At 44.2% G+C, this 63,318-nt stretch overlaps 1 protein-coding gene across 2 annotated transcripts; it reads right to left on the bottom strand.

The window, feature by feature from the left end:
- Positions 1-7,114: 7,114 nt before the first annotated feature.
- On the bottom strand, positions 7,115-46,648 carry DMBX1 (diencephalon/mesencephalon homeobox 1). 2 transcript variants are annotated; one of them, XM_077333876.1, is made up of 5 exons: positions 46,490-46,648; positions 18,005-18,171; positions 17,016-17,194; positions 15,058-15,412; positions 7,115-13,597 (listed from the first exon to the last, which is right to left on the bottom strand). In XM_077333876.1, exons 2-5 carry the CDS (start codon positions 18,156-18,158, stop codon positions 13,197-13,199), a joined length of 1,089 nt encoding a protein of 362 aa, XP_077189991.1. In that variant the 5' UTR covers positions 18,159-18,171; positions 46,490-46,648; the 3' UTR covers positions 7,115-13,196. The 2 variants fall into 2 exon arrangements, with proteins under 2 accessions (XP_077189991.1, XP_077189990.1); XM_077333875.1 differs by lacking the exon at positions 46,490-46,648 and having other exon boundaries at positions 18,005-18,292.
- Positions 46,649-63,318: the final 16,670 nt, after the last annotated feature.

Here is a 63,318-nt window from a genome sequence, read left to right as displayed (position 1 = left end):
ATGCAAAAGATGCACTTTTCCTGATTAGACCAGAGGAAGCATTTTTGTGGATGCAAATGCAAATGAGCCTTCCCCTCCCTCTCCATCTCTATGAGCTTTTCCACCAATCCCACTTTCCCTGGATATTCTGCATCCTCTTTTACATTAGGAAGTGTTGGTGGAGTCCCTCCCCCGTCTGCCTTTCCCAGTGGTGGATTCTGCCAAAGACCGTTTATGCACTGGAGGTTTCATGCTGGACTGCAGGTTGGAGTTTTAGTCGTGGCAGGTTGCCTCACCACTTCCTGCACTCACATGGGGGTGCATTTGGCTTGGTGCACTTCATCTGACCCTGATTTGTTCTCCTGCACGGAAGCTGGGGAAGTGAAGTTCCCAGGGTGTAAACGGTCAAAGTGTCCATGGCTGCTCCTCACCAGGACTGTTTTTCATTTTTCCTTCAACTGTCTGCTATGAGGCAAAGGTCTTGGAGGTATGGCCATGGCAGCTCCCACCTAGGTTCCAGCCAAGCCATTTGTGGTACCAAGCAACTAAATACAATTTTGATTCCAAAATAAATCTTAAAACAGCTATAGCAACTTGGGATCTGCCTGATTCTAGACCGACCCAGTGGTTCTCTGTGTGGGAAATGAGGCTAGTTGTTAATTATTACTGCCATTGTAATATTGTAGAGTTTAAGAGGTATTTTATGGGGAGATTGTTTTATACTATTGATATTGCTGTTTAATTGTTATGGATTGGATCTGTATTTTACATGCTTGTAAACCACTGCAAGCTAGTTCACTGAGAGCAGTGATCATACAAATCCAAATAATAAATACATCATTCAGTAAGGCAGCTTAGGTGGCAGCCAAAATGCTTTCCTTTGACTTCCTTTTCCCTGTCCTAAAATGCTAATATTCCCAGCAGGCTTTGTTGTTGTTTCCCCTGCCTTAATAAACACTCATACTTTTATTATTTTATTGATTAATTCAGTGTTTAGGCTGCCGCCCTTAGTCAGCTAGCTTGTGGTAGATAACAACATACATAAAAATTACAATATCAAATCAGTAAAGCATAAAGTAAAAAAAAAAAAAACCCTTCCCACCCCCCCCCCACCCCGCCACCCTGCCACCAGTTTCCTGGCTCCAGGGAGATTTAACAATGACAGGGCACCCAAGGAGGGCTCTCCATGGTGTTCCAGTGGGAACCCTAGCAACTGCATTTTGCACCAGCTGCAGTGTATGGATCAAGGACAAGGGCAAGCTAGTGTAGAGAAAATTATAAAAATTCAGTATGGAGATGACCATCACGTGGATCACCGTGGCGAGGTGCTCCTGAGACAAACAGGGTTTCAATGGTAGGGAATATTTTAAATGGAAGAGACCATTTGTTATAAAGCATTGTAAAGTTTTGCCTGATCTTGGTTTCTGTGGATGTGCCACTTGAATTTTTCCCAGCTGGGCTCCATTAACCCAGAAGGAATATTTGGGATTGAGAGAGCCTGAGAGAAACCATGTTAGAGTTAAAACCAGTGGATTTCTGGGAAGGGGCTGTTTCCCCCGGGTTCACTTGATTGCCCATAAGGTGAGAGGCAATTGCTTCGTCACATAACCCCAGGTGCCTCTTAGCTGCTTCTCCATCAAGAGATGGGCCAGGAGCCATGCACCACCTGACCTGGATGCGAATAAGGTGAATTATAATTGTCAATTGTCATTGCTCAGAGGTTTTTCTTGAATTCACTGCAGCTTGTGCAAGGACATCTTCAGGAATACCACATAGCTCTTTTAATATCATACATTTCCAGTGACTTTCTTACCTACTCCATCATTGAGAGAGAGCCTGTTATGTAGCCATGTTTCTTGGACTGGTAAACAGTTTTGAAGTTTGTAAGATCTGCTAACAGGATTAATAAATACAATATGCTGGCTACATTTATAAAGTTTGTAATCTAGGTCTGTGCTTTCTCAGCTTGCTTCAGTGTCTTGTTTATGCATTCATCAGTTGAAAAAGAGAAGTCTGGAAGATCAAGGTATAAGACCACAGAAGGATGTTCAGGATCCACTGTAAACTTTGTCATTCCATGTTCCATTGGCCTGATTTGTGAAAAACATTCTGCTCTTAAAGGTAAAGGTATCCCCTGTGCAAGCACCGGGTCATGTCTGATCCTTGGGGTGACGCCCTCCAGCGTTTACATGGCAGACTCAATACAGGGTGGTTTGCCAGTGCCTTCCCCAGTCATTACCGTTTACTCCCCAGCAAGCTCATTTCACCGACCTCGGAAGGATGGAAGGCTGAGTCAACCTTGAGCTGGCTGCTGGGTTTGAACTCCCAGCCTCATGGGCAGAACTTTCAGACTGCATGTCTGCTGCCTTACCACTCTGCGCCACAAGAGGCTCTTAGGATTGAATAAAAAGACAGAAAATTCTTCAAATGTATGGTGGGGGAGGAGAGCACCAGCATGTGGGCATGATGAACCCATATGTGTACAACCTGGAGTCGCCCATTGGTATTTCTTGAGTTTCCTGTGCTTCTTTTAATAGCTGTAAGATAAGCTTCACCTGCTGAAGCTCTGCTTTTACCTGTATGCTGAAAATGTCGCCTAATTAATATGTGCTTGTCATACACCTATTAAAAGTTCAAGAGGGTCCAGCTAGAAGTTAGCAATCCCTCATTCCATCAAAAGCAGCCATGTATTACAGTGCATGAAATAGATTCGGGTGGGTAGTTGTGTGGGTCTGAAGCAGCAGAATGGAGTTTTAATCCAGTGACACCTTTAAGACCAACAAAGTTTTATTCTGGATTTATGCGAGCACATGCATGCACATGCATGCACATGAAAGCTTATATGCAGACTATAACTCTGTTGGTCTTATAGGTGCCACTGGATTCAGTACATGAAATAGTCATGTAAGAGCCCTAAAGATTTGCTGGGAGGGGGATGCTTTGGAATGCACTAGGTACCTCTATCATTTTATTTTATTGGCTCCAGCACTCACCCTCTTTCCCATAGCTGTATGGAATGACTGTTTCCCTGCTCCTGTTTGATGGTTATCTGCCCAGTTATTTTGTTTGAAAGCTTTGCTGGGGTGACAGAAGAATACAGCACAGAACAAAGGCCAAGCAATAGGGGGAAAATGCTGGAAACAGGATTAGGATCATATTCTGCTGGTGCTTGTCAGACTCTGAATGGGGTTCAAGTTCCTTTTGTCCTGATGGGATTTTGCCTTTTGCCCTCTCTTTCACATGATGAGGAAGCGCGGGAGTGGAGAGATACACTCTTCAAACCTTAGGAGCCAGGGGCTTCATGATTAGAAAGGAGCTGTGGCAAGCCGACTTCAGCTGGGCCAGTGTGCAGAGTGACTCCATGAGCAGTGCCAGAGAAACATGCTTTACATAAATCAGAATCCCTTGAACCAGCCCCACCCTAGGCCAGTTTATTCAAAAGTAAATCCTGTTTTGTTAAGGGAGCTTATTCCCTAGTAAGTGAATGAGATCATGCTGAGTGAGAAAGGAGCATCACTCAGGACCCAAGCATGGGACTTTGCCATTCATATAACAGCGTACAGCAAATGGAACAAACAAGAAATGCCATACCAGAGATGAATTCATAGAACAAGTACATTTGGAGTAATGCCCACAGATAGTTCAAGCAAATAAATTGGGAAAGGACCCCTCCCCAACACTCAGTAGCTTAATTTTCTTAATTGTCAAAAATATCTGAAGCAGTAGTTTTTCAGTCAAAAAGAGTTCCAGCTATCGCACATCAACAGAACCTGCGGTTCCAAACCACTTTTGGCAGGAGATCTATGTGGCAAAAGCCTACCAGACTAATGATCTGAGTAACTGGCAATTCCTTTCAATTTTTGGTCCTGGAACACCCATAATTATCCTGAAGCTGGTGGACAATTTTGAGTGTCCTAGTTTTATTTTTTATGAGTTATGCCTTCCACAAATGGGCAGACAGCTGGACATGTGAATTTGTTTATAATTGTAGGTGTGGGGCAACAGCCAGGCAAATGAACTGTTTTGTTATGATATGCAGTTTGGATCAGGGTCATATGGGAGGCCCAGGTGGAATGTTTATTTGGGAACCCATGTTGGCTCTCAGCAGCCCTGTTTGTACTTGGCATCAATCAGCTGTTTGTACCCTTCTGTCTGAGCTGACAGTCGCCACAAAGTGTTTTCTTTCAGTGTCCTTCATGTGCCCAGACTATCTGCTGGTTCTTTAGCCACCCTCGCTTCCATGTCTATTTATCTCCTTTTTATTTTTTAACCATATGTTTGCTGCTTTATGGCCTAGATACCCTTGTGGCTTTAAAGAACCAGCATGCTTCCTACTCTGTGCTAAAAGTTCTTTCTGTCTCTTCTTTGCACATTTACTGAAGAATTAATCTTACTGATTTCTATGGGGTTCCTTTCTGGTCACCCATGCTTAAAATCACACTCCTAATTTCAGTAGTATATGTAGTTTGAAACCTGAGTGAATTAAATTCTCTCCACTAAATCTGAAATGCATATTTAATATTTGCTTGACTTGCTTGTGCTTTGTTAGTGTGCCATAAAAAGATTTGTGTGCAAGACTGTGGGGGTATTTAAAGAAACCTTCTCTATAGAATTCGCTATAAACAAATGGTGAATGTACATGCATCATCCCCAAATACCCCTGGTCTTGTTTGTAATCTTGCTCATGCTTGCTTTTTAGCGATGTAACTCACAGAGTTCAATGGGGTTATTTATGTCTTTTTAAATACAAGGCTTGGTGAAAACATATATTAGATTCTAAACACATGCTTAAACATGGTGTTACTTTGTCCAATAATCTGTAAAACCAAGCAAGCGATATTAACCAAAATAATAGATTATATGCTTGGCTATAAATTGGATGCTTTTTATTTTATTTTACTAGAATTTATTCAGTCTGACAAACCATGATGCTTAGAATATAATAGTGGCATAATCATAGCCTCAGGCTGTCATTCCTCAATGTAATGGGATACTTATTCATCTAAGACAGGGACAGGTCTGTCCTTGGTTTTCATTTTACAAGATTACTTATATTTCTGTCTCATTTGGCATAGGCAATAACCTGTCAGAAAGCAGATTCCACCAATCTGGGGGCCTTTTGTTGTTTGGAATTGCTTAGTATCCATATTAGGCATTAAAAAAGTAAAAGATTTAAACATAACAGTGTATTGTTGTTCAATGATCTATTGGGGACAATATTTTATAAATACCAGTCCAAACGATTTGTATGTTGGAGGTTTCATTAATTTAGATTTTCACAAGTGGGTGACTTGCAAGGACTTGTGAGAGGCAACTCATTTTCCTCTCTCCCTCAGAAGTCCTTTCCCCTTCCATGAAAGCCCCCACAGTCTCTCCCCTCTTCCTTCTCTCATTCCCACCCACCTTCTAGCCTGCCTTTATCTGCCCCCCCCTTCAGATTTTTCCTCCTTCCCTCACCCTGGCAGGCTCTCCAGGGGAGAGCTCTAGCTAAGTTGGGTAGTGTCAGCAGTTTGGCCAGGTCCAGTTGCACAGTGGAGAGCTGGGCACGTTACATTCCCTTGTATCCCCTTCCCTATGCTATTTCTTCTTTCTATCCACCTGGCAAACCCTATGTGATTACCTTTCCCTGCTTCCTTCTTCCCACCTATCAACCAATCTGTTTTTTCTCCACAATGGAGATCCAGAGCAGCTTACAACATTCTCCTATCTTCCATTTTATCCTCCCAGCAGCCTATAAGTGAAGTAACCCTAGCAAAATATTATAACTCAGAGTGGGCAAAGAACATTAGAAGTAGGACAGGACATTGGGCAAGCAGCTCCCCATCATGTGAGTAAGGTAAGTGCCTGCCGCCGCCACCACCGAACTCACTGGGGAGGGGGAGGGGGGTGGGGGAGTGCCCGCTGCCGCCACCACCAAACTCACTGGGGAGGGGGATAGGGGTGCCGCAGCAGCGGCGGCGGCATGTCCCGCCTTTCAGTGGCGAAATTCTGGTCACCTTATAACAGACCATAGGCCTGGTGGAATAGTTCCATCTTGCAGGCCCTGTGGAACTGATTAAGGTCCTGCAGGGCTCTGATTGCCTTTGGGAGTGCATTCCTCCATGGGGCCCGGACTGAAAAGGCCCTGGTCCTGGTTGTGGCCAGTGTCACCTCTTTTGGTCCAGGGATCCTGAACAGGTGTTGATCTGAACATCTTAATACTATTGGGGGATCATTATTTTGAGCAATCCAGTTTCATTATAGAATTTTCATTCGACTAATTGTTTACTGGCAGGCAATAATTGGCAAGAATGTAATGAATCTAGTACAGATAAAGTAAAAAAGTGGTATGTTTTCACTGACAATTAAATATAAATTTATAGCATGATACTCATTATGTATTTTTAAAGGAAATAATGCAGCATTTTAGAACGAATGGAATTACTCTGAATTGCAAGAACTTAGCTACTAGAGAAAAACATTGCTAATAAGTACCTTTTCGTGAGGTTTATATTTTGAGGTGGTTATGGGCTTTACATATCAAGTTAGGCAGGAAAAATTGAATAAAAGTAGGTCTAGGAAATGAGAAAAGATTATTAAAAGCAGATTTAGTACAGCACTGGTTTTCTGATGTTTATGGCACATTTCATCATGTTTCGTAGGACTTCCAATTACACCCTTTGCCAAGTAATCTCAAGTGGAGTGCACATGGGAGGCAATGAATGCTGATTTCTCTCTTCAACTTACCTTTGTTTAGATATCTGTATATTTACTGAAATTTTCCATATCTGCTGTTAGTATTAAGTCTTGACTTGTTCCGTTTTCTCCTAATTCTTCAAAATGCTCCATTCCCTCCTGTGCCTGGTTTGGCTTTGTCAAGGTAGCTGTTATTTTGGTAGGCATCAGTGTAGCTTCAGCGGTCACTAAGAGAAACAACTGGATTGTCTCTTCAAGGATGAACTGGAGCTTACTGGAAGCAAATGCAGTTTACTACACAAGTCTTTAGAAATTTTGTATGGCTCCTCTTGCAGATAACTATTGTTCTGTGTGCTTTGGGGTTTCAATTGACTGTGTCCTGGGTGGGCTCAACAGATAGGGAAATAGGGAGTTTAGCAACCTCATTGATCATGAAGAAGAACTAGGGCTTAACCTTCATCACACTTTTTTATTATCCGAACAGGAAAACAGGCAATAATTTTACATAAAGTAAGAAGGACACAAATTGGGTACATGGCATCATGCTGCAGCCTTATTCAAATGAATACAATTGTATTTTTTAAAACTATCAGAATAAATAAATATTATACATCTTTGCATTGCCAGATAGTGAATCCTACAGCACATAACTGTCACATTACAGCTTAATTTTTACAGTAAATTTTATGGTACATAGTTTTGATTCCAGATATGGCAGACATGCATGTTTGTGATTGGGAAGAGCTGTCAATTCCAAGATGAGGATTTCCTGGAGATTTGGAGGTAGAGCCTGGCAAGGAAAGAGTCTGGGGAGGGGTGGGACTTTAGTAGTGTATAATGCCATAGGATCAACCCTCCAAAGCAGTCAGCTTCTCAAAAGAACGAATCTCTGTAGTCTGGAAATAAATTGGAATTCTGGGAGATTATCAGGTCCCACTTGGAAGTTGGCAACCCTACCGTTGGTCAAGTTGAGTTCAACTGGGGTTACCAGGTCTCCCTGGACTCAGCAGAGGATGGAAGTAGGTTTGCCAGATTAGGGTTGGGAAGCTCCTATAGATCTAGGGATGGAGCCAGAGGAGGAATCTCTCTGGGGTACACTGCCAAGGAGTTCATCCTTTAAAACATCCATTTTCTCAAAGTGAACTGGAAGTTAGCTAAAATTTTGTGGTCTGGAAGTTAGCTAAAATTCTGGGGGATCTCTAGGTCCCATCAGAAAGCTGGCAGCCTCATGTTAAACCAAGTGACTTAACATAGCAGATTTCATAATTTAACTCTTGCAGGAGAAATCCAAATTTATTGACCCTCCTAATTGACTAACAAGTTTCATGACCCACAGAGGACAATCAAATATGATACTTTGTTCATAGCTCATGAAAGATATCTTGACTATATTATAGCATATCTCTACAAGAGATGATCACACTCACTGTTGTATTATACCCCAAGGGACAATAGCTGCCAATACCAGTAGGCAGGAAAAAGATCCTTATTGGTAAATGCGGCTGGGGACTTACCTCACCCAAGCTGCTATTGATGAAGTGGCTGGGGCGGGTGGGAGAAGGGCACACGTGGCCCCCACGGGGGAAAAGGAGCGTGTGTGCGGGGAGAGGGCAGCGGATGCATGCGCTGGCACCTATAAAAGGCGTGAGGAGCATTGTGTCACCCTCTTTTCCCCCTACAGCCCTGCAGCGAGCAGTCGGCTCCAACCCACCCATGCTGTTTTGAAATAGTTTGGTTATTCTGCTTTGAAGCATGTGTTGTGTTTTAAAAAAATCATTTACTGTTTACTGTCACAGCTTTTGGTAGGGTGGCATTGACACGGACAGAAAGCCTGCCAGAGATAGTTTGAGCAGGGGATTGAACTAAGAAGGGCTGGGGCCCCATTAAGTTGGGGCGGCTTAGAGCGGGTTAGGCCAACCCAGATGAATGGCTGGAAGCTTGCTGAGCCTGGTGGCCTGCATGGCCGGAGAAGGTTTGCGCCTCACTCCGGCACACTATGGTGACCCAGTGGGTGACCCAAAGGGTGACCCAGTCACAAAAAGGGGATCTGGGCTCCCAGAGGTGGAGGCAGATGGCTCCCTGGTGCCACTGTGCAAACTGCTATAGGTTTACAGAAGGGGCAGGCACAAGCCCATGTCAAGCTTTGTGCCAACAATGTTCAGGTGTTAAATAAAAGCTGTGGCCATGTTTAAGCCATCCTGGTGTCTCTGTCCTTATTCCGCCCAAAAGCCCACTGCAAGTTTATTACTCTACAACTTCCTTTGAACCCTTGTTTATTAATATCCACACCAGAGCTTGTTGCTTTGTCCTCTTTGCTCAGATTACATAAGATGCCAGTATCAACCAGTTTTAGTAGCCATTATAAAATCGTACATCACATCTGTGCCTCACAGTGTGTTCAGGTTATGTCTTCAGTAGGCCTCTCCCCCCAGTTTAGAAGAGCCTGGGTTTTTTTGTCATTGAGCCACAACTATCGTCTTCCAGGGTTTTTTTGAAGCATGCCAAACAAACAAACAAAAAATTATCTGATAACTTCAGGCCCCAAAAAATTAGTTAATATCTACTCTTATAAACAAATTCAAAATAAATATTGTATATATTGATTCTTTTGCATGAGTTTTTCTTTCCTCCAGGGTTTCCCCTCCTTTCTGCCACTCTCTCTCTCTCTTTAACTTAAAGGTAAAGGTAAAGGTATCCCCTGTGCAAGCACCGAGTCATGTCTGACCCTTGGGGTGACGCCCTCTAGCGTTTTCATGGCAGACTCAATATGGGGTGGTTTGCCAGTGCCTTCCGCAGTCATTACCGTTTTACCCCCCAGCAAGCTGGGTACTCATTTTACCGACCTCGGAAGGATGGAAGGCTGAGTCAACCTTGAGCCGGCTGCTGGGATTGAACTCCCAGCCTCATGGGCAAAGCTTTCAGACGGCTGCCTTACCACTCTGCCCCACAAGAGGCTCTTTTCTCTTTAACTTACTGAAGGGTTTTGGACTTCTTATTCATTTTGGTTAAATATATATGAGAGAGGACAGTGGAGCCAAGCAATAGCTTCAGTCAGAGTCAATAACTGTATCTGGAAGCCTGATTTTGTTATGTTTGATAATGAACAAGAAACTGAAAATATGAGATTTAAATCTGCATGGGCTGAGAAGAATCTTAGTGATACAGATGAATGGCAGTAATATTTTTGAATTGTTCTCATACAAACAACCCAGGGACCTGCAAAGTATTGTGGGAAGGGGAAACAATTTTGAAATTCTGCCAGCCACCAACATTCCCCACTCCAGAATTCTATAAGCTCTCCTTTCCCCCTTTAACTGTTTCTGAATACTTCTCAATATTTCATGCCTTCTGGAGCATATTCAGACAATTGAGCGGAGAGGGTTTCTTTTGATTAATTGACAAAGTCTTGTTTTTTTCTGTATTTCCAAGGAATCCTCTGAGTCAGTAAAAAGTTATTTGATTCTCAGGCAGCGACATCTCGGTAATCAATTGAGGTGCCTGCTGTGTCTAGCTGCTCTGATTGTAGCTGACCATCACTATGTTCATTTAATTGCCTCAAGAACTAAGAAACCTCCTTCCTGAGCCACCAGTTCCGTTTTTAAATAAGAAGTAATGTTTAAAAAAACCCACTTAGCAAGCTTTATAGAACTTGAAATTGCACCTAGTCCTATAAAAATAAAGATCACAGCAGTAAATAGGTTGTATATAAGGATGACTAGAAACCTAGATGTGTATTTGGATATGACATGAATCAAGAACACAGAATTTTCCTCCAGGCACCAATTTTCCCATCAAAAATCCACTCTTGGCTGTTTTAAATCCCCATAAGGAAAAAAAGATTCCTCTTTTATGTCCTGTGTTACCCTATTTCCAGTGAAGGAGAGAGTTGGGACTAGAATTAAACCTAATCTTTCCCCTCTGTGGCAGCCAAAAGATCCAGTCCCAGACCTGTTGTTATGTGTATCTTATACTACCACAATTCTTAAGGGACTGATGATACATTTCTCATGAGCTTGTTATTGCATTTGGAGAGCTAAATTTACAGCTACCACTAAAACTCTTGGACAATATAGGCATGTAGTATTGTCCCTTAAGAGAAGTGGGCGTGGAAGTACGATGTGGCAGTCAGCCAATCAACCAGTAGATCATTTACCATTTCCATTGTGAAGACATGGGATGTAGTAAGGTCTAGTGATGTTAATGGCCATCCAAACTTCTGCGAACAGCCACATAACCCCTGGGGAACTTTCTTGTAACCCCAGGGGTCTCTGGAACCCTGGTAGTGAATTCCTAATTCAGTGGCATCAGCCTAAACTTTGAAAATCGGTAATACAGTTTAGCTGGAAAACACCCCCTCTCCCTGGACTTAGAAGCTCTACCGTAAGCACTTAAAGCAAAAGGTGAAGCTTTTTTAAAAAACAAAAATCAGAATTATTATGAAGTATGGCTTTTGGCTGAGAAAAGGATGAAGTTGTATTGCAAGTGTTTCAAGATGTCAGCTTGATTTTAACTAGAACTTTTTACTACTGTTTAAGAAACAAGACTAAGGCTTATTCCCACTCCCTCGCCAAGACTAAATAACATACAGTTGGAGATGACAGGAAAAAGTGTATATATTTTGTTTCCATTGTTCTGGGTTATGAACAACTGCCACATACTAAAGTATGAAAAACTAAAAACTGAACTCGGGCATTGAAGTCACATATAATAAAATCTGACTGATTGATAATTGACAAGCCTGTCGGGAGAGGCAGGAAATAAATCTAATAATTATAATTATAATAATAAAGTGACCAGATCAGCTGCCACATTCTAACTTTGTACTTTGTTCAAAGGCCCCATAGGAAATTTTGTCTACCTGGTTCTTTCTGTTGGTGCACAGTTTTGTGAGCATACTCACATTGGCAGAGTTACAGTGCTCACTGACTTCTGCACTCTAGGGCTGTGCCAGGCCAGCTTTGTGTCCTCCCCTTGTTATCCAGCACACTGAATTGGCACCATGAGGCACAGAAAATTTGGCTATTGCTGCATTTTCTAGTTAGGTCACCTATAACTGGTGTCAAACAGTCCCGTGGGCTGGAGAAGAGTCTCCAAATCTAGTCAACCTGTACTTCAGCACCAAGACACTAAATTATTGGATTGGGACACACATCCCATATTTTCCCTGAGGGAGTTAGTTTAACCCAGGCACACACAAACAGCCTGCCTTCTGTGTTTTTGGGATGAATATCAAAGTTCCCTCACTCTGGGATTTAGCTTTTATGAGAATTTTTATAGCTGGCCTTAGCCTTATATGGTGCTAAATTCTGAAGTATGCAGATTGTTCCCAGAGATCACAGGGATCTTAGCATAACCCAACTAAGGTTGGTGGACTTGTATGCTTTTCAAGTGCTAGTCAAGCATTGTGATCCTGGTCAGCTCCCGTGGACATCAGTCCCTGTGCTTGTTTTATTTTTGTGTTTTTTAAGCCCAGAATTTTCATCTGAAACCAAGTGTAATTTGCCACAGGACAGACTTTTTTCTTGATTCTGTTTTAAATCTATCACTCTGCTCTTCAAAGAAACGTAACAGCTGGCGTAACAGCGCATGAAGGCAATACATAATCTTTTAATTATAGTTCATTATCCAAATTAGTCCCTAATGCTTTATGTAAAACTTGTAAATGAAAAAGTGTGTGAAAAGAGAATTAAAAAGAAGTGAAATTGGATGAGAATCTTTGGGGATTTGTTTGTAGAAAGAAATTCTAGTACTTTCATTCATTGTTCCTCACACATTTTTGTAGAAAGAAATTCTAGTACTTTCATTCATTGTTCCTCACACATTTTGTTCCAGAAGGTAGATACTATCCAATCAGCAGTGCATAAACAGGCACTAAATCTTAACCATCTCCAGTTCTGACATTTGGCAGCTATAGATAATTTGGAGACAAAATAGCAGAGGGAGAGGTAGGATCTTTCTCTGTCACACCACCCCTGAAACACTGACCACACAAAACCAGCCTGACAAGGAGTTGGGCTTTTTTTCTGTTTACAGTGTTGGTTCTTTTTCTATCTACTAGATATTTCTAAAGGTAAAAGTAAAAGGAAGGGGAAGTGCTTTATAATTCTGCATAGGGCCACACTGATGTTAACACACAAGTAAGGGGATGTTTCCAACATTATACAAAATATATACAGTCAGTAGTAACTTCTGTCTCCTCCCCCATCCCAGAGTAACAAAGCAATCAACACATTTTTCATAGCATAATTTAAATAATATTTTGGAGTATTATATAGTTGACTCACAGTTTTGAAGATAATTTCACATTTTAAACCTCTCTTTTCTGTGGGGGTTTTTTAATGGGCCAGGGGGAAACAGGCAGAAGCAATACTTGATGTGGGAACCAGAGCTACAGGAGGAGACGGAAAGAAGTCAACGTTTCCCCATGAAAGTGAGCTCCTTAATGCAGGACAAAATGGAGGGCTGTGTCACAAGGCAAGGGCATGATGCATTATGTTATGGTCATCCATTGGTTGGTCTCTTTCACGTTCCTGGTTGGGTGTTCAGTTTGGTAAAGTGTCCAGTCCCAGAGAAGCAGCATGTTGCTTTGCTCGCAGGCGCAGGTTCTCAATGCTGGTTGTTTTACTGTTCAGGCTTGGAAGAGAGGAGGAAGCCTGCAGGAGAGGAGAGGACCACACCTGCTGAGCATGGGAGAGTGACTGGTAGTAAGACTGGCAGTGCAGGGAGCTTAGGGGTGCCATGTTGACATTCATGCCCAAATAAGGCATGGCAGAAGGGGTCCCCATTTCAAAGGAGGAGTAATGGACCAAGTTGTTTGTGGCTGCCATGTGTTGACGGAACTGCTCTTGCAGGCGGAAGAGGCTGAGGGGCGATGAAGAATAGGAGTGGGTCTGAGACATACTGCTGCTGGAAGATGGTGTGGCTGTGACACTAATAGGGGAATCTGCATCAGAAGAAAATTAATAGAAATTATTTGTCATGGGAAGTAAGCCCAGAACTGTTTGCATGGTAAAAGGTGTATGCCCAACTTGCCCCAGATTCAAGGCCATTTGGGATATTGCAAACAATATAAAACTTTTGAAGTGCATGAGGTCAAAAGAGTAATCAGCCATTTTCTACTCCAGTCCTATACTGTGCTTTCCAAATCTGCCCCAAAGACATATTCTCTCAAGAGACATGTTGTTTCTTGCTTAAATTTGTCAGCAAAATGTACACTGACATTTCCACATGACACCAATAATGAAAGAGAGGTCCAAAATTGTATTTTGGTATGCAAAAATTTAAGTCTTTAACCTTTAAACATTGGATGGATCCCAGAGGTCTGTTCAGCTACTGGGAATGGTTTCTTCTGGCACTTCTGCTGATGCACTGATGGCACACTCCTTGCTAGAGGTGCCTGAAGTGTTGTGGGTGAGATCACATCATAATTGCCAGCAATTAATATGCCACTGCTTTATTGATGATTGGATCGAGTATTCATGAAACCATTTGTAGTTTGCTGGGTAGCTGCACATCTGGCACAACAGCATGCACAATCAACTTCTGTGCATAAATGCTGCTTAATAGATGTACAGTTTCCCTACCCCATGTTACTCACAATTGCTACTAGCATGCTATTGAGGCACTGAGTAATCTTAATAAATATTAAAAATTAATGCATTAGTTACCCAGTTCACATACTTGGCCATAGAAACAGAGAATCATAGAACTGGAGGGAACTCCAGGGTCATCTAGTCTAACCCCCTGCACAATGCAGGAAACTCACAACTTCCCGCCTACCTACAGTGATCTCATTCCATCCATGTTCATGCCTGAACAGGCAGGAATATATTTCCCTCTTCTCTTTTAGGTACACCACCCTTCCCTTCACCAGTATTGGTGTTTGACTGGTTTTTGACACACGTATAGTCAGTAACATGGGAAGATTTACTCTCCTCCCTTTGGTACCTTAGTACATAGTGGGGAAAATATGCAAAACAAGAAAGACCACTGGGTTGTTTTAAAAAAGGCACAACTGAACTGTACTTAAGCAAAATGGAGGGAAAGGGAACAGCCCTGAGGTAAGCCTAGCTGTTAATGCCCAACTGGAAATATAACTCCTCATGACCATGACCCTTCCATCCACTGAATGACATATAACTAGAAGTGGCACATGAACAAACACCCATTCCACAACCTTGCCAGTGCCTCTGGATGCAGCAAAAATTTCCCCACCCACATCTAGCTCATTATACATCATATCTTCATACTCATGCTGTGCAAAGGCTTTCCCTTCCAGATACAGAATGACCACCAAGGCCCCAAGTCTGTCTGCTCCTGAAATGAGCCTCTCTTTTACGTTTTACACCTGAGCGGAAGCCCTCTTGAAGCCCTATACAGAAGCAAGTGGGGTTTGTTCCTCACCTGCTTTAGGGCTTGCCCTCTTGCTGTTCAGAGTCTTGTTTTCACTCCCAGGGCTCTTGTCTGTTTTGTTCTCTTCTAATGAGATTTTGAACTCTTCCTCTCGGTCTGTCTGGTCCTCGGCTGCTGATTCACTTGCTGATTGCTCCGACAGAGTGAGGTTGAGCTCTGAATTCACCTCACTTGGCAAGTTGAGAGATTTGTCTGCCTCCGGAGTTGGAGTCTGTGTTTCTAATCCAGGAGCATCTGCCTTGCCATCACTGTGGTTGACTTCAGAATCTTTCTGTTTCTGTAGCTGCTCCTTTTGTAGGCTGCGCTGTTTCTTCCGGAACTTAGCTCTTCGGTTTTTAAACCAAACCTGCATTCGAGAGATTAAGTAGAAAAAGTAGATTAAAATTCATCCAGCATCCCCTAATAATATAGGCTGGTTCAGGCCAGAATTAAAAGTGAAGTTCCATGAAACATCATCATAATCAATATCTTTTACTTGTTTCCTTGGTCAAAAAAGAGAGGCACAATTGAACTCTTCGGCTACTTTGTTTAGGGATTTTGCAAATTTATTTATGGGAATCAAGCCTACATTGGAAAAGGATCCCTGGAATTTGAGCCTAAATCATGTTTTGGATCCATGTTAAGACTCTTGAGTAGCAGGGCTTTGGGTGACATATTTTGAATATTATTATTATTATTATTATTATTATTATTATTATTATTATTATTATTATTATTATTATTATTATTATTATTTCGATTTATTTCCCGCCACTCCCAAATGGCTCGCGGCGGGTTACAATGTCTTAAAAAACCCATTAAAACTCCCATTAAAAGACTTTAAAATGTCACAACATGGCAGCACAATAATAAGATCCCCTTCCTACCCCCATTCCTAAAAAAAGGGGGGGTGGAGGAGAAGGAGGTCAACGATGTTCAAGAAGCCCGGGGGAAACTCTAACCAAACAAGCATATGATTGTCCTTGCAATGATAGTGGGCATCAGTTCACTTTAAGTCTGAATTAATTAAAACCCTGGAAAATGGATACAATACTGTGGTGTCTGGTGTGAGGGGATTAACCCTTTCCTCTGCATTTTCTGATAAAGGTTGTGCTCCTTCCCTGAAACTGCTCTTTCTCTCAGGTATCCAAGCGTCTAAAAGTCCCACCCTCTGGCTACCATTTAGCAATAAAAATCACTCTGGAGATCCATTTTTAGACCATGTGTCTTGTCTAATCTGACTCAAAGAAGGTTCTTCTGAAAACAAGGGATGACCACATCAAAGCAAACAAAATGAGTTGGTATCTAAGCCTTGCATTGATACGAGGACTGCACTCTTGATAAGAGGCTACACTCTTCAATACATGCTAATATTCCATTAAAAGCAATGTAATAGTTTGGAAAGGGGTGGCCGCCAGGCTGTTATGACAGCTTTCATGATGTATTCAAGCCCCAACCTCCATGCGTTTAAGTATCATATGAATACTAGCAGAAATAGGTATACATCATCAGACAACATGAATGGCATTGCCTTACACAAAAATGTAAACGTAAAGAGACTACACTGCTGGAGTTAGGATGAAGCTATGGTACCATGCACAAAGCTAGGCTGTGAAACCTTATCAAAATGTTTATAGCAGTTGTAGCAACTTTTTACGGTATTATATATTATAATTTATAATTTATGATATTGTGGGGGGAACAAACAAGATGTTTGTGCACAATTCAAAAAATAAAGTGGGAAGAAAATGTAAAGGGCTGTCCAGGAAAAAGCCCCTACCATTTGCAATAGGATCGCACTACTAACATGTGGATTAAGAATAGAGACAAAGGCAATACTGTTGTGATAAAAATGATGTGAACAGATGTTTTCTGCATTCAGTGTTAATGCCAGCCTTTTCATGTGCTTTCAGGTTTCTTCAGCTTGAGACTATCAAACAAAATCATGAAAATGCTTGATTTACAAGTACCTGAACTCTGGCTTCTGGCAGATTAGTACACATTGCCAGCCTTTCCCTCATCACCACATCTGGATAGTGGGTTTTCTGGAAAGTTTTCTCCAGGGCTTCCAGTTGTTGGGCTGTGAATGCTGTGCGGCTCCTCCTTTGTTTGCGATGCTGGGAGCCATAACGGGCCTCCAAAATGATGTCTTGAAACGTACAGCCGTTGGAAGACAAAGAAGTGGCCAATTTAATTAGTGTAATTTGTGTGTTTTATACAAAACAGAGCAACTGGGCAGCTAACATAAAGCAATAGGGAAACCTCTAGTCCTGGCATCTGGAATAGTGCTGTGTATGCATTTCCTATTAGTATGACTTTTAGGAGAGTTTCTGGAATTCAACATTTGATTAAATAATTCCAGAAGACCTCTTAATCCCTCAGTTTTCTCAAATAGGGAGGACAATACATTATTACCGCATTGCTCTTCTGACAGAGAACCCCTTGAACTGGGTCTTACAGAACCATGTCCAATTCTCTGGTCTGCAGCTGGCTATTGTGAAGGATGTTGGGAAAGCAAAGATTACAGTTTGTGTATGCCCTGCATTGATTCAATAGTTCGTACTTCATGTTAAAACCCACATAGATGACAGAAGGTACCAATTATTGCAACTGGGCAAATTGTCCTTTTGTTTTGGTGCCAGATTTGATTTGTTTTACCTTGTATTGAGGTAAAGGAGCCTCTGAAACCCAGGAGGAGACACCATCAGGGCAGGGCCTCAGCCTCTGTGCCATGTTTGTTGACCCTCCTGGGCAAACAAGTGGTTGGCCACTGGGTGAAATGGGATGCCAGATCAGAGGGACCACTAGTCTGATCTAGCAGGATACTTCTTGGATATCAGCTGTAGAGCTTTTAAAATTTATTGCACTGGCTATGCTCACAAATCCATTCCAGCACTACTCAGACCACCATTCTGACCATTCTTCAAATATAAAGGCAAAATCCCTTGGTTGTTCTTACCAGCCAGCCTCTCTGCCAGGGTGAGGGCATGCACAGAAGGCCTGTAGTCTGGGGCATGCTGAGCTTGCTGGGCTGCCTGTTGGTGAAGGTTATACATGGCACTCAGGGAATTCATGGCATGGAGAGAGTAACCATTCACTCCATAGTGCTGCATGATGACATAAGAGCTGCAAGAGGAAGAGGAGAGACCATAAAATACTGTTACAGTGGACATGCACAGTAGAGCAAGAAGAGGCATGATCTAACTTAACAATTGCCAGGTTTCGAATCAGGACATAGGCCATTGACCCTGTGGTCTACTGCAGTGGTCCCCAACCTGCAGGCCGCGGCCCGGCGCCGGGCCACGAAGGCCATGGCGCCGGGCCGCAGCTCCCTCTCCCCACCCCCCCCCCGCAGTAAAAAACTTCCCAGGCCGCAAGCTTGCGGCCCGGGAAGCTACTTACTGCGGGAGGGCGGGAAGAGGGAATCAGGGCCGGGCTGCGCCCGTGCAGCCCGATCCGCGGGCGTGGCTTCCGGGCGCGGCCCGATCCGCGGGTGCGGCTCGATGCGCGGGCGCGGCCCGTGGGCGCGGCCAGAAGCGTGGGCGCGGTCCCCGCGGGCGCGGCCCGATGCCCTGCCGGTCCCCAGCCTAATAAAGGTTGGGGACCACTGGTCTTCTGTACACCTTCCCTACAATCATTTATAGCACTTTGTGGTGGTTCATGGATAGGACAGTGTTTCTTTCAGTTTGGTGTAGTGGTTAGGAGTGCGGACTTCTAATCTGGCATGCCAGGTTCAATTCTGTGCTCCCCCACATGCAACCAGCTGGGTGACCTTGGGCTCGCCACGGCACTGATAAAACTGTTCTGACCGGGCAGTGATATCAGCGCTCTCTCAGCCTCACCCACCCCACAGGGAGTCTGTTGTGGGGAGAGGAATGGGAAGGCGACTGTAAGCTGCTTTGAGCCTCCTTTGGGTAGGGAAAAGCGGCATATAAGAACCAACTCTTCTTCTTCTTCTAAATGATGCTGCCATCAGGAACTTGCAATTGTAGTATGGCTGCTACTTCTACTTCCCATGGTGAACCTTGGAATTGTGCCCAGAAACAATTTCTTTAATGGCAGTAATTCATTCTACATTATTTGGAAATTGGATTTTAAAATTCATTGAGTAAACAACACATACAAAATGCTGAATATATCAGAAATGTATCTGTATACCTGCAGTTTCTAATTTTGCATGGGTGTTTTCTGAGAGACATATTTTGAAGATGTTTTAAAGAAGGTTTTTCAATGCATGTGTTACCAGAGTACATAGCAGCAACTGCCTTTGTTAGCTTGATCGTAACCAGGCCACCAACTCCCTCTATCCTTAACATAAAATGGTTCTTGTTATTTATAAATTTCCTGAGACGCCACTTGTTTTTAATTGATGCATGTGGCTGATGATAAATTTAATACTGATCTTTTAAAGTTTTATGTTTATGTTTTTGTTTTTCATTATAGCCTATGGTTTTGAGATGTGAATATATTGAACAGCTAATATAAAACTGATGTAGTTATTTTCCTGTTTCAAGTACTGCAACTCAAATATTCAGACCCTCAAAGTCAGCTCTTACTAGGTGCTGTCTCCAGAAGCAAAGAAGACATATTTCATTTCTTCCTGAAAACAAGAGATGTTGAGGTATATGTATGTAACTGCTAAATTATAAATCCAGTAAATTCTAAACTAAATACATCAATAGGCTTTAGTAGATATTAAAGATATGTAACACAAAACATACAAAACTTTCTTATTGTCAGTTATAAGCTAAAAGACCAAACACATTTGATAAAGCTGTCTTCATCAGTGGTCAACCATACTGTGGAAGACACTAGGAAAGTGTTCTGAGAAATTTCATTCTAATTTTGGATCTGAGATCCAAGGATGATACCTTTATCATTTATTCCCAATTTTCAGGTAGGAAAGTATTTGTCTGGGATTCAAATCCATGAGGGATTTGTAGGGGGCTGGGATTTTGAAATGACTACTTTCAGTGCAGGAATAAATTTGAGAGTCTGGTGCAGTTGTATGTAAAGATAATGGTACCAAATTTAGCCAGAACAAAGTCATCCCTCTAGTTTAAAGATTCCCTAAACCACATTAGCATTAGAGAATCTCTGTGATTGTTCTTTTTCAGAGATTAACTAGGTTACAGCTAAATTAGATTATTGCAATGTATTTTACATGGGGCTGCCCTTGAGAAGTGCTTGGAGACTTAAGCTGCAGTCAGGATACTGACTGGAGTGGGTTATGGGGATCATATTATTCTAGACTTGTCCCATCTTCACTTGCTTTTAATTTATTTCCAAGTCCAATTCACAATGCTGGTGTTGACCTTTAAAGACCTATATGGTTTTTGGCCAACATACCTATAGGACTATCTACCCTGTATGAACCTAAGCAACGTTTAAAGTCATGTTCTAAGGGCTTGCTTTGGGTACCCCATCTTCTGACATGAATTGAAGGCTATTCAAAAGATTGTGGCACCCAGACTGTGGAACTCTCTCCCTCTCTAGGCATATTCTTCTTTCCTCTTATGTCACTGTTTGCCACCAGCAAGCGTAGATTTTCTGTTGTTCTCTCAACAATCCCTCTTTCCAGTCTTATGTTTTAATTACTGTTTTCTGCTTTGTTTTAGTTTTGGCTTTAATTACTTTTATATATTTTTAGAATGTTTTACCAGGTGCCTTGGTAGCCCTAACTGGGCAAAAGGTGGCAGGAATTTATTTTTATATTTATTTATTTGTTCAATTCGTTACCTGCCACTATCAAAGAAGTTATCTCACGGCAGGTTGCAACATGAACTAGATCCCCAGATAAAACATTAAAACCACAACATTATCTGACAGCGAGAAAAAGTGGCGAAGACTTAACAGCAGCCGCCATTGATGCAGCGGAGGAGCGGGCGGCAAGAAGACACATGGGGGGGGGGGGGAGGTTCCAAGCCAGCAGGAAAGGTAGCGCTGCACGAGAAGATTGTGCTAGCCTGGTTGGCGCCTGGACATGGGCTCAGGGTGCCTTAAAAGGCGCCATGTGGAGGAGCCCTGTCTCTTGTGCCAGGCTTGCCACCCAAGCAGCTTCCCTCCCACCCACCCTGTTTTGTTGGCTGTTAAACTGAAAACGGAAAACAAATGAATCTAGAGACCGTTTTGGCAGAGTCAAAGACTAAATAAATGTTGTAAGAGACTTTTCATCTTCTTATATTTAATTAAGCCACTGGACAGATTCTGTCTCTCCTTTGTTACAATTTTGGAATCGTCCACTTTTTTCGTACAACACTTAGTGTTAAGCTTATGTCTGTATGGCCACTGGATGATGTCTTTATATTGCATTTTGTCACAGCTGGCGGTTTTGGCAGGGGATAGAGCCTGTTTGGGGGGAGTTTGGTCTGCACATTGGACTCCCCAGGTTTGGGACCTCCCTACGAAGTGGCAGGTCAGCAGGGCCGACCCGGCTGGGAAGGCTTGGGGCTTGCAGTGCCAGGTAGCCCGGTGTGGGACCAAGAAGGAGGTGGGCGCCTCTCCTTGGCACCCCGGGGCTTACAGTGCCGGGTGGCCTGGGGCGGTGGCCAAGGGAAGTATGCGCTTCCTCTTGGCGCCCCAGATGGACACTTCCCTATGGTGGGAATCCAGTGGCAAGGGGACCCGCATTCCTGGTGGGGGAACTGGGTGGGCCCCAGGGCGCCACTGGCTCTTCCTATGGATGGGATCCCAGCAGCAAGGAGACCTGTGTTCCCAACGGGGGATCCGGAAGGACTCCAGGGCGCTGCTGGGTCTGGGTTCTTGTGGTCTTCTGACTGCAAGTCAGACTCCCTCTCCCATGCTGTGCTAACACTCCTGTGGAGTATTAATAAAGCTGTGGCCTTGTTTAAACCAACTGAAATATGTGGTATCTTCCATGAGCCCAAAATGCCCTCCTGCAAGTCAATAAGTCAATATATAAAAACTCAGCCTCATTTCCCCTCCCCCAGCACATCAGGGTCAGACTCCCATTTAGTAAATAAATAAAATAAATGATGACAACATTTGTATCCTCAATTTTGTAAGTAATTAGAAACACATACTTTTTGCTTTTTAGAATATGAACTCCTTAACAGGTTTCTGGTTAGAATATTTGTTTCAATTAATTCTTATATACGTGAATTACATGTAGCCAGGCAGGTAATGTGATTTTCACAAATAAGAAATAAGTGGCTCCATGGAACATTTTGAGAATAGAAAGGTGGTGCAAGAAAGAACTGAAGCTGCATTTCCCACACACAATGGTTAGGAGCAGTAAGGGGCCAGCATGCATCTGGGAGGCACAATATTCCCATTGCATATCTGATACACAAAGTCCTTGTGTATCTGATACACAAAGTCCCCCTCCAAAAATATGAGGACGTCAAAACTTTTAGATTGGTTTTTAAAATGCATGGTAATTCTCCCTTCCTGCTGTAGCCCATGGTATTCAGGGGACTCCTTGGAACAATGCTGCATGCAGGGACAGCATGGCCAGTTAATTTATGGGGAATTTACTGTGAGCCACTAACATAGAAGGCTACTGCTGACCAGGAGTGAGTAGAGTCAAATCCCAGCCTCAGGGCCACTTGCCTCAGACCTCTCATCACCCATAGCAGTTGGTATCACCTCATGAATTTCATCCTCCTGCACTGCTTCCATTTAGGAGTATGATGTAGTGGGTGAGCCAATGTCTACATGTTCACCCCACTGCACTTGGTGGCCCTTCAGCACTGACTTGTAGCAGAGCTGAGGCCATTCAGCTTAGCTTGCTCCAGAGACATTTCCAGTTAACAATACTCCAGGCTGAATGTACTATGGTGAACTGGGGTGGAAGGAGGGAACCAGCAAAAATTAGCCCCCTATATACACACATCTTTATCAGCAGAGGTACTTTTCTACTCACAGAAAATGAACTTTGAATCTACCAAGTAAAAAGGTCTTGGCAAACCAAATAAAATCCTTCTGTTGGTTGGTAGAAAAGAAGGATTTGGCAGAAAATAAAGATATAATTGAAGTAATAAATCTTGGAACAGGTGGCTATTCTCATAAGGAGTAAACAAAAATAATATTTGAGCATCCAGTTGGCTGGACATCTAGAAATACTGAAAACACTGAAAATAATGGAAATAGTTTCTTTCCTTGCAATTTTTGAGAAAAAGAATGCATTTAGAGATGGACAGCACATCAGGTTCCAATTGCTGAAGTAACAAAGACAGTGAATGAAGGGTTAAAAATCTTTACTAGGGAGAGACAGTTTGAGTGATGGGTTGCTCAAAGCACTTTGATTGACTTGCAACAGCTGAGTGAGAAGCCATAGTATCTATGTGCTGGAGGGACTTTAGGCAGAGTCTGATTCTGATGAAGGTTCAGAGGGCAGTCTGACAGAACCTGTGCCTTCAGACCATCTGTTCTGAAGAGAAACTTTGGTTAGAGAACTGAGTCATTAATGAAAGCTAAACTACACAGTGTCTGGAGAACTGGGGCAGATCCTTGGCAGTGGAATCAACAGTGTATTTAAGATATGGTGACCAGGGCTCATGCCCTGGATGCCATACTTGATGCACTGGATCCTGTCAAACCCCTGCAGGCAGTAGGAGCCATGCACCCTGACTGACCCATGCCCAGTAACACCTGTCATAGTGGATGGAGGACAACTCAGCTCAGCATACACCCCAGCTGTAGGCAGCCTGGCCCCCCAACATCACAGACCTGAGACTAGGCATGGCAGCTGCTCATGTTGGATGGAGCAATGCCCTACAGCCACTTAGCCAGGGGTAGTCAAACTGCGGCCCTCCAGATGTCCATGGACTAAAATTCCCAGAAGCCCCTGCCAGCATTTGCTGGCAGGGGCTTCTGGGAATTGTGGTCCGTGGACATCTGGAGGGCTGCAGTTTGACTACCCCTGCACTTAGCATTAGTCCCCATGGCCTTTCCTCTTGCATGGGCATAAGTGTAGACAACCCCTCTATGGCTGCCAGATGATGGGGACAAACTGAGGAACTTGTGACTCATGTTAGCTGGCCTCTCTGCTGCTGCCCACATGCCAGGCACCAGGGTGGGGGAGTTGGTTCATTTCTCTGTGGAGGCCCTATCCCAAGCCCCATTCACCCATTTGTCCTAGGTACAAAATGAGGTAGGTACATGACTGAATGGAAATTTGTGCAGTGAAGTGACACTCCCAATTCAGGCCAAAGTAGATGGATAATTCTTCTAAGGAGATGAAGATCTCTGCCCAGTTAAAAGTGGACAATAAAGCATCAGGATTTCCTCAGACTTTTATGTGACAGAGTGCTTCAGACTCTTCAGCATACTGGTACTTCTAGGAAGGGAAAGTAGAGGTACTAGCAGAAGGATACCCCCTTCTAGGAGCCAGGGGAGTTTATTGGAATTTTAAAAAATGGAAGTTTTTGGATAAACATAGTGGCTAGAACCACTATTTAAAACAAAACTTGAAATCTGAATGAAAAGCTTAAGAGCATCTTAAAAGCCTGTAACTAACAACTTGAAACTCTAAAATGACTGATATTTATAACAAAAGTTTGAATTTCTCATACCATCTACCCTCAGCATCAATGTGTATTTTGAATACCAATAAAGTGTTATTGTTATTGTTATTGTTATTGTTATTGTTATTGTTATTGTTATTGTTATTGTTATTGTTATTGTTATTGTTATTGTTATTGTTATTGTTATTGTTATTGTTATTGTTATTGTTATTGTTATTAAATAAAATATTTTGTTCATTGCTTCAAAAGTCAGCTCTATACCTTCCCAAAAGTTCCAGGACTGAGTACAGCCAAAAAGATATGTCAATTGCACGGCGGTCCAGTCTGCATCTTTTTATAATGAGGAAATGATGTTACAAGGGCAGCTCAGTCTATGAGGGGGCATTTTATCTTGGATGGAAAATTTACGTCAGGGTGGGGAAGACTGAGGAGGTCTGTCATAGCACCTCTCAGGGATGATTTACATCTCAAAAACTGCTGATTAGAAAACTGAACAGGATAATCCTTGTGATCCCTTCCAGTTCATGACAAAAAGCCCATTTTTTAAGTTGTAACTACAAATAGTTTGCAACGGAAATACCCTATCTTTATCCAGCTCATTTTTAAAACTGACATTCTCTTAAGATAATTTTTTGCTAGAAGAATGCCAAAACTGCACTTCTTTGTGGGTTAGAAATCTGTTTGTTATTGATAACTGAGTTTAATAATGAACAGCATAGATCCATTCATCTGGGGGATGCAGGCTAACAGAATCACACACAAGCACAGTTAGCTTCCCATTTACCTCCCTGCATGTTCCAAATAGAATAAATTAAATATTTAAAAGACACTATGCAGCAATTTTCTTTTGTAAATGGCGGAGGCCATTTGTCAAGTTGCAGCAGTGTTTTGCAAGCTGTCGAATTGTGCTTACATTGGTTAAAATAATCTTTATATTTCATTAATCAACCAAATAAGCTGATCTTCCCCACTGGCTGTATAGATGGCTTTAATTTTCAAAATCTGCAAATGCATCTTTTATGTCGTTTGGTGGCTGGAGGGCATTGGTAATGCCGCCGCCAATTGGAGAATAAGCAGCAGCATTTGATTAGGTGGTATATTATATAAATTAACATTGTGCAGTGAAAAGAGCATATCTTAACTTGTCCTTGATACAATGGGGGGTTGAACTTTCACCTCTGCTATTAATAATAGTTGCCGCTCCTGTATGTACTTTGCTGCAGATTTCACGAGGGTGAGAAGAACTTGAGACAAGCTTGTTAAAGAAGCACAGGAAATTGAAGTGCCTGCGATTAAGACAAATGAGATCAGGAGCAATAACATGATGCTTAATGAATGCTCAGGGCATTTCCACACCCTTTAAATATAGTGGAGCGCTTACCTTAAGTAGTCATTGGATTTTGGCCCCTCCACATGACGTCACCAACATCCAGCGTCTGGGTAGTGCCTGGCTGGCTACATCCTCCTTTAAAGAACTAGTTAGTGAATCCCCAAAAGTGGATTCACCAACATTTGTAGTGCTACCTAATTGAGAGCAGCCAGCTGGCCACCAGCCAAAGATATGGAGGCTCAAATGCTCAAGGTGCCTGCCTCATTCCGCCCCTGCTCCCGCCCCCCTCTTCCGGTGGACAAGTGTGCAGGTGATGGCAGAATTTTTCTCCAAACATCTCTCCTTTGAAGAAGCCTCCAATTAGGATCACATGGGGGAGCGTGTGTGTTTGTGCGTACGCATAAGGGGAGAGGCAGTGGCAGCAGAACTGAGGTTTTCTTTCTCTTCAAGTTAACTGCCTGGAGCAATGAATACTTGTTCAATTGTACAGGCAAAGCTTTAAAAAAATATCCCCAAAGCATACCTCTCTAAGCACCCCCCCCCCGAATCAGAAATGAGATTTATTTTTAAATGAAGCAAGCCTTGTCATTCCATAAGCAGTGGCAATAAAGAAGCACTATCATCTGTGATTAGGTGCATAATCATTTCAACAGAGAACTACTGATTTAAAAATATATATATTAGTGGGCATCACGGGCCCTTCAAAGCATGAGAAAAGGGGATTGGCTGCCTGGCTTGAGTGACAGGCAGAAGAAAGTCCCATGTAAATTGCAATGTTCCACCATTACCAGCAGCACTTCTGTGCAGTTCTGTTCCACCATTACCAGCAGCACTTGTGGAGGGGGAGAAGCACAAAATGGCAGCAGAGAAGAGTGAGACACAAACCTTACCTTTCGGGGGGAGGGGGAGGAATCTGTCATGGGGATGGTTCTTTAAAGATGGAATAGACTCCATCCATAGTGTAATACACTAATAGTGTAATGGTGTAATTACCATTACAAAAAATAGTGTAATGGTGTAATAGCGCTACAGTGTAATAGTGTAGTGCTAAATATTATCATGCCTCTGGCCATTTTTCACCTTCTTGCCATCTCGCTGTAGTCTGCTGCCTTTTTGTGCTTCTTACACTCTGCAAGTGCTGCTGGAAATGGAGGAAAAGAGCAACACGGTTTATACGCAACTCTCTTCCACCTGTCAATCAAGCCAGCCAGCCTTTCTCCTTTTTGTAAAGGTCCTGCGATGCCCGCCAATTTTTAAAAAATCAATAGTTCTCCATTGAAACGCATATGCATCTAATAATAGATACATAGTGCTTTTTTAATGCCACACCTTATGGAATCATGATTCTTTAATTGTTTAAAAATTAATCTCATTCCTGATTTTTTGGGGGGGTGGGGGGCTGTAGAGAGGCATGCTTTGTGTGACAAATTTTGGAAAAATTATTTTTGGATTTGCCTGCATGCTTGTAGGCTTATTCATTGCTCCAGGCCATTCACTTGAAAAAAATCTCATACCTGGGAGAAGGGAGAGGGAGGTGGGTGTGAGGATGGGATATTGCAGGCAGAGATAGTGCTTCTTCGCTTCCATACATTGCTTTAGCATGGAGTGTGCTGGTTGTCCGCTGGAGGAAAGCGCTTTTAGTTTGGATAATCCAAACTATGTGATTCCTCAACTAGTGTTTTAAAACGGAGGATGTAGCCAGCTGTTTGTTGCCTGGATGCTGGATGCTGGCGATATCATGCAGAGCGGCCAGAATATAATTACTACCTAAGGTAATCATTTCACTATATTTAATGGGTGCGGAAAGGCCCATAATTTTTGCAGCCTCCTGGACTGAATCAGGCCAGAAAAAACTACAATTCCCATAAATTCAGAAAAGTCCAGGAATATTTTATTTATTTATTATTTGGATCTATAGGTCACCCTTCTTGGACCCATCATCTTGGGATGGCATACAATATAGTAGATAAAACCGATAAAACACATAAATACAGTAAAATACAAGTAAAAAGTGCTAAAGCTATCCTATGCTGAGTCACTGCTTATTAATTCTTCTTAAGAGGAAGGATGTAAGAGAAGACGCCAAATTGGTAGGGGATGCCCATGTGATGTTCTGATCGTCTAGATCAGGGGTAGTCAAACTGCAGCCCTCCAGATGTCCATGGACTACAATTCCTATGAGCCCCTGCCAGCAAATGCTGGTCTAGATGTACTGGCCTCAACCATATGCCTGATGGAAGAGCTCCCCCCCTCTTTCAGGGCCTGCAGAACTGTGTTAGCTGTGTCAGGACCTTGGTGTTGTCCAAGAGCTCATTCCACTAAGAAGGTCCTGGCTCTGGTCAAGCCCAGTCACACCTCTTTGAGGCCAAGAACTAGTCAGTTTGCTGACCAAGGAACATAGAATCATAGAATCATAGAATTATAGCATCATAGAATCATAGAGTTGGAAGGGGCCATACAGGCCATCTAGTCCAACCCCTGCTCAACACAGGATCAGCCCAAAGCATCCTAAAATATCCAAGAAAAGTGTGTATCCAACCTTTGCTTGAAGACTGCCAGTGAGGGGGAGCTCACTGCCTCCTTAGGCAGCCTATTCCACTGCTGAACTACTCTGACTGTGAAAATTTTTTCCTGATATCTAGCCTATATCGTTGTACCTGTAGTTTAAACCCATTACTGCGTGTCCTTTCCTCTGCAGCCAATGGGAACAGCATCCTGCCCTCCTCCAAATGACAACCTTTCAAATACTTAAAGAGGACTATCATGTCCCCTCTCAACCTCTTTTTCTTCAGGCTGAACATTCCCAAGTCCTCACAGGGCTTGGTCCCTTGGCCCCAGATCATCCTCGTCGCTCTCCTCTGTACCCTTTCAATTTTATCTACGTCTTTCTTGAAGTGAGGCCTCCAGGATGTCACACAGTACTCCAGGTGTGGTCTGACCGGTGCCGTATACAATGGGACTATGGCATCTTGTGATTTTGATGTGATGCCTCTGTTGATACAGCCCAAAATGGCATTTGCCTTATTTACCGCTGCATCACACTGCCTGCTCATGTTTAGTTTACAATCCACAAGTACCCCAAGGTCTCGTTCACACACAGTGTTACCTAGAAGCATATCCCCCATCCAGTAGGCATGCTTTTCATTTTTCTGACCCAGATGCAGAACTTTACACTTATCTTTGTTAAATTGCATCTTGTTCTCATTTGCCATTTTTTTCATTGTGTTCAGATCTCATTGAACTCTGTCTCTATCTTCTGAAGTATTTGCCAGTCCTCCCAATTTGGTGTCATCTGCAAACTTGATGAGTAGTCCCTCCACCCCCTCATCTAGATCATTAATAAATATGTTAAAAAGTACTGGACCGAGCACCGAGCCCTGAGGTACCCCACTACTCACCTCCCTCCAGTCTGATGAAACACCATTGACAACAACTCTTTGAGTGTGGTTCTCTAACCAATTCCCTATCCACCTAACTATCTGAAAATCCAGATTGCACTCCTTCAATTTATCCATCAGAACATCATGGGGAACCTTATCAAAAGCTTTACTAAAATCCAAGTAAACAACATCAACCAAATTTCCACGATCCAGCAAACCTGTCACTTCATCAAAAAAGGAAACCAGGTTGGTCTGACAGGACCTGTTGGAGACAAATCCATGCTCACTTCCTTGGATCACCAAATTGTCCTCCAGATGTTTGCAGATCGCTCCCTTTAATATCTGTTCCATTATCTTACCCACGACAGAGGTCAGACTCACTAGTCTGTAGTTTCCCGGGTCATCCTTCCTCCCTTTTTTGAAGATCGGAATAACATTTGCTCTCTTCCAGTCCTCCGGGACATCTCCAGTCCTTAAAGAGGTCCCAAAGATGATGAACAAGGGTTGTGCAAGTTCTTCGGAAAGTTCTTTGAGCACTCTCAGGTACATTTCATCTGGCCCAGGGGATTTGAACTCATCCAGTGCAGCTATATGCCTCTCAACAACCTCTCTGTTCATGTCAACCTGCCACAGAGACACTATCTCTTGGCTACTGCCATCTCTAGATGTGCCTACACCCTTTGATCTGTGAGAAAAAAACAGATATAAAATAGGCGAACAGGTGGTCCCTTACATACAGAGACCATGAATGGCCTTAAATGTTTGTATTAAAACCTTCAACCAATTCAGAACGCCACTGTAAGCCAATGTAGCTGCTGCAGAACTGGTCTTATGTGTGTCCTCCATGGTATCTTGGTGAGGACTCATGCAGCAGCATTTTGGACCAGTGGTAATTTCCAAATTAGGGCTGAGGGCAGGCCAACGTGGAGTGAGTTACAATAACGGGGGGGGGGGGGGAATAGGAGGGTTGTTTGTTGTTTTGGCTTTAAATTGTATTTTCCATTGTTGTCAACTGCCACAAGTCACCTGGCCAGGAGGGGCAATATATAAGTCTAATAATTGATTAATAAATAAATAATCTAGTTTAGAAGTCACTGTGGCCAGGTGTTTCAGGGCCAGGTAGGGCACTGGTAGATTAGCTTGGTGGAGATAGAAAACCCCAGCTTTGCTACTTTCATAACCTGGGCCTCCATAGAGAAGGAGGCATCAAAAGTCATGTGCAAATTCCTGGTGGTGTGCGATGTTGTTAGTTGCACTCCATCCAGGGGTGGGAGATGCACTTCCTGCTCTGGGCTTTTCCTCCCTCTTTCCTTTCCTACTATATGTAAGCAGCAACCACTGTCATCAGTTGTATAACCACAGCAACTGAATTCTGCTCTTACAATCCTACAAAGATTGAATTGCCCCTGTAGAAGTAAAAAAATTATGCCAACATGGAAAACAGACAAAATGATACTTAGAAGTGAAGTTCATATCCAGTGGTTCTTCAAACTGTACGATCTATAATCCCACAGTGCAGAAAATACAGCACACTGAACTATTGTTTCAATTTATAAATGTGTTTCCACAGGAAGAAAATCTAAAAATATTTTTAAGCAGAGACTGTTCATTATCTACGGCCCTTGTACCGCCCCTCAGTTCATGTCTTTAATGACTACTAATGTTCTGTTTTTATTTTTCCCTTCCAAACTTGATTATAAATCAAAGAAATCTAGAAATTCAAATAAATAAATAATTCTGAAAGAGAATTAAAATGTGGGGCTTTTTAAAGGTAGTTGCTTTATTCCATTTTCACTTATAATTCAAACTGGCTAAAGTTGAATGATGTTCAGGTGAAATTTCATCTTTAAAATTAATACTTGTTTCATTTCCCTTCTAGAAAGTACTTTAAAAAAAAAAAGGATCCATCTATTTTCCTTTAGAACTTCTAACAACAGCGTGAGAGCTGGATTTTGATCAGGGAAACCAAATGATTGTTGAAGGGTTAAGTTCCCCTTATTGGTGGCTCCAATCTGAATGATTCCATATATACATTGCTTACATTCTACTGACAGATAAAGATGTATCATCTTTATTATGTCTTTTTTATGTTTACAGTTTGTAATGAACTTGTCTACTTAGTAGAAAGAGCTTCAAAGATTCCCAGATCAAGAAGGAAACAACCAAAACTTATGGACCAGTCAAAGAATTCTTCTGGACACAACCAAGGTAGCTTGCTTGTCATTTGAATATTCAAGAGTTCCTACAAGCTATACCAACAGTGGAAAAGGAAGGGAACCTTTCTTAAAGGTGGCTCTCACAGAAACTGAAATGTTGGTCAGATCTTCAGTCAATGTTGTACAGGTTAGTTGACTAATGACTACTGATAGGCATTTCATTATAGGCATTTCATGAAACCTGCTACCCTATATACTATTATTATTATTATTATTATTATTATTATATTTATTTCCCGCCTCTCCCAACAGGCTTGAGGCGGGTTACAATAACTAACCCCATTAAAATTCCCATTAAAACATCAAACTACTAACATGACGGCTAAAAATCCCATCCCTCCCCCATTATCAAAGAGGTGAAGAGGTGAAGAGAGCTTTGCTGAATCTTAAGCCATGTAGGTATTCTACCAGATGCTTTTCACTTTAAGAGTTCCAGTGCAAGTAATTTTATCTTCTGTATTTTCCCATTGGTCAACTGTTATTCATCCTTACAATGAGAGCCAGCTTGGTGTAGTGGTTAGGAGTGCAGACTTCTAATCTGGCAAGCTGGGTTTGATTCTGCGCTCCCCCACATGCAGCCAGCTGGGTGACCTTGGGCTCACCACAGCCCTGATAAAGCTGTTCTGACCGAGCAGTGATATCAGGGCTCTCTCAGCCTCACCTACCTCACAGGGTGTCTGTTGTGGGGAGAGGAAAGGGAAGGCGATTGTAAGCTACTTTGAGATTCCTTTGGGCAGAGAAAAGTGGCATATAAGAAGAAGAAGAAGAGTTGGTTCTTATATGCTGCTTTTCCCTACCCGAAGGAGGCTCAAAGCGGCTTACAGTCGCCTTCCCATTCCTCTCCCCACAACAGACACCCTGTGGGGTGGGTGAGGCTGAGAGAGCGCTGATATCACTGCTTGGTCAGAACAGTTTAATCAGTGCCGTGGCGAGCCCAAGGTCACCCAGCTGGCTGCATGTGGGGGAGTGCAGAATCGAACCTGGCATGCCAGATTAGAAGTCCGCACTCCTAACCACTACACCAAACTGGCTCTCATTGTAAGGATGAAGAACCAACTATACTTCTTCTTTTTTTGAAAAATTAACTCAAATCTCACAAATCTCCATTTTATTCACATTGCTTTCCTCTTGTGGCCTGGGCCTGTAGGGAATGGTTGTTGTAGTTAGCTTTTTGAATAGTCAGAGATTGTTATCAATATTCTCATCAGGTTTAACATGCTCAACTTATCAGATGACAAGGTCTCTACTCTAATGTTTGCTGCATTCCTCTGAATTATTTCTAATTTGTGTACATTGGCCTGTATGTTGACACAGCACTTCAGCATGACTGAACCAATGCCGAATGGAGGTTGATACTTCAGGAATTACTATTAAATAACACTGAAAAGGACATGGCTCAACACTGACCCAATTGAGATCTTTTGGCACTTCCTTCCATTTTGGCATTGATCAGTACATTACTCCTGAGTTGTTGCTTTAATTTTTACATGCTAGCATTTTTATCTAGTCTGCATTGTTTCTAGTTGTGAAAAAGACAATAGGAAATTTTATTTAAAGTATTGTTGAAGTTATTTAGGTTTACAATATTCACCATACATAACCAGTTATGTGGAATGAATGTAGATATATTAAAAACAAATCATAGCAGACCCCCCCCCCCCATTAAGGCCCTTTCAATATGAATGCCTTGACATTTATTCCAATTCCAATTGTTTCCTACATGCTGAAGAAAAGCCCCTGCCCTCAATACTGGGTATGTCTACTGTTCAGAAATGTCAAAATTTCCCTGAAACGGTTCATGAATGTCTCATAGGTGACTTTTTAAAACATCAGTTTTTAAACAATATTTGAAATCTCCCTTTTTCACCTGGGCTTAGACACACACACACACACACACACCTTCCCCCGATGTTTTCTGCAGCCTCAAATGATTCTGCTAATACTAGTCATCTTGAATCTACCATGAGTGTCAGGAGTGGATCCTGCTACAATTGCCCATCGATGAAATAACCCAGTGCAAGCCACAAGAATGAAACTATTAACTTCTCACACAGGCTGTTGCTTCCTCAGAAATTGACAGAAGGTTCCAATTCTAGTGTGACTGTCTAAGGATCAATCCCATGCAGTGACCCAAAGCCCAGTCTGAAAGGAGGTCATGCTTTTACCTCCTGTTAGAAGATATATCAGGGAAATATGGCCTGTCTGAATCCTGACATGATAAACTCAGTGTTTCCAGTTATGTTCCTATTTAACCACTGAAAATGATTGTTACTTGGATTTGGGCATGGGCTGATGCAATTTGAATTTGATATGTTAGTTTTCTGGGATGGCAAACTAAAGTTTTGACAGGGGAAGAATGTAAGCCTGCAGCGGGGGGGGGGGGAGTCTGGAGCCTAGGTCTGATTAGTAGACTGCCTAGATAGACTTTAGGCCAGACTGGACTAGTAGATAGCTGATGTGTACATAGGCATGTTTAACAAAGGCTCATGGGGCATGCTTTTGAAAGAGCCACCCATGACAATGAGAGATCACATAAAGCAGGACTGGGCCAGCTGAAAGGACAAGAAGGGTTGATTGTTTAAGAGTTTTGGATCCAAAAAGAACGGAAGACACAGCTTAAATTGCTAACTGGGAAGAACTGGACAAGCATCCCTGAGAGAGCTGCAGTAACTGGGGAGAGCTGAAGAGTAGGAATTGCTGCCAGCTGAACTTCTCATGGACTGCCTTGAAATCAGTATCCTATTAGAGAGCAGCCCCACTTGGTCTTGCCTGAAGGAAAGTGGGACTATTCCTAGGGCAACAAACAAGCCTGAAGATTCATCCAGTGTCTTCAAAGGAAGACCTTCTTGCATCCGACACTCTGTTACAGGCTTAGATCCAGAAAGAACACGCAGTGCTGTCAGTGCGTTCTACAAAATAGTTTGCGAGTAGGACTCTGCTCTGAGATCCTCGTTAGTGAACCAGAACAATCTTTGGGATTGTTTTTCACAGTTGATTTCTGTTGTATTTAAATAAATTGGATTTACATTTTGAGTTTATGAACCTTACCCGTGCCTCAAAAGTGCACACCATCTGGAGACAGGAGTCTGGCATTTATATGCCTCCACTGACAGTTCCTTCTATAGAAGGCTCTAAATAAATGATCTCTTCAAGGTTTTCCCCACACACACTTCCCATTTTATTTCTTGAATCTTTCAGGTCCAGAGGCTTCAAAATTCACATAAAACAAATGAATGCCAACCCCTAAATCACTATGGTTGTTCCTGAGAGGACACTTGATATCTATGGAAATGGTCCCCTTTTTAAATAATAGATTGGGATATAAATAAATACTGCAACTTTCCCTGACTATTCATTCAACAACAACAAAAAAAACTGGTAGAATATAAATGTACAATGAAAAGGTTTCAAAAGATTTCCTGAAGAAGAAGAAGAAGAAGAAGAAGAAGAAGAAGAAGAAGAAGAAGAAGAAGAAGAAGAAGAAGAAGAAGAAGAAGAAGAAGAAGAAGAAGAAGAAATGTTGCTTTTCCCTACCCGAAGGAGGCTCAAAGCGGCTTACAGTCGCCTTCCCATTCCTCTCCCCACAACAGACACCCTGTGGGGTAGGTGAGGCTGAGAGAGCCCTGATAGCACTGCTCGGTCAGAACAGTTTCATCAGCGCTGTGGCAAGCCTAAGGTCACCCAGCTGGTTGCATGTGGGGAAGTGCAGAATCGAACCCAGCATGCCAGATTAGAAGTCCGCACTCCTAACCACTATACCAAACTGGCTCTAGATCAAGTTGCACTAAAGAACAGGTTTGGTAAACCTTCACTGTATGTCAGATAGATAGATGGACAGACATTTGGGAAGCTGCTTTTAGTTCATTTGGATTTTAAATTTTCTCCAGCATTAATAAGTAATGAATAACACCTAGATGAATGTAGTCTGGGCTGGAGCCTTTTTAATGCTGAATTTTAATTAATATCAGTGATAAACATTCTAACCTTTGTTGAGATCATATTTTTATGGTTTTGGTTATGTGGTGTTGGCTGCTGAAGTTTTGTTTTCTGGAAATGTTTTAGCAGGTCTTATGACTATATTACAATGGGACCGCAAAGATTTCAGTTATTTTAGCCCAACTGTCATTTCTGACGCCTGACCTACAGGCTGCACTTAGAACATGTCTGCTCAGGACAGTGACTATATAATACCCTACAGGCTCCAGCTAGCACAAGGGGAAATGGCATTCTTCGGCTTCTCTCATAATGTACACCATCAGTGGCAGTCACCACCAGTGTTTATTTTCTTCACGAGGTTAGGGATCGAGCCAGCTTTCCACGGAAAAACTTCTCCAGGGCAGTTTGGTCGTCCTAATCCCGGTTCTGTTGAGGTTTATTCATTAATGATGAAGACATTCTGAACATTTCTCTTCCTGTTTTAAGGGACAGTGTCCAAGATAATTCAAAATAATAATAAAATATCAATAAAATCGTTAAAAAATAAAAATCTAATTCCAGCGTGCACACAAAAGACTAATCCCTGCTAGTGTCAAGGGAAGAGAACATACTTTGCCTGGTGCCTAAATGACAGTCACCATCCTTTACGATGGCTCTATTTGATTTCTCCAGGGAAAAATCTGGGGACTTTCATAAAGGAATCTTTCCCTCAAACTATCTAACCTCAAAAGGGAGGGGATACCTGGAGAAGAAACTCTCAGAAAAGATCTCACTCCCCTGCTCAGGTTTATAAGGGAGGAAACTATCCTGCAGATAACTCTGATCCCAGGCAAGCCTAAACTGCTTGTCCAATTTTAGCCCAGAAACAGACTGGCAACCAATGATATGGTCATTTTGGCATGCCTGGGCCAATAGCTTAGACTTTCACATTCTGTCTACTTTACATGCACAAACACTTTTTAAACACAGTCTGCATACAACACAGATAATCTCTCTTGTTTATTACTTCTTCACATGTTCTTAGGCAAAGTTCCCGGATTCAAACCTAAGTTGAATCTTAATTACAACTAAATTTACCTGGATCATGAAGACCACAGGGTGCATGCCAAAATGCACATTTGTTATATAAAGGCCTTCAGCAAGAGAGTTTTTTCCCCTCAGTTAGCAATGACCTGACAATAAATTCACAGCTCTCGCTTCATTTAATTCTGAAGCATTGTGGGGTCAAATCACTGTGAATGAACAATCAGCATAAACATTTAGCCAGGCCATTTATTTTGTATGTCTTTACTAACCTAATCAGCGATTCCATTTTTCTGCTTCAGGAGACCAGTGTGCTAGTGGATGCTTTGGTTCAGTCCCAGGGGCAAAATATATCTAGTTTTTTAAAAGCTCTGTTTGAAAAAATGCAGTGTGATTTCAAAGAAAAAGCACCACAGCATCACCCCAGAAGAGTGGTTGCAGTCTGTAGTTACCTACTGCCTGAAATCATATTCCTGCAGGTCCCCTTTTTTGAGATGATAACCCTGCATTAAGTCCCATAACCTAGCTCACACCTGATGCCTTTCATTTGACACCATATATCAACCCATACCACATGAAGGACATTACAGTGGAGCCAAATCCCTGATCTGTACCACAGATAGTCCAGACAGTCACCATCACCTTTGTGTATGCACTGCACATTGAAAAATGTGAAAACCTATCTGCAGATCTGCACTAGAAACCACATTTGATTAGACAGACAGGCAGAATGTACATTTCTGAAGGCAGAATGCTCTAGTTGAAAGGGATGTCTTAGATTAATGGTTTTCAAACTCTGTTCTAGGGAGCACCAAATGTCTCATATTATTCTAAAGCAGGCAAGTGGGCAAACAGACTGCTGATGTCCTGTTGCCACAGTTTTCTACATGGGTCAATAGAGCAGGTTCCCTGCAGTGGTTCACAGCAAACAGATCACTGTGGAAAGGGTTCCCATAGAACTGGAAACTGGAACTCTGCTTCCATAGACATTTATGTAGAACAGCTGTTCTGCATATACAGACTCCTTAATGTGCTGAGCAGAGATGTGTTTGCTGGAATGGCTCCCTTCATATAATGTCTTCATAGATTCTAGTAGTTCACTGATGAATAGGCCCAAGTATTTTAGCTCAAACAAAAAGGAGGCACCCCACTTCCAGGAAAAGCAGAAAATAAAAACATATAGTGCATGCAAGCTAGTGTTGCTCTCTCAATTATTTTGGTGCCCCCATGACCCATATTATAAGTATGTATGATATGTGACGTGACAATACACTTATTTTTGTAATTTTCATTACGAGGAAGTCTTTAAGTCTCTATTATCAGTATAATGAATGGACCCGTACCAGGGAGCTGGCATTGCTTTCTTGCTTGTGTCAAGAAAAGTAATGCTTCAGAAGACACATACAACAACACAGACATTAAAATTTAACATATGGTCCTGCACACAAATTGTGAGACTGGGTATGAACGATAACACTGTCACATGTGTTTTGGATCAGGGTTTCAGGGGACTCAGGTAACGTTTCCCAGACAAATATCCACTGAACATAGGTAGACCCAGAAATAGGGAAATGATCATCTTAGGGAGCCCCTGAAGCAAGTCTATTCAGAAACAAGCCTCATGTTAGTCGATGGGACTTACTCCCAGGGAAAAGTCCTTAGGATTGTAGCCTTAAAGTAATTAGGTTGCACCAGCGTGAGCCTGATGTTGAGTTCATGTGCATGACATAGAAGGAAAGTAACACATTTGCCTTAACACTTATATATGCTCTATTCATTGACACTGCAGGAACTCAACAAGCAAACAAAACCCAAGACTGCTAGTATAGGCTTATTTGCTACATATTGTCTGACAGTTTTGCATAGTTCAATTTTTAAAGCAATTTTTTCATTGTGGTGAAGCACTAGATTTTATTATTGTGAATGCTGTAGGTTCTTCTCAGGACAGCCTTTGATGATGTACTTGAGACATGTTAGTGTGAAATATCTTAGGGGTTTGTTTGGGAGATGATCCACAGACAGAATCGGCACTAAGCTGTCTAACAGATTTGATTTAGTTTTGTTATAACAACATTTCTGGTTCTATACCCTGATCCCAATTCCATTTAAGTCAATTTACTTAGAGTTCGAATTATGTATCTCTGCCTTGAGCACACTTAAGATTTAGGGTGGCTTCATGCCTTTAGACATCATTTTTCGCTTTGCATGGTAGTTCCTAACAGTACAATGTGTAGCATTACAGTAGCAGACTTCTACCATATACTAAACCAGTGAATAACAGCTTGCAGGGTGCACAAAAGTTCGTTGTGATGGCACATGGTAAGACATTTCACACATTTCACTCTTTGTGAACTGACAGTCATCATGCAGAAGAGAAATAATTGTTATAGTGTGTGAAATGTGTGTGAAATCATATTTAAATGCCTTTTGACTGGGACACTAGTCTCACTGAGATGAATGTGCTCTTAGCACATGTGATTTGGTTTGACAGAAGCATTAGCTGGGGTTGGTTTTTGTAAAAAGCTGCTCATCAGTGCAAGCCTGGAAAAGGTAAACTTTTAAAATGCAACCTTTTGACACAATTCCATATTGCAGTCACCCACAACAGAACCCCAACTGTTGACTTTAAAAAAAAATCCCTCCTTTCCCCCTTGGTTCACTCTCTTGTTTAAGATTCTCCCAAGCCAGGTAACCCAGTGGGGAGCAATTGGGGGGGGGGAGGTTTAGATATTGATATTATTTGTATTGTTATTTATTGTAAACTACCCTGAGCCTCTATTCTGGAAGAGCAGTATAGAAACTAAATAAATAAATGTGTTTGTGTTAAAGCAATGATCTCTATAATATAAAGTTCCCAAATGGTGAGATTCCTGACTTAAAAAAAAACTCCATAGGCATTCCTGTGAGCAATACTTTGCTAGCACAGACTCCAAGATCCATGACAGAACTCCTCATTTTGCACTTGTACATTTTTTCTAGATAATTTGTAAAAAACAAACAAAAAAACAGCCATTTGCTAATGTAAGCGACACGACCAGCTATTAAATAAATGAGAAGCAACCCAAATGCTGCCACTTGTGTGAAGGTATCTTATAACTGTCTTTAAGATCATAACTTCAGGCAACTTCGTCTGGAGAAGTCGGTTCCAGCAGTGATGTTAATGCAGATGGCATTTGCTTGTTTGGCTTTGATCAATTTGATCTTAACCCTCACACAAGAAAATGAGCTGCTATAGCCAGAAGTCTTCATTTTGGTCTCCCTGGCTTTTGTTATGATGTGTTGGGTGTTTAGGAGAGATTGATGACTCTGGGGACAAAACCCATTACAGTTATCCACAGGCTACAGAGAACGATGTGGTGGTAAAAAAAAAAAAAAGGAGAAATGTTCCTGCTAGTGGCCACTTTGACCCTGAAGAAGTTTCTCCCGAAGGAGTTTTCAATATTGCCCCTTAAGGGCACCGCTAATAGGCCTTATGTTGTGACAGGTGCTATCAAGTCCCCAAAGCGGCAGAGCCCAGCTTCTGTTCATTGGCACCCATCCTCTCGTGCAGCAGCATCACCCCAACCATAACTACAGTTAGAAAAGACTGCCAGTGAGTGGGAGCCAATCACAGAAAGAGACAGATGGTTATGAATGTCCCCTGGACTCCCCTTCCCCCCCAGCTCCTGCATCCTTTCCAAATCAGTGAAAGTTTACTCTTGGTGTCATGGGATCTGCGTGGACAAACAGCCACTTGGGTGATTGTGAGGCTGCAGTGAAGAGATCACCCTTCCAGCCTCTTACATCAGATCTGCTTTGGCCCTCTTGCTCTTTCTCTGCCCACCGACCTGCATGTAGGTCCCAGGACCCCAGGAAAAAATTTCCAGGGGGAGGTAAAGATTGGCAGGGAGAGGGAAAAGTGGAAGAAATCTGCAAGACTTGCACTGGATCCATCCCTGTATAAGTTAAATTTATGTTGATGAGGACCGAGGGCATGCAGGGAGTTCAAACTAGGGACCGGTAACCATGTAATCCTAAAAACATTTTCCTAAAAAGAAACTCTATTGACTTTAGTAGGATTCTGAGTAGACTTCCTAAGTGTTATTTTCTTAGGGAACCTATAGTATCACATTGGGCAAACCAAAAGCATGAACCAAATCTCTGGGGCCACAAGCCCCATGAGTAGTGAAGATTACCCTCCTTTTTGTGCATGGTTCATTTCTGTGCATTAGCCTCATTTTTATTCTCAAAGCTTTTTCTGACCAACGTGGGATTGAGAGCTGGCCAAAAACAGAGAGTGGAGGCCTCTGGAAGTGCATACATTAGATAGACTAGTTGGAGCAGCACCTAGCAGATTTTTCTTTGGCACCCAGCAAGCCTGTTGATTTTATACATGAGTGCATTCCTCATAACAATTTGACCCCTGAGGAAGACCCCTCAGGGTTGAAATGTGTTTGGTCCATTCTTTGTTGGTCTATTCCATGTGCAGTTAGAAATGTGATGTTTCTATATTATGTTGACTATGTAATTCATAGTTTTTTAAAAAAAATTGAACTATACTTTGTAATATATATATATATATATATATATATATATATATATATATATATATATATATATATATATATATATATATATGCATTTTTTTAAAAAAAATTATCTTTGCAGCTCAACCTTTGGCTTCCTAACTACAGTATTTGCTGGTGTATAAGACTACTTCCCCCCCTGAAAAACATGCCTCCAAGTGGTCGTCCTATACGCCGGGTGCACTTCAGTTGGGATAGACATAGCTGTCCATAGTACTGTAATGTAATGTAACAAACACTATATTTTGAGTGGAAATGTTGGGGGGTCGTCTTATACACCCAGTCGTCTTATACGCCGGCAAATACGATAATCATTTTATGCATTAGCTTCATTTTTATCCTCAAAGCCTACCTCGTCCCCCCAAATGCTGAAGTTGTTCCAGTTCTGAAACATCAACCCCCCCTATAACTTGGGAGACCCAGATCCCATTTGGATCAGCCCATGGTAGCCTTGGGGGAGGGGAAGAAATTAAGTGCATTTCAGTGCATTTCAGCAACAGGTACCTCTGTCCGGGAGGGAAATATTTTGAACATATCGGACCAGAAAAGCAACAGCCCCTCCCAGCCTCAGATTGTGTATCACTTAAAGGACTATCGTCCAGCCCGGGAAGCCCACAGATTCGCAAACTTCTCCTTCTCACCTCTTACCATTAGACGGCTGGAACTTGGTACAACTCACCCCAGATTTATTTTCCGATTGGCTTTGAGCAAAAGAAGGAGAAGGAAAAGCAGTTTGCCTTGGGGGGACCCGGGGGCTACTTCCAGACAAAACTGTTATCCATTAACATCCAATTATCACTGGGTCCGAGCCATTAATTATAAATCAGCCTCCTAATTGGGATAATTAGCTCTCTGCCGCCTAATGTAGTGTGACTGATGCGTTCGCGGCGAATGCAGTCACTCCATTTGTTTAGTGTTAGGAGCACAATATCAACCGGCATGCTTTTGATTTCAGACTCCTCTCCCTCGCGCCCCCCTCCCCCCGCATTCAGGGCGCTTTATGGGTCCAATTAATTGTTTGGGAGTCTCCCCGCTGACAGGCATGTGTCAGTTCCCAGCGACGGAGGAAACGAGTCTGCGGGGGACGGGGCTATTTCCCATCGCGATCCTGAGGAGCTGCCTTTCAAGTGGCTCCTCTGCGCCCCCCCCCTCTCTCTCTCGGCCTGGCACGCGGAGGGAGGCCTTGCTTTGGCCTGGGGAAGAGAACTCGGCGGCCCCGTCGTTGCCTCCGCCTAGGCCGCGTCTGTCCTCCTCCCCCCCCCCCCCGAAAGTTCGCTTCCCTTCCCTCTCCCGCCGGTGGCCCTGCGAGGCTCGCATCTTCCTCCCGCGCCTGGCCCGTCTTTTGGGGAGAGTCCTGCCGCCTCCTCCCAAGCCGCTGCCCCGCCACCAGCTGCGATGCGTGGGGCGGCAGAGGCGCGAGGGCTGCTTGCTTGCTGCCTTTGGCCCAGGGGACGCCCCGGGGAGCTGGGCCCGCGGCAGCGCTGGCAGGGGGCCGCTCTTCCCTGCAGCTCCTCCCTCCGCGCCCGGCCTCCTGGCCGAGCAGAAGGACGGGGAGTCGGCTGCCCCGAAGGGGACGTGCGAGAGCCGCTCCTCGGCCTGGCCAGGCGGCCCCGGGCCTGCCCCCGCACAGGCTCGGCCCGGCCCGGCGAGGACTTCGCCGCCGCGCTGCCTGCCCCTCGACGCGTCCTTAATGAGCGCTGCGCAGAAAGCCGGCGGTAGCTGCGGGACATGATTAGATATTTATTACTGTCATTGACATGGGGCATCTGAGGAATCAGCCCAGCGGAACCAAAGGCGGGGGGGCGGGGGGGGAGAGGCATGAATATACATCGAGTGGGAGCCGGGCCAGGCTTCCGGCAGCTGGGCCTGAGGAAGGGAGAGGCCCGGCGTGGGGTTCCCATGAGCGGAGTCGAGGATAGGGGCCAGGCGGAGCCTCCCGGCGGCCAGGAGACTTGGAGGGCGGGTCGCAGAGGGACAAAGTTTCGTCGGACAGTAGAACGGGGGGGGGGGTCAATGTGGCTGTCCCGCCACGGCCACCCGCGTCTCACTGCCGTAATAACCCCCCCCCCCCCGGCGCCGCCAATGGTACCGAAGTCACTGAGCTGGAAGGGAGAATCCACTACAAAGGCCTTGGACTGACTTTCGAGTAAACGCATTTAGCATCAGGATGGCTCTGTTTGTTTGTTAAGCCGCGCTTGTTGCCATCCACACACGGTGTTCCTCGGCATCCCATCTGTTGTATCTGCCTCTGGGTAAACAAAGCAAGAAAATGGTCGGGGAAATGCAAGAACGCCGCGTTCAGGGGAGGATCAACTACAGCCCTGTAGAGAGAGGGGGGAGTTACCTGGTCGTGTCCCTTCATTCTGCGCGGAAGATGCGCAGGAAAGAGGAGAGGGGCTCGTATGTAAACCGTGAACTTGGTAGGCGATTGCGGACAAGGCGAAAGCCATCAGCAGTCACGGTGCAGGGGATAGGTGTCCAGCGATTTTGGCACGTATGCCTCAAATCCCTAATTGTTCATCTTTGCTGCCTCCGTAAAAGTCCTGTGCCCATTCCTTCGGGAAGCAGTCCAATATCTCCCCAGAACCAACTTTACCTCGTCTGCATAGTATTTATTTAGTAAAGAATTTGCAACGCCAGGCCCGTTTTATTGAGCCGGGAAGCCGTGATTTCCGCTTAATTTGCGCTTTTGATGTAAGCGGACCCAAAGCGAAGGACCTCCGCTTAATAAACTTGTGCGTTGACTTTCTGCTGGTTCAGATCCCAGATCCCAGGGAGGAATGTCGCTCTAGTGGCGGATTCCTGTTGCGATCTGGGACGCGTTTAACAGCCAACTCTCTCCCCTGCGATATGGAAAGAAACAGCAACAGTTTCCTTCCCAAATTCATTCTTCAACCAGGGTCTTCAAGAGGTACAAATCCCTCCAAACTTAATGTGGGCAGGATTATGGTGGATCGTGCTATCTAGTAAGTGAATTCCAATTAAAATGAGGATTCTAAGCGTAACGATTTGGGACCAAGTTTCTCTCTAGCGAAGTCTGTGGGACTTACTTCGTTTTGGATTCCTTGTTAAAAGGAAAATTTTAATGGAAACCCCTTTTGGACTGGGAGAGTGGCGGCAAGGGGAGGCTGAATTTAGATTTGGGCTCGTCCTCCTGTCTAAGAGATGCTGCTGGGCTTCTCCTTTTAGCCAATAGGCTGTTCTCAGACTCCTCACCCTCGCCTTGTTTCCCAATACCTCGTTCACATCAAGGGACTTTCTAAACGACAGCGATCTTAACGCCGTCCCGTCTCTAGACGTTGTTTCTATCGAAATCAATGAGACTGACTTCCAGGTAAATGCGATTAGGATCAGAGTGGGGCAGAAATTCCCAACAGGGTCCCGAAACCGCCTTTCTGAAACGGACCCCCCCCCCCAAACCCGTTCCGGTCGCGGTGTCCCATCACCCCCCCCCCCTCTCCCTCGAGCCCTGTTGAATGGCTCAGATCTCCGCGGAGGGGGAGACTTTCGCTCCGTTTGGGCGGGAGAGTTCAGGACAGGAGTCTTTTGGGAACATGGTAGGGATTCTTATCGCCTGCTGCGCCGAAGAGGTCCTGTCCAGGTCCAAACCAAAACGCTGGTGCCGCCGGAGCGCACCTTGGGCCAAGTCCCCCGCCGGTTGCTCCAGGAGCGCTTTTGCGCTGCTTCTTCGGAAGGAGGTTCCCGGGTGATGCTCCGGACTGACTTCCAAGCGACGCAGCTGGGCCCTGCTAACTAAGGAGTCGGCGCTGAGGGTCTGGGCTGCTTGTCAGCATGGGCAGGTCGGAGGTGGGGGATGGGGTGGATATGATCCTTGGCCCAACTTTCGCTGGACTTTTCGCGGCGCTTTCACCCTGCTCCCCTCCCCGCCTTCCCGCTGTCCCCGGGCCCGAGGGGCGAAAGAGGCAAGCGACTCCTCATCCGGGTTCGCAAAGCTGTTCTCAACGCCCCGCCGACCTAGCTGCCGCTTGACCCGAGCATTTGGGCAGCCAGACCTGTGGGGTCCGGGGCGGAGGCGGAGTGGGAGAGGCTGGCCTGCCTCATCCGGGGGCCTAAAACCAGAAAGCAGCAATCCCCCCCCCCCCCCAATTCAGTGAAGCCGGTGAGGGTTTCTGCAGATCCCAGAAGGGCCCCGAAACTGCCCTTTGAGGCACTCCTAGTAAGGAAGAAGCCCGGGCTCAGAGTCAGACAGGGCAGGGTCTGGGCTGCCAGAATGCGGGATTTGAATTCAAACCGGTCCCAGGCTGGCCGAGCTGCACTGCAGTGGTTCAGAAACATCAGGAGCTGACCTTGGGCAATAGGTTCCGGTGCTGCTCTGAAGCCACCGAACAAAGTCTGAGGCCCGGAGCCCCTTGAAGACCACCCAAGGTTTGTTCTAGGTAGTGCCAGGGGACTTCCGACGAGAGAGAAGTTTCCTTGCAAAGGCTGGGGGATCTCAAGACCATCTGGCCGAGCCCCCTGTTCCCAGGCCCAAACCATTGCAGCTGATCTTCGCCCTCGTGGCTTTCGTCCAGATGCAAACAAGAGCCACAGGCCAAAGTCACCCCCCCCCCGCCTCCGCCCAACCCCCCTGCGACAGGAATCGTCTGCCCCGGGGCTTTGCTTCGCCCCTTTGCCTGGAATCTCCGACCTGCCTCCCCTCGGCTTCACTAGGCTGTTTAGCTTATTAAAACATCATTATGTAAATAGGGGTGAAATTTACCATCTCCTACTTTGATGCCTCTCAATGAAGGGGACGCGTCGTTCACTGTGCAAGCCCTTCGGCGAATGAAAGGGATCGAGGGGAAAGGGAGGACAAATAAAGGCAGCTGAGAAACTTTTTAAAAAGAGGCGAGGAAAGGTGTTGATTTCTTGTTAACGAAACACACACGACACTCACGACCGCTCCCCGCAAGCTTGTCTCAGGAAGAGTTCAAAGGGGAGCGAAGAGGCCTGACACGTCCCAAGTGGCGCCCTGCCGCCCTCCACCAAACGGGTCTGTGCGCCTGGCCGTGATTCCCTAGGCCATCTGCTAAAAAGTGCGTGTGAAAAGAGAGGCAAGCGATGTGTCTCTGTTTCGTTGAGGCGGGGGAAAGGACCACGTCTAGGGCAAACTCCGCGATGCCGAATGAAGCAAAGCCAGAGGACGAACAAGGAAAGACGCCGGCCTCCAACGAAAGAGAAAGGGACCCTGGTCCGCCCATCCAGCGAATGAGACCAGGCAGAACCGTGGAAGCCGGAAGGCGCTGCAGACGGAGGCCGGCCCGGGACGAAGCCCGCAACTTCTTAGGAAACTTTGCGGCAAAGAGGCGGAGGCCAGCCCAGCCGCCCGCCTCCTGTTTCTCGCCCCCCCGACTCGCTCCCCCCCCCCGGCCCATGTCAGCGCCCCTTACCTCGCGCCACGCTCGCCGGGGCCGCCGCCGCCGCCGCCTCGAGGGAAGCCCTCTCGCCAAGTTTCCGTGGCTGCGGGGCTGGTGGTGCGGGGGAAGACGGGGCTAGAGAGACCTACCTTGCGAGTAACGGCTCGGGTCAGCCGCCGGCCTGCGGGCGGGGGGGGGGGGGGGGATCGGGCTGTCACCCTGGAGCGCCCAGAAAGTGCCTGGGAAGCGGGAGCCTGGCTTTCCGCCCGTCGCCCGGCCCGGTTCCCGGTTGTCTCTGGGTCCCGCAAAGCTGCCATCTACTGGGGGAGGAGGATTCAGAGGAAGGATTTTTAAAAGGAGCTTCACACAGACCTGGGAGCTCCCCCGCAAGACTGTCAGTGGTCCTTCATCCTGTCAATCAAAGGAGAGGCTCCCCTCCCCCTTTACCTCCCCTCCGCTCCCTCCCCGTTGCTAGCCTGACCCCCTCCCCGCTTCCTCGAAGGCCAGTCAGGGGGAGCCCGCTAAGCGACTGGCGGGCTGGGAAGGCGTCGCCTGGGAGGCGGCAAGGGGGCTCGAGCCGGGCCCTCCGCGGTTCTCGGCCGGCTCCAGGGGGCCGCCTGCTTTGGGCCATCCGCCCAGGGGCGCCTCCCGTCGGGGGCCGGGGTCCACACCTGGCGGAGGGTCTCCGAGCGGCCCACAGTCGGGCTGGGTCGGGCGTGTCGCTCCCCGCGGCTGGCGGGATCGGAGGCCTCGGCCTGTGGGTGCGGCCGCTGCCAAGGGGGCCAGTCGCGGGACACCTTCGCTCTGCCCCGAGGGAGAAATCGACTCGGCCGCGGGCATTCGCAGTCGCCGTTTCCCTGGCCCTGGGTCCCGTGGGGGCGGGGAGGGGGGAGGTTGGCGCTTGGGCGCAGCGCCTGCAACTTGGCCTTGACCGGTGCTGGGCCGGGTTCCTGCACTGTGCAGCGGGTTGGACTAGATGACCCTGGAGGTTCCTTCCATTTCTATGATTCTATGATTCTAAGATTGGTTCCCACCTCTGCGGTGATTCGTACTTGTCACATGGACGGGGGGGGGGGGACAAAAACACCAACGTAAGTGAAGGGTCGTCGTGGTGAGACACGTCCCCATGCCCGTCTATTGCCGACTCAAGCCACACGGGATGGCGCTGGGGGGGGGGGGCAGCAGCGATCGCGGCCGGATCCGTTTCACGCGGGCCGTGGACCACCCTCTCGCCCTCCCCCGTGGGACCCCAAGCAGATGACATCACTCGGCCTGTCCTGCTCCTGGAGGAGGAGGCCCCGGAAGCCGGCCTGGGAGTCTAGGCCCCTGGGGGCTGGCGGGGAGGAGGGCGGCAGGGAGAGTCGAGGGCAGGGGGGGGGAGAGCTTCGACAGAGGGGGAAGTGGGGCAGGTAGAGCGGGAAGGAGGAAAGGGAGCGCGAAGGGAGGACGGCCGCTCTCTCGTCTGGTTGTGCCCAAACCTTCCTCACCGAGGGCTCCCCTGCCCCTCTCCCCCTCTCCCGGCATCTAAGGGCTCGCTTTTTGGCACAGTCCACTAACTGAGGCGTTGGTTTTATTTGCTTTTCGGCTTTGTCATGCCTTTGCCGCCGAAAAGGGCCGCTGAAAGCCTTCACAGGGTTTGCTAATAGATGCCGGGGTCCTTGCCTTTAGAGTCTCTCCCATCCCAGAAGGATTTAGGGTGGGATCGGGGAGGACAAGACGCCATTTCAGGCACCAAAACACCCTGTTTGAAAATGACTGCGGATAAGAGGATTAAAACAATAATACCCTTCTCTTCTTGAGGGCTCCCCCCCCCCTTCTAGAAAAGATTTCTTCTCCCAGAGCAAAACCGTTTAGGCAGGAATTAAGGGAACAAGAAAAGGGGGGGGGGGAGGCACTACCTTTTAATTTAACTCTGCATATATTGTCCAAACTGTTTTTCCATGCTCCAAGCGGCTTAAAAAACACGAAGTATGATGGGACACAACGACACACACACGAGGGAGAAAGTGACAAGCAAAGGGGAAAGTAGCCTTCCCGCCTAGGGGGGGCCTGGGGAAGGGGGGGCGGGGAGCAGCGACTTTCCTGTGCCCTCTTCTCCTCCTCCCGCGCCTCCTCGAAAGATCGGGAAGTTTTCTCACCTGGCGCGCAGGTGCCATAAACCCGGCGCCGCAGTCGCGTGTCCTGCCCTTACGGAGTGTGCCGGGAGAGACAAATGACCCACTGGAAGCCCTGGGGCTGTTCCCGGTCCATTTCCCCTTCGCCCCCCCCTCCCCCCGCTGCCGGGTCCTCGCCGTCGACCGCAGTCGGGAGCATGGCCCGCTGGATCCGGTGATGCGGGCCTCAACCCAGTGGGCCATGGATCCCTGCCTCGGCCCCCGTCCCGCCTCCCCGTCCCGCAGGAGCCAGCCTCGCAGCTCCCGTGTTCCCAACAGGAGTGCTGGTCGTGGGGGCGAGAAAGCTCGCGGGATCGCCTCTCTCCCCCTTTGCGCCTCTCGTCCGCCGTCTCCAAGCAGAGATGTTGCGGGACAGCCGCCTCCGCGCTAACCTGTAGCTACTTGGCGGGGGTGACAGGGACAGGTGGACAAAACCCGAGCTCTGTCCTCTTTTGGGCCGGCGCGAAGGGGTGAGCTAAAGTGGCCTTTGGGGGGGGGGGAATCGGCGCCCCTTTGCCTGCCTTCTCCCGCGGCTCCACGCGGGATGGTGCGGCTGTCTGAAACAACTACGTGCAGACCGAAGAATCCGGCTGGTTTCCCGTGATGGGGGGGGAGGGAGGGGGGATCACGTACATGTCCGTCTCACCCTTTGCCTAACGATTCTGGTCATTCTGTTCTAATTGGAAGCTGACAATTAATTTGGAGTCGAACTCTTCGGCTTCCACAGGTCCAGCCCCGCACCAAACCTCCTCCTGGGAAAACCCGGGGGGGGGGAGGACTTTTTATTTTGTTTGTTCTTCTAAATGAATTCTAGACGCACCGGAAGAAAATTCTTCATTTTTGATGTGGTTAATCTTTTTTCTTTCTTTCACGATTCTTTCTGGCCGTCTAATTTAGCTGGAAAAGTTTACCAGCTGGACCAAAACGATGTTTCAAGTCTCCTAAAACGAAAGTCAAAAAATGTAGATTGGGACTTTCCCTCTGAATGATGTAAATATTTTAAATTAATTTTCCTGTCCGCAGACTTACTACTGGTGATATGGAAACCCAGCTGGATCTTAATGTATCAAAAGCTTTCGTTTGGCTAATTCTAATGAACCAGTCAGGTTCGTTTTGTTCAAATGCTAGTTTTAAACGCTTCTAAGAATAGGAAAGCCCCGATTCTAAGGAGGGTGCATGTGGGAATGCCAACTCTCAGGGGACGGATATTTTTTAGGGTTAAATTTTTAATTTCCATTCCGTCAAATTTAAGGTTTCAGTAGACTAATACTCCCGCAGTTATTCCATCAGGTCACTCTGAAAATACATCGGACTTCTTAAACAAAAAACTATTTGTTGCTTTTCTTTTTTTAAAAGGATCTTTGCTATTTTAATTCTAAATGGTTGTAAAACACCCCTTTCACTTCCCGTGTAAATTTTATCTGAATGAATGGCAAAATAAACTTTTAAAAAAGAGTTACATATTTCTATGCAGAATTATTCTGAATGTTTCTTTTCCACTGTGAAAGAACTTTTTTTTTGGGGGGGGGCTTCAAAATGATGCCTCATAGTCTAACTATAACAAGATCTTAAAACAGCCACTTAACCAAATCAATGCCCTGCCGGGTTTCTCCTCCTCCTCCTCTTCCTTTTCCTCTGGTGGCATCGAACGTGGTTGGCTGGTGGTTGTGGTTTGTGTGTGGGGGTGTATGTGTGTGCGTGTTGTTTGAAATGCGTCCCCCTCCCCCATTGTCCATTACTTTGTCCCTTGTGCCAACTGCATTCGTGTGAGACTGAAAGGGGATTAACTTGTGAACTTTTAAAAATCAGAACTTAAATGAGAGGCGAATCTAGGCCACCACTCATTGTGGGAACCGTTTCTTAAGCAATTAAAGCGAGAAGAAATTCCTCTCAGCCTTTTTCCTTAAAGCAGCTTTCTGAAGGATTTAAGAAGGACTAATGTCCAGTCCATCAAGACAGATTTAAACTGCACAGTGATATAGAAAATCTCCACTTGCTGTTATTTAAAGGGGCACTATCGCCGTTTCCATAAGACCCTTGACATTGTTCCTTTAATCTTGTTTATAAACTTAAACAGATTTTTAAAAGTTTTTGTCCCTCCCCCTCCCATGAATTCACTGAAAAACATATTTGATGCACCATTTCAAAAGAGACCTGAGCAGACTGACTTTTAAGGATTTTCTGATACTCAAAGTCTTTTTGGGATGATCCCCACCCCCCAGCTCCTGGGGGAGACGCAGCTGAGATTTGGGACTAGAAAGAAAGCTAAGCACTACCGACCCCCGGGCGCCTCAGTTCTCTGCCCATGGTCGGACAGCGCCATGCCCGGCCTGCTCCACTGTCTAAGGGCCATTGCAGAGCCATGCCCGGCCTGTCTACAGTGTTTCCCTGACCACCTTCTATCTCAGCCCCCCCACCTCCCCCTACCTAAGCACCTTGCACTGGAAGGCAGCTCTGCCTCCGGCCCAGGTGGTCTTCAACAGAGCAGTGCTGGTGGATCATTTCCAGTTGCACAGCAGCAACCCTGATTTCCTTTGCAAAAGAATAGACAATCTGTGCAAAAGAGAATCTGGTGGCAAGCTCAAATACCTGCTCCCTGCATCTAGGAAGCCCATGTTGCCTTAAGCCTTTGCGAGAGAAACCAAACCAAACCACCCACTGCCACCCAAACGCCAACACCTTGGCCTCTCCAAAGCCTGGCTGCTTATAGCTAATTAATAGCCCTAATGATATTTTGCCCACTCGATGAATACATTAGGCTTGCAATCCCCCCCCCTACAAAAAACCCACACAAAAATACTTTAGCCTCTTTCAAGGGTACTTCAACATCTGCTCATTTAAGGGCAATTAATCATTTTGATATATGGTTTAAAATTGACTGCTTCCAAGGGACCTTTTTTTTTTTTTTTGACAAGAATAACAAAGCAATTTGCCAGAAGCCATCTCTTGGACATGTTATTAGCACAGGCTTCATCTTAAAGAGGTCCCCTCCTCCCTTTCAAGGTACCTGCTTTAAAGGGGGCTGCCTGTTTTCTGCCCGTTCCTTTTACACCTCCTTGGATTCTGTTCCAATCCCCTCTTTATTTCTGACAGGAGCCGCTGATCACCCTGCTTGGAAAGTGGGATCCTTGACTGCTGTGTCATGTTTTTTTCTGATTTCTTTTTCCACTACAAGGTGAGCCCATGGTCATCCAGTGCTTCGGTGCTGGATTTTCAAGAAAGGTGTTTTGAAGAAAGGAAGACCAGAAGATCATACAGCCATTCATTCTGCAGCTGGCTGAAATGCAGAATGAGAATGTGATGGCCAGTCAAGGGTGCCAAAGTGTTTTTACACAATGCATAGCTATGCACCTCTGAATGTGAGAATAAAATGTGTGTGTGTGTGTGGGGGGGATGTGTTTCCTGGCCAAGAAAACCTAAAGTGCAAAGGAGACTATGGCCTTAGTTAATGTGGGAAATATTTCCTGGTTTAATTTGATGAACCAGAATGTGCCATAAAAAGAGGCTGGTAGGGCATGTGTGCATATAAGTCATTCTTCCCCAAAGGAGTGGAAACCAGCCACCGAATGTGTCTAGTGCATTGATCACTGCTAATCATAGGCGTGAGTCCAGGATGGCTCTAGGGCAGTTGGGACAAAGTGTACCATCATGTAGTGTCAGAGAAAGCAGGAAGTAAATGCCCTAAGGGGCAAGACAGGGCTCTTCTTATACCACAGTGCATGGCTAGATTGCTGGACTAAGAAGGGAGAAGCCCATATTTCAATCCCCTATCTCACAAGGTGGTTTTGAAGCAAAATGGATGGGGGAACATGTGTACTGCGGAAGGGCTGGACCAAGTTCCTGTATAAACACATCTTCAGTTTATTACCACTGCAGTCTGCTTTCACAAATGTTAATTCATATAGATAAAAGAGGCACGCATACAACAAATGAGCATTTTGTTTTTGTGATGTGCCTTGACAGCTTGCCTTAGAGAAAGACTGGCTGAAAGATAACCATATTATCCTACCTGGGGCTGAAATGGATCTACCCATTCCATGGAGGTGCACATTTCAGTTCTTCTGGGATTGTACTACTCTGAAGGCAGATAGGGAATTGGATGTTAATCCATGCTTATACATATAAACTCATGCATATGTATATATAAAGAAAGCTAGCATGTTAGGTTTCCGGTCTGATTTTACAATTATGGGAATTGGGATTTGGGGAATTTCATCCAAATCTTGGAATGTATCCATAAGCATTCTGAAGTGCTGCAGTCCATGACTACTGTTCCACATGTTGTTACCAGCACATGAAGCATAATATAAAATATTACTAACATGGTTCATGCCAATAGGGTTTACACCAACTGTTGAGAATCTTTACTGTTGTCTATATCACTGGGCATGAGCCTCTTGTGGCGCAGAGTGGTAAGGCAGCTGCCTGAAAGCTTTGCCCTTGAGGTTGGGAGTTCAATCCTAGCAGCCGGCTCAAGGTTGACTCAGCCTTCCATCCTTCCGACGTCGGTAAAATGAGTACCCAACTTGCTGGGGGGTAAACGGTAATGACTGGGGAAGGCACTGGCAAACCACCCCATATTGAGACTGCCATGAAAACGCTAGAGGGCGTCACCCCAAGGGTCAGACATGACTCGGTGCTTGCACAGGGGATACCTTTACCTTTACCTTTATATCACTGGGCAGCTGTTAGTATAAACAGCTATTTGCACAGCTCAAGCCAACAGGATAACAAATGAACAAACTTTTGTCTAATTGGGTAAAAGGAAGAGGCTGTGATGTCAGTTAACAGTAGAGGGTGGAATGTCAGAGCAGAATGGAGGTGTGCAAATATCACTCTCTCCTGAAGTTGACTGGGTAAATTTGGACCAGGGTTGTTGTGAGGATAAAATGGGAAGGGGAGAACTACAGGTGCTGGCCTGAGATACTTGGCTGAAGGATTGGGGGGATATGAGATATAAACACATGAGAAAGTGGACATGGGCTGTCTATATAAAAGGGCATTCATATTGTTTTTGTGATTTTCTGTCATATGTAAGAATCTGAAGTCATAAAGATTTTTGTCTTGGTTGGTATTAGAGAGAGAAAAACGTACCGTTCCAGCAGTGCCATCCTAAACAGAGCTATATCCTTCTATATCCATTGCTTTGAAAATATGACTGTGGTCAGGAGGATGGCACTGTGAGTTTCCACTGGTTACTATGCTGGGCTGAAAACTTCTGATTTATCCTTTAATAATTTTGGAATGTCTGACTTTAGTGTATCAAAGATTTGGACACCTGTGGGAATATCATATTTTATTTATTTATTTGTTGGATTTATTACCCACTGTTCTCGATAAATGTCCTGTGGCAAGTTACAATAACAATAAACCCCCAATACATAACCATTAAAAATCCAATAATCCATATTAAAATAATATTCTGGCAGCAAGGAAATAAAAAAGAACCCCCCCAGCTATCCCCCCCACTCTGACCCCCCCCCCCAAGCACTTCAGGGGGAAGAAACTCTCCAGGGGTGTCAGTCAGTCTAGCTGTAAATCTCCTCTTCAGTATAGAATATGGAGTTGTGGTGGGGCCCCTCGATCTTCTGTGCCCTGGCCTCAGCCAAAGACTCAGAGGAAGAGATCTGTTTTACAGTCCCTGCTTGTAAAACAAGTAGCACAACTTCTAGGCAAAGCAAGATCCGGAACACTGATTCTCAAAATGACTGCTTAATAAAAGTTCTCTGCAACAAAAGGGGAAAACACAGCTTTAGATAACTCAACAAGTGCCAGAAAGCACGCAGCACAAATACTTTATCAGGGAATATTTTTCATCCTTGTTTTCCTCTCCTTTTCTCTCTTAGCTGCATATAACCCTATCTCTGGACTAATAGAGTATAAAATATATTTTACACGAGTTTTACCTACAGGTGACTTGCTCTTTATTACTGGGTATGGGCAAAATCAATACTTCTGTAACTAGAAGATCATTTATTTTGTTTTTTGAAGCATTTTTCAGCAGCGGGGCTGCCGCTAAGCCTGCAAAGCCATGATGAAGAATTACGGTGCTCCAGCGTACTCTCCCTCCCTCCTACCAAGCTATTTATGGAATTAAATATGTGTGGATTTTCAAACCTAGACTAGAGCATACTTAACTCTTGTAGTATTATTTTGTGGGCAGATGAAATGTGTATATTTTAAAATGGAGTAGATAAGGTTCTAAATTGATCTGGCTATGTGAGGCATGTGAGTATATTCCATTTCACTGTAAATGCCACAGACACAATCCATTTGCACAAAAGCACTATTCATGCAAAAGTGTTCACTATGATTCTGTGCAAAGGCAGAGGTCTTCTCTCTGAGGCAGAGGACATCTTGGTGGGTGATTCCCAATATCTACTCAGGGAGGCAGGAATGACTTTCTCCCTTTTCCCTCCGGTCTCTGCTGTGGGAGACATCCATCTTTCAGTTTCTTTTCCTCTGTCTTTTCCTATCCTATTTCCACATCATTTCTATTAATCTTTCTAACATTTCTTTAAATATTTAACTGTAGTAAATAGCAATCTTACTATTCTTACTCTTTGATCTACTCTTTAGTGACTCCACTTTCCTCTCTTGTCTCTTGGCTTATGAAATTAAGAGAACAAAGAAATCACTCCATTTTTGAGCAGTAGCCATTTTAAATGGATGACTTGCATAGCTTCCTTACTTGGTTGCTAAAGCCATGGATCACCAAAAGGACAGTGATGGCTTCCTTTCAGATATGGAATTGGAGCCCCCTATGATGTCAGGAGCTAAAGGGACCTCGAGGTAGGCACAGATCCCAAGAGAGCTGCCCTGACTGAGATTTCTGAGCTATCCATAGATGAGCCTTAGAAGTATGCAAAGGAAGATTTTGAGCAGAGACAATTTTGAAGGCTCAGCAGGAAGCTGCCAAGAACCCATACCCTCCATGAGACAGAAAGGCATAGACACAGGCAAGAATGATTGGCAACACCACATCCAAGTTTCTATAGAGCCCTTTAATCTCCCTCTTTCTCTGTAATAATATAGGCCATGAGGGAAGAAACTGAGTGTGACTATCCCCAGTGGCAGCTACCAAGGGCAGGGGCTCCTGGGATGCCCCGGAGAAGTCTGGAGTCACCAGGAGACAGTCTGGACACCCAAGGGCTGAAAGCGATGCATTTACATTGAGCAGGATGATAGGTCTTTTAAATATCCTCCCTCCAATTCTAGTTCTTCCCAAAATGATCCAAAAATCAAGGAACAAAAAGCAAAAATCATTCTGGAGGCTTCCTTTTGGTTTCAAAAGTTTTCATCTCTATGCCAAATGTCCACCTCTGAGCCTCTCAATTTCTGTGGACATGTTGCATCAGGGTCCAAACTGGCATCTGTACCCAGAGTGGTTAAACTTGACCATTTAGAAACTTAGATGGACATCTTCCTATGATTAGGTTCCAGCAATAAGATTGCAGATTCTCTCCTTGCATCTAGAAGATGATCTAACAACATCATTTATAATTTTACCTGGAAGGCATTTGTCTGATTGATTAAGAGTATTAATAGCCTAAATCCTCAAATCTATTTTAGATTTCCTACAAGAATGCATCAATAGAGGTTTGAAGGCAATGTCACTCAGAAGCACTAGCTACAATGTGGCCTCAACCTGAAAGCATCAGTGTCTCAAGGCAGCTACTCGTTCACCAATTTCTTAAGGGAGCTGCCATAACAGATTCTCAGCAAATATATATATTCCTAACCAGGAAACTGCATACCATGCTTTCACCTCTTACAAAAGCTCCCTTTGAGCAAATTATAGAGATTCCATTGAAATGGCTGAGAATGAAAAGTCTATTTTTAGTGGCTATGACTTCTGCAATGCAAGTATCAGAGTTCAAAGCACTTTCCATCAAGCCTGAGCTTTGTGTTCTCCACAGGGATAAGATGGTGTTGAGAATAGACCCAGCCCGAATGTTAATTCTATATTCCACGGATCTCAGGAGATCAACTGTCAATCTTTTTGTCCAAATCCCAGTGACCCAAAGGAGAGGAATTGGCACACACTAGATGTCCAGAGGGAACCGAAGACATTCACATGCAGAATAGAACAAATCAGAAAAACAGATACATCCATATCTGTCTTTCCTCCAAATACAGGTAACAAGATGTCTAAGTCAGCCATCACAAATGTATCAAGGCTTGCATCATCAAAGCTTCCAAGCTATACAAGCTGGATGTTCTGCAGGAAATTATGACCCATTCTGTGAGAAGTATGGCAACTAATGCTGCCTTTGCTAGGTATGCCCCTGTGGAGGAAGACAATGGCGTGGTCATGCATTTTTACATTTATTAAAGATAAGATACAATAAGCACCTACAATTCAGCCAATGCTGCCTTTGAGGAAAGAGTCTTGTAACACAAAGTAAACATAGGAGGTGGTTAACAACAAATAAGACCTTGCAGTACATGGATTTAAAATAGTAAAAACAACAAGCAATAAAAATAATTCCATTATTTAAAATATAAATGATCTGTTTCTCCATCTAAATCTAATTGCTACATCTAATTGTTCACCTCAGAGGGAGAACAGACCATTGGATGCTTATTATGAAAGGTTCTTCTCCTCCAAGGAAAGGAGGACATCTTGTCTCTCCTGAATCATTGCCAACCAGTAGCTCAAAAAGAAGAGCGGGTTTTTGTACCCCAATTTTACTACCTGAAGGAGTCTCAAAGTGGTTTACTGAAGAGCTGGGTTTGATACTCTATAACAGACACTCTCTGAGATAGGTGAGGCTGAGACAGCTCTGAGGGAACTGGCTCAAGGTCACCCAGCTGGCTGCATGTGGAAGAATAGGGAATCAAACCTGTTTTCCAGATTAGAGGCTGCCACTTCTAACTACTGCACCAAGCTGGCTCTCAATCAAGCAAACAATTTTCTGCGGAATTCCTTCCTGTCTTAACTGTTCTACACTTAACTTTTCTTGCATGTTTTACATTAATGTTATACATTATTTATTCTATCAAATTCTAGAGTATATGGCTGATTAACTACTTTGGGAGTTGCCAGAACAGGAGGATGTGTGACTCCCACAGCGGAGGCAGAAGAAAGAGGATGGGGGGGGAGTCCTTTTTGCCTCCCTGTGAGAATAGTGGGAATCACCCATCAAGACGTCCTCCTTTCATAAGAGGAGAAGGACCCTTCATGGTAAGCATCCAATGGTACATTCTCTGATCATACTTGGCACTTACTTTCTTTAGAAGTGTTTCCCCACTTATGGTCATACATATTTCTGATCCTGTTTGCAAAACAACTGAGAAATCCAATAACAGAACAGATGAATCTCTAAACAGAAGTATTGGGGGAAGAGGTATTTAAATGTATTTGTCTGAACAAATCATAGAATGTAACATGGTGATATTTTGAAAGTCATAAGTAAAGGAGCCTGCAACATTTCACCGAAAGGATTTGTTCTAATTTTCCATAATGTGACATTTGCAGTCTAGTCCTAGCCACTGGTAAGGAGGAACACTGCCAGAGAATCCCACACATGCTGCTCAGCAATATTAAAGATTTGTCAAATATTGTTTGGAACAAGCAAGAGTACTAGACAGCTACCAGATTTATTTTGGCTTTGTGAAAAACTGGAACTGCAGGATAGTATATGATGGTGATTTGTGTGAATGTGTATGTCATTATAGCACACACCTCATTTTTTGTGTTCACTACTGCCCTTAGCATAACATTGATGATTTGGCTTATCAGGAAAGAGATCCCCAATGACTTCCTCATCTTTGAAAGGCTGATGAAAACTGTGTGGAGTGATGGCGTATATGTGTGGGGAATGTAAAGAGTGCCTTACACTCAAACCCATTCTAAAGATGTAAGGGTACATTAATGATTCCTATCAATTTCTCCTTCCTACTGCAGATCCCACTGTTCCGTTCATGGGGGTCTGCTACCATACATTTCCATAGATGGGTGTTTAGGCTGTTTATGGAATATGGATTTGGTCAGTTCTGTAGTTTCCCTGAGCATTTTGTTGGTGGGATCTTGTTTCCTTAATTTTTTATTATTATTTTATTTACTTTGTTGATAGTCCACCTACTTCATTGGGGCTCAAGGTGGATTACAGGATAAGGCCATCACATAGTGTAAAACAGCCAAAGAACAATGCAACAAGACTGGGATTACAAAATCAGAAATCAATGCAAATAACAAAACCATCTAAGGTAAACAATACAGGAAGTGGATTTCAAGGCAACAGAGAATGCAGTGGCAACACAGTGACATTTACAATGATCATACACTATAATCCAGTTATATTATAAAGGTACTGTCCTGAAGCTCTTGCTTCATTTCATTGGGGAAATTCTGTGTTTGATTGCCCATTTATTGACAAAGCTAACAGAACTGTGCTTTCCTTAGACTTAAGGTAAAGGTAAAGGTATCCCCTGTGCAAGCACCGAGTCATGTCTGACCCTTGGGGTGACACCCTCTAGCATTTTCTTGCCAGACTCAATACAGGGTGGTTTGCCATTCCCTTCCCCAGTCATTACCATTTTACCCCCCAGCAAGCTGGGTATTCATTTTACCGACCTCAGAAGGATGGAAGGCTGAGTCAACCTTGAACCAGCTGCTGGGATAGAACTCCCAGCCTCATGGTCAGAGCTTCAGACAGCATGTCGGCTGCCTTACCACCCTGCACCACAAGAAGCTCTTTCCTTAGACTTGGCTTCAGTCATAAATACATTTGTACTAGGCGTCTTTTTTGTTTTCTTTTTCTGTAGCTGAAACCATATTTTTAAAGCATTAATAAACCCAGCAAGCTTGCTTTATCATGTTATGGTATATGGGAAACTACCACAGTTTGACCTGTACCTTTTCTTGAGAAAAAAATTACTTTCAAAGGTATCAAGTGATGTTCAGGGTGTATCTGGCCACAGTCTAAAAAAATCATGTTACACCTCCAGGATATCTTTGGCAGGAAAGTTTCAAAAACAGTTATTGATATGGAACTTGCTGATTTAAAGTTATATCAGAAAGTTTAAAGTCCTTTTAAAATAGCTCTGTAGACACAGGAGCTCTGTTTTGCACCACAGGTCATTTATTTATTTTTTAAACAGCCATACACAGCGTTTCCGATGGAAAGGACCATGGCAGCCAGCACAATCAGATTTGAGCAATAAATCCCAAATTTCAGTTAAAACACTCTTCCTCCCTACTCCATTCAGACCATTTCCTCACAAGAGCAGAACCCTACAAAATGGAAACATTTCCATAAAATATTTTGCCTCCCCGGGAACAGATCTGAATTTCATGCCCCCTTACCAGCATTTTTGGAATCCTCCCTCATGACAATTTCCCCCTTAGGACCTTGACTCACTGTTTCCACATGAGGAATCCCTACATTCAGATTTGTTTTCCCACTATGCTGCCATTTTGTGTTGTCATTTTGATGTTGTCATTGTCCTGTGAACCTTGCCTAGTGCTCTCCCATCTCCACCAAAGTTGTCCCCAGGCCTTCCACCTTTTAAAAAGCATATATTGTTGATTATGTTAAGATGTAATTTTTAGCAGTAATTTTAAAGCAGCAGAGTGTATTACCTTAATTAAAATGTAATACCCTTTAAGGAGGAAGGATGGAAATTGAACTTTCCCCATTGCTAAGTGAGCCCCCCACCATGCAAGTACATTGCAACATTCCTATTTTTGTGAAGTACAAATAAATTCCAAAGTGAACCCAGTTTATGGCTGAAAATGGAGACAAGCAGTTGTTTCAGAGTTTTAGTGGACCTTGAAATGGGTGCTAGAATGAAACCACCAGTGGAAGAAATCCAAATGGAAACTCATTAGCGTTTTCCCCATTACAAAGTGAGCCTTTTGTTTTGAAAATGCAAGTACATTGTGATGTTACTGATCCTTGTTTAATTTTTTAAAATTGCTATATGAATTCAAAAACAACCAGCAACTCATAGTAGAGCAGATACCTATTTCCTTGTGCTAGCTGAACTGCCACATGGACAATGGAGTTTTCCACATCAGCAAAAACAGTCATTATCTGGTTAATTTTCTCCTGTTTATTTTTTTAAATGGCAGAGAAAGAAGTATTCCTGGTTCAAATATATTTTCTGTGTGTACACCAGAGGTAAGGTGTCATCAGTTGCCTGGCAGTTTTCTCAGCATACCATCCATATTTATGATGGGAAAGCTGGTATTATTAGGTAGATATTCAGCAGTACTGGCATTCTGATCCCCTCTGATCCTTCAGTAAATTTGGAGTGTAAATAAAAGGAGACCAGAGTGTGCAGGCTTGATTGTTCGTCTATTAGCTGTTGCCAAGTGTCACAGAGCCCTTCTTTTGAAACTATGGAATCTCTTCCAACTGTGGACCAGGTTAAATACCCGCCAATATTATGGAGAAATTGAACAGGAGAACTAAAATTAATCTGGACTGTATTGACTTCATAGTTATAATCAATGTGACCACATAACCATTTGTTTATTTTGGACATCATTTTTGCATCATTTTTGGTGGCAACTTTTTTCCCGATGGATTTTTCATCTCTATGATAGTAAGAAATAAAATCCTTGCTTTTGCCTCCTGTTTAAAAATGGCACAATATTTAAAAGCCAGCTCCTGCTTACATTCTCATTTGTACATGAAAACTAAAACGATGCAATGATTTATAAAGGATAAAGTATTATTCTCTTGAAATCAGGATAAATCACTACAAAGCTTAATCAATCAGATATAAACTTAAAAGATACAGAATACAAGAATGATAGAGCATTTGAAGGCAAGAACCTCAAAAGGTAACAAGCAAAGGTCAGTTGAAAATGTGTTGGCCATTTGGTAACATTCACTGCCAACAGGAAAAGCAGCACTGCAGGGCTCCAAGCTGCTGCTGCATCCTACTACCTTTCATGCCACTGCTTTATACCTAAGAACAAAAGCATACCTATTCATTTCTCCCAAATCAATATATATTAAGTTCTCAAGGTCTGTTCCAGTCATAGTGCTTCTGCTGTTTTCTCTAATGTGACACCTCTTATGTCTTAGGCTGGCAGCACAGACAAGAGTTTTAAAAAATGGATTGAGAAATGTGTTGCTTCCCAGTGTATTCACTCATATTTCTTTTTGTCTAGCATGTGCGCCTTTCATTATTGAAACCTTCCCAGACCTGTAAAAATGGGGTGATCATGTACAACATGAGCTGATAACCTGACCCTGACTATGAGAGTTGCCAAACTACAGTTGGGACCTGGAGATCTCCCAGAATTAGAGGGTGGACTCTATCTCTGCTGGGATCCCTGCCCTTCCCAAACCCTGCCCTCCCTAGGCTCTGCCTCTAGTCCTCCAGGAATTGCCCAACCTAAAGCTAGCAACCCTATTTTGGATCTAATGCATGCCCAACAGCAGCCATCAGTTTTGCTATATGGAACTTTCTACTTCTCTCTGTGCAGTGTATCTTTGAAACCCTTCCTAGAAACCCTCCTTGGATCTTCACTGAATCCTTCCTAAGATCTTAAGGGCAGTCAGAGCTCACCAGTGCTGATGCAGCACTGAGCCATGCATCATGGGCTTGAGGCCTTCACCACAGACCTCTGGTGCAAAACTGTGGTACTGGAATTAGCCTCTGCTGTAGCAATGTAAACCTCAGGAAGGTCAAAGTCCCTTAAGATCTAGGTGCTCAATGCATACTCCTAAATCAACAAACTGTTTGGGTTCACTTTTGATGTCTGATTAAGTATGCCCAACATTACCTTTCAGTGTCAAACACAGGTACAGTAGGAAAGACCTAGACTAACAGACTTTGTGGCAGAGTAGGAGCTTTTGTCAGTCACTGCTCACTTTTTCAGGTACTTAGATATAGTGTGAGAATGTGAAATGCTGTCAAAGCCCCAGCAAGGGGCTTTCAAGGCAAGAGAGAAGCATTGGCTTCCTCTCCAGAGACTTCCTTGGTGGTCTCCCTTCCAAGGACCAACCCTGCTTATCTTCTGACACCTGATGAGATGGGATTCCATTAGTATATTTGCATATAATATAAAGCAGGAAACATTAAGAATAGATTGGAATAAAAGAGTTTTTTTCTCATGCATGCCATCAAGAAGCTTTCTTGGGGGTATGGATCTTGTAGCAAGTACAAATCAAATCTGGGTTTCCTATGTTACTAGCCCCTGACAAAAACAAAGGGCCTTTGGCAAAGTTTAAATCTATGCTACCCAACTATTACAATTTCCTGTTAGGTGACCCTTTCACTTCCAAGGAACTATATTATTTCACAAGAATGTGGCTTTGTCTTCTGGTTTCATCCTCTGTTTCATGGCTCTCTGGTTCCCTTCTCTGGGGAGAAAAATTATTACTCTTTTATATATAACGTACATTAAAACAGCTGAGAGTTACATTTGACCTTGTCCTTTTTTCCCACAGCCTTGTTGTCGCTGAGGGAATGCAGTACAATGTAGGACTATATGACCGGTTTATGACACAGACATGCACGTGAATTCTAACGTAACAACTCCTGAATCAAACCTAACAGGGTTGTTTACCACTAGCTCCCTCTCTATAACTACTTCTCTTAGGTGGCTACATCACCAGTGTGACTTCCGTACAAAACCAAGACAACACCACAGCTAGTGCCATTACTCTTGTGCAAGCAGGTCCATCCTAGTGTCATTGTTAATGACTTTCCCCAGAGTATATTTCCATCCTCACTCTCCTGCATGAGCTGCAGCAGTTGGGTTTTTTCACTAGGATACATTCATCTGGATTGGATGCTCTCATCAGCTTCCAAGCCTTGGGAGTTTCAAGTTAAACGTGAGAAGAGATTAAATAAATCCA

This window comes from Paroedura picta, chromosome 4 (assembly GCF_049243985.1).
Source record: "Paroedura picta isolate Pp20150507F chromosome 4, Ppicta_v3.0, whole genome shotgun sequence".
NCBI lineage: Eukaryota > Metazoa > Chordata > Lepidosauria > Squamata > Gekkonidae > Paroedura > Paroedura picta.
The sequence above is the reverse complement of the archived record's forward strand: the minus strand, read 5'-3'. Positions and strand labels throughout refer to the sequence as shown.

Excerpts from the sequence above, each read along its gene's own strand:
- DMBX1 (XM_077333875.1), bottom strand. The coding sequence starts at position 18,242 with ATGCCTCTTCTTGCTCTACTGTGCATGTCCACTGTAACAGTATTTTAT. Across the intron at positions 17,195-18,004 it reads CCTGGCAGAGAGGCTGGCTG|ACATCATTTTGGAGGCCCGT; the intron begins GTAAGAACAACC and ends GTACGTTTCAAG. Across the intron at positions 13,598-15,057 it reads GAGGGCAAGCCCTAAAGCAG|ATTCCCCTATTAGTGTCACA; the intron begins GTGAGGAACAAA and ends CTTCTGATGCAG.